This window comes from Corythoichthys intestinalis, chromosome 19 (genome assembly GCF_030265065.1).
Source record: "Corythoichthys intestinalis isolate RoL2023-P3 chromosome 19, ASM3026506v1, whole genome shotgun sequence".
Taxonomy (NCBI): domain Eukaryota; kingdom Metazoa; phylum Chordata; class Actinopteri; order Syngnathiformes; family Syngnathidae; genus Corythoichthys; species Corythoichthys intestinalis.
In genome coordinates, this window is record NC_080413.1 from 38,535,249 (window position 1) to 38,607,337 (window position 72,089).

The window sequence follows — 72,089 nt, forward strand, 5'->3', positions numbered from 1 at the left end:
TCAGGCATGAATCGCTGTCTTTACGTCATGCCACAGCATCTCCATGGGGTTCAAGTCTGGACTTTGACTTGGCCACACCAGAACGTGTATTTTGTTCTTCTGAAACCATTCTAAGTTGATTTACTTCCGTGTTTTGGATCATTGTCTTGTTGCAGCAGCCAGCCTATTTTTAGCTTCAACTGTCTGGCCTCAGGTTCTCCTGCAAAAACCCCTGATAAACTTTTGAATTCATTCTTCATTAATGATTGCAAGTTGTCCAGGCCCTGAGGTAGCAAAACAGCCCCAAATCATGATGTTCCCTCCACCATGCTTCATGGTGGGGATGAGGTGTTCATGTTGGTGAGCTGTTCCATTTTTTTCTCCACACATGACGTTGTGTGTCAATCCCAAACAGTTCAATTTATTGGGATTGAGATATTGGACATGCCAGTGATTTCTGTAAGTCTCTAGCAGACACTCTAGGGTTCTTTTTTACCTCTCTGAGTATTCTGCGCTGAATTCTTGGCGTCATCTTTGGTGGACATAGAAGCCTTGGGAGAGAAGCAACAGATCCACACTCTTGCCATTTGTAGACAACTTCTCTGACTGTTGAACATCCAGACTTTTAGAGATGGTTTTGTATTCTTTCCCAGCTTTATACAAATCAGTCCTTGATCACAGATCTTCAGACAGCTCTTTTGACCGAGCCATGATGCACATCAGACAATGCTTATCATCAGTACAATTCTTACCAGGTGTGTGTTTTATAGTGGGCAGGGCAGCTTTAAACCACTCATCAGTGATTGGGCACACACCTGACTTAAATTGTTTGGTAAAAATTGGTTTCAATTGCTCTTTAAGTCTCTTCCGGCAGAGGGTTCACTTATTTTCCCCCCTTCTGTCATTGTTTGCATGCTATCCTCATTAGAATATGAAAACCTATAAATGTTTGGGTGGTTTTAGTTAAAAGCAGACACTGTTTTTACATCTGTGTGATTTTGACAAAGATCAGATCCCATTCGATGGTGCTTTTATGCAGAAATGTGAGAAATTCCAAAGGGTTCAAATACTTTTTCATTCCACTGTATCATATACTGTACTGTTCTAGAACTCGATGACGCTCGGTTAAAACAATACTGCACAACTATGAAGGTACTTCATTGTTCTGAAAAGGTTTTCTCAACATACACGGTTTGAAAAAGGTATTGTTCAAAACAAGTTCATTCATAATGATAGAATCTAAATACAGCGCTTGAATTGGATCTTATATTGTGAGGAGTCAAATATGTGTGATTTGGTGTCAATTGACCTCAGGAGTGTTGATGGACTTGAATACAAGGATTCACCAGTTGTCATGAAATATAATACTTGCTTTGACTCATTCAGAGTGCCTGCATTGACCTCTCCAGAGGTGGATAGAAATGTTACATTTACTGTGTTACATTGACTTGAGTAACTTCTTGAGAAAAATGTACCTCTGACAGCAGTTTTACCACACCATACTTTTGAGTTGAGTAGATTTGTGAAGAAAAAAAAGACTTGACTCTGCTACTTTGGACTACACTCCGTACATCAGTGTTGGGCAAACTTATCCACAAAGGGCTGTAGTGGGTGCGGATTTTTTTCGAAACCCGTTGTCAGGACAGCTTTTTACCAATCTGGTTTCTTACAAGTGCAATCAGTTGATTCCAGTCAGTTAATTTGCCAGATTGCATTTTGTTTCCGCTGAAACCTCATTGGTTCAACTGTCTGTCCTTAAACAAAGACCAGGACCCACTGCGACCCCCGAAGACCAGTTTGCCCACCCCTGCCTTAAAGGGAACCTCGGACTTAAAGACTTGAAAGCTATAATAAGACACAATTGTTCTCTTTTACTAAAATATCTGGCCTCGTCGTTTTTAGATTGAAACGTTACATGAAATAAAACACGTAAAAAGATCGGGGTTTTTTTGTATTGACGCAGAATTTTTTTTTTTTTTTTGCCAAAAAATGGGCACTTGGCCGAAAATCAACTGATTATTTGAATGTAAAGTTAGACTATTGTCTACTCGTATACAAAATCCAACATGGCGGTCATCACAAAACAAAGGGCTCTTTAAGTTGAAAATTCTTGTAAATAAATGCGTAAATTCCGGAATTTCTATAGATATGATCGTAAAGCAGTCTAGATTCTTAGTTAAAAGCTAAAAAAAAAAAAGGGCAGTTATCATTCATTTTGAGTAAATATTATAAGCTAAAGTTACGCTAATTTTTTCGCATTCAATTTTTTTCACGTTTCAAATAACGTTTAATATAATAATTACCTTGATTCCTTGATCAAATCACTCTTGTGATACTCCTGCCTGCTTGTATGCACTAAAATGTTCATCATGTTTCTACCTAAATCTGGCGTCAGATCACCGTCTGTTTTGAGTTTATCACAGTGAAAGCCGCCACGATGGTCTGCCTGTTCCGGCCCCCTACAGGAAGCCGTGGCACAATGTTTGTAGGAGCTGTCTCATCAACAGATTGTGAAGTTTATGAATACACTTATATTTTTTTGTTTATTTATTTATACCTTTTTTAAATTTTGTGAGTCAATATTCAACCTGTCTCCCAGTTTTTATTTGGCGTCAATAGTCCATAGAAAACCGGAGATATGATCGTTTTCATTTCATGGTAGGAAACGCTTTGTCCACTAGAGGACACTCATGTTCTTTGGACGGGTGATGTTTCATTTCTGTAGATTTTTCTAGTCGGGATTCAATATTTGTGTATTTGTTTGGGCACATGGTCATGTAATAGGTTATTGTACAGTACAATTGCCGTTCATATCAAGAGAAAATACCATTTAAAAAAAAAAAAAAATTAGACATTGTTCAAAGTTTTGTCATTACTTGCTTATTCTTTAAACAATACTTTTGTGACTTGTACTTGAGGACATTTTTTGGGCTCCTTTTACTTGATAAATATCATTTTGAAGTAGCGCTACTCTTACTTGAGTAAAATCTACCCACCTCTGGACTTTACAGTGGACCAGCTACCATAATTTTCGCACTATAAGGCACACCTAACTATAAGCCGTCACCCACCAAATTTGACAGAAAAACATTTGTTCATGGATAAACCGCACTGGACTATAAGCTGCAGCTGTCCTTCTTGTATTATGGGATATTGACACCAAAAGATATGACCCTGTAACACTTTGACAGCGGCATTATATGACTGTCATAAGACCAAATGAACCACCATGATTTATTCATTGCTTCAAAAAGCTTCATTTCTCCATCAATGGTCCCTTGGGGGAGTCGGTGAACCTCTGATGCCACCTGCTATCAAAACTGTTGTTGTCCAACATGCCTCCTAGCAAGCATTGCAGCGCCACTGATGTAAATAACAATCAAAAATCCTGTCCTGTGCTAATTATTTCTTCTGTGACTGTTCCAGTTGTCTCATAAATTGCTAGTTATGGTATTTGGTAACACTATTGGACAGTGGTGCCATTAGACTGTCATTAGACAATCACAATTATGACATGGGACTGTCATGAGCATCTTTAAATGCTTATAACAGTCGTCATCTAGTGTTATCTGGCAAATTATCTCATTTTTGAATGGACGTTAAAAAGATCCGAGCTAGACATACCGTATTGGCCCAAATATAAGACGGTGTTTTTTGCATTGAAATAAGACTGAAAAAGAGGGGGTCGTCTAATATTTGCGGTCTAGACATTATACCCATTCACGATGCTAGATGGCGCCAGATATCATTGAAGCGATGTTCTGTCATGACAGATCTCAGCTACTCTCCCCATCCACGACGCTACATGGCGCCAGATATCATTGAAGCGATGCTCTGTCATTATAGATCTCAGCTCCTGTCATTATTTTATTCCAATGTTTTTCCTTATTCAGATTTGTTTCAAGACTACAGTTACATTAGACTTCACTTTGATGGTTAATGCAGTTATTGCAATTTTGTTGTTTTATCACAATAGATTGGCTTCTGGTTTTTGAAATGTAAATAAACCACTCATTTACTAATGTGATTGCACTTTAGTTTACATATTTAAATGTTCAGATATTAAGATTTGAATGAGGCAAAATAACATGCCTTTTCTCTCAAATATATTGTTATAATCATTTGTTTCGGATGTACTGTAATTATTTTCTGTGTAAAAATTGTTCAAAAAGTCTTTTTTCAAACTTGAGTCTTGAAAAAGAGGGGGTTGTCTTATAATCAGGGCCGTCTTATATTCGGGCCAATACGGTAAATGGAGTTAGTGAACTAATTCATTTACTGCATCTCTGTGTATCAAATTGACTCTTTAAAGCCCTCTGAGACAACCTTGTTGTGATATACGGCTATACGAATAAAGTTGAATTGGTGACATAATTTGCCAGATGAAACTTAAATGACATCTGTCAAAAGAATTCAGTAATGCCCATTATAGTGTCATGTCATAATTATGACAATGTCATAATTATGACAATCTTATGAAGGAAAAAAGTAGCGGCTTATAGTCCGAATATTACGGTAGTAAGCTGTTGAGCTCTTTGTAGTGCTCATTGTCCCAAACATGGGATCCAAATGAAATAATGTCTCTTCAGATTTTTAAGCACTCAGATCCTGTTATTTCCTCTATAACCATCTGTTCCGTCACATGGTTCCATGTTGTTACAAAGCTTTGCATTCAAATTAAAGTCTGGTGAAATGAAAGCATCATTCAGGCCCAAGCTCTTCATTTTTCAACTTCTTGTTTTATTAAATCAGTTGCAATACACTTACAATTTCAAAACTCATTTTGGATAAAATCAGAGGCTATAGTCCAAACAGGGAGCGTGTGCAAAATGTGAGAACGATAGCAAACACCAAAATTTCTGTCAAAATGCTTGTTTCATACATAGTCAAACCACCGAGCCATTCAGAAACAGGAATGCATTGGAATCATTTCGACAGCCCTGGAGATGTGACGACAGGTTTGTAATGAAATACATATCTGGACTTAAGTATTGGGACACATATATTTAAAATTCCGGGTTATCTCTTAATATACTTTGACAGAAGAGGCTATTCAAGGCTATTTTTTTAGTGACATCCCTCAAATCAAATTCTTAAGCAGCTGTCACAACACTTTTACAGAAAAAGCATGCAATTGTTTAAATAAAACACGAGTGAGGTATTTACAATAGGAACCAGTAGATATTGTTGAAGCGCCACAGTGAGAAGCACATGGGACTACGCTGTAATTAGTGATGGAACACCGAAAGGTTAAAAAGGTAACATCGAAGCCAATATTAATGCTGCCACCTACTCTTTACGGGCTGTGCAAAAAAACAAAACACAGGAAGCTGACAACAGCAACATATTAGGGGTGGAACGGTTTAAAAACACGCTTTTTTTAACCAATGTGGCAGAGTAAATTAAAGAACCAGTGAAGTGTAGCTTAAAGTCGGGTTCAATTGCTGCATTTGCAGGCACACATTACAAATGTTTATTGATTGGATGTTAAAAGGAAAAATAAATTGTGTCACTTGTTGCCACTAGCATGACAAGAAACTAACAGCACTTTTTTTTAACCGTTCCACCCCTACTATGTAGTGTGAGCACTTATGATTCAGTCAAAGTCCCTGTTGACCAGGACCAGTGGAGCCACCAGCGTCCAAACATAGAGAGCGATACAAATCCAGCTGGAGGAGACCTTCACCCACACAGAGGGCCACTTGCTAGTCATGGCCTCATAATTGGAGTCGGGGCTGCAGGGGACACACAAAATAAAACCACATCAATGAAATAGGTCTGAATCTTTCCTAATATAACGATCCACAGGCCTAGCCAGTGGCGATGTCCCTATCCAGGTTTTTGCACTTCCGATACCGATAGTGTTTTGCACTTCCGATCCGATACCGACCTATCTGAGCATGTGTTAAAGTTCAAAGTTATTTAGCCTCCTTACTTAGTTGTCAGACTCATGTCGAAAAAGGTTTTAGTACCCTTGATAACAACTAGCCAGCTGAATTAGGTGAGTTTGAATAACACACAACGGTTGGTAACAAGAAACTGACCAGTTTATTCAGTGACAAACACAAAACATTATAAATAACAAACAGAAATGGCATAGTCAGTCAGTAAAACGTGCAAATAATATTGTAAACTGTCTTAAAAAAGCAAAACACACCAACAACCTCAGTGGACAATCCCACAAATCCCCCAAACTATTAGATGCTTTTAATGTTTAGTGCATTAGTTACAAAAATTGTATAAAAAGCCTCTCAGGTTTAAATAAACGACTATTTCAGTATCAAGTTAATATTTTAAAACAGTAAATAAATACTCAAGTCCCCATTCTGTATCAGCAGCTTTAAACTACATTCAATTCATTTAATTTTGCGAATCAACTGTTAAAATTGCTCCCGTTATTCCATAATTTCCCTTCTGTCTACTTTCGACATGTGAAAGTTTTAAAACTGTTTTTAAGATAGATTTAGGTCAAGATTTTGCCGATTTAGGAGTATTTTAGTTAAAAAGTTAATTAAGTTCGCTTGGAAGGTTCACAACAGCCTACTAGGGAAGTCTTCTGCTTTAAGATGGAGGCTGTTTACTAACACATCTGGTTTTCAGTACTTCAATGTTGCAAATGCAGTCGAGTCTGTCGTGTAGCATCTGGTTCTATATACATATGATATCTATTATCTCCAGTAAAACGACGTTTACGTAGTTTGTTGCGGCTGTCAGCAGAAGTCAGGTATTCTTGTGTTTTTTATCCAGCGGCATGAGTTGAGCTAAAGCCGTGAGTTGAGCATTGGCATTACCCGGGTCTAAGACATGTTTACTTTCGGGACGCAATGCGGTCAGTTTCTCATTCCGTCCTGAAGACCGCGCTGCATATTAGTTCCGCTTTACTTGACATATTTCAATAATCGGAATTTGGATGTTTGTGAATCGTTCTCGAATCTTCAGCGGCCGAATCGCGTGTTGGATGGTGCGTCTTTAATCACGTGAGATAATAGCTCCTCATCCAGAATGAATTCTTCGGTTATGACTCGTTATTCCCTGGGCTTTGGGACTGTCGAGTGCCAGTTTGTCACGCATAGTAAAAGTTTCTGCCGGTGTTAGTTGCGTAGGACCTTTCTTTTTGTCTTCGGTTTTCTTAACGTACTCCTCATATTGTTTGTGGTGGTATTTTGCTAAATGCTTGATTAGGTTGGTTGCATTAAAACTTCTTACAGCTTTTTTACCACTACGCTTGACTTTATTGTGGCATATGTTGCTCTCTGCCTCTTCGTCTTTGTCGTCCATTAAGGTGAAATAATCCCACACAGCTGACATTTTTACCGATAAAGTCTCTCGGTAAATTGGGAGACGGTAATGTAAATGTGGTGTGTTGAAGGTGTGCCGTAAAATGCGGACCGGATTTTAGGGAAACCGAAGCAAAAACTCGAATGGATTATGTAAATCGGTGCGCTGGAAAACCCGGACTGGACTAAAAAAAAAAAAACTGGATCGGAAGTCTGGATCGGAATTTTTCCCATGTTCCGATCCCATACCGATGCGCATTTTTTTACCCATATTGGCGTCCGATCCGATCCAAATATTGGACCGGAACATCTCTAGTCGCCAGACATACTAGTCCTTCTCAAAAAATTTGCATATTGTGATGAAGTTCATTATTTTTTGTAATGTACTGATAAACATTAGACTTTCATATATTTTAGATTCATCTAGGGCTGCAGGTATCGAATATTTTAGTAATCTAGTAATCGACTGAAAATTCTATCGATTAATCGAGTAATCGGATAAAACATTTTTAGGTGAAGAGCAATTATAAATATACATGAGAAAACAAGACATTTCATCTAATATTGAACCATTTTCAGTCAATCAATGTCTTTATTTTCGATGTACCATGTTGAAAACAGCCAACAATTGCATCTCATATTTAAGTAGAACAAAAAAAAAAAACTAAGACATTCACTGCTTTCACTCAAAAAACTTTTAGATCTTATATATTTCTTACCTAAAAATGCCATTACGCTTGATAACACACATCACTTAAAAGTTAGGATTTTTTCCCACGTGTTTCAATTGAATTTCTATTTGTGTCAAGCCATTTTTAAGTTCTAGTTAAGATTTAAGTTCGTCTAAACTCTAAGTCCTGATAGGATTTTGAGTTTTTGCAGTGTTCAAAATAAATGTATGATACAGGCTGTATTGGAGCACATTAGGGGCCAGTGCTACTTGGTGTCTTATGCAGCAATCACTACTGAGCTAAAATTGATAGTTAGCATTATTAAGTTTTTATCTTACACCCTCATCACTCCACAGCGCTATGTTATGTTAAAGCCTGTATGCAAGACACGTTAGCCACGCATCGACAGTGGTCATAATTAATAGAAACCTAGCCCTCCGCAGGGCTAACGTTACATGAGCGAGTGACAGTAACGTTAATCTTATTTATTAGCGCTTAGTGCTCTTTATTAGCGCTTAGCGCACTACTGCTTTAAGATGGCGGCTGTTTACTAACGCCTCTGACTCTGTCATTTCGCATCTAGTTCAACAACATACATGTGATATCTATGAGACGCATCAGATGGCAGATGCTACCTGCTACCGCCGTAGCATCATGCGGGCTAGTTTTTAGTGACGTCGGCGTCGTTTGTAGCAGCTGTCGGCTGCGGTAAGTTTTTTTTTTTGTTTTTTTTTTTTTTAATTGCTTCTTCCTCTACGCACGTGACATCAGCGCGTTGTCCCGCATTAAAAGTAGTCCGAGCAAAACGTGGTGCTTAGAGCGGTCAAAATTAAACGATTACTCAAGGTGAATAAAATTACTCGGATCAGTTTTTAAACTCGAGTTACTCGAGTTGCTCGAGTATTCTTTTCAGCTCTAGATTCATTACACACAAGTACTTCAAGCCTTTTATTGTTTTAATATTGATGATTTTGGCAAAAAAGTCAAGAAAAAACAAAAATCCCTATCTCAAAAAATTAGCATATCATGAAAAGGTGCTCTAAAGAAGCTACTAACCTAATCATCTGAATCAACGAATTAACTCAAAACCCCTGCGAAAGATTCCTGAGGCTTTTAAAAACTCCTAGGCTGGTTCATTACACAAAATCGCAATCACGGGCAAGACTGCCGACCTGACTGCTGTCCAGAAGGCCATCATTGATACCCTCACGCAAGAGGCTTGGACACAGAAAGACATTTCTGAGCGAATAGGCTGTTCCCAGTGTGCTGTATCAAGGCACCTCAGTGGGAAGTCTATGGGAAGGAAAAAGTGTGGCAGGAAACGCTGCACAACCAGAAGAAAAAAAGAGAAAGATTGTGGAGAGGGGCCAATTCCAGACCTTGGGGGACCTGCAGAAACCTGGAAATGGGCTACAGGTGCTGCATTCCCCAGTTCAAGCCACTTCTGAACCTGAAACAGCGGCAGAAGCACCTGACCTGGGCTACAGAGAAGCGGCACTGGACTGTTGGCTCAGTGGTCCAAGGTACTTTTTTCAGATGAAAGCAAATTTTGCATGTCATTCGGAAATCAAGGTACAAGAGTTTGGAGGAAGACTGGGGAGAAGGAAATGCCAAAATGCCTGAAGTCCAGTGTCAAGTACCCACAGTCAGTGATGGTCTGGGGTAGGCCTGAACGATATATCGTTTAAACATCGCCATCGCGATGTGCGCATGCGCAATAGTCCCATCGCAAGGACGTGCGATAGTTTTTTCATTTCATTTTTTTAAATCCACAAACGTTTGTTTTGAGGAAGGAGCGCGAAGGAGAGCGCACAGCCTCTCATTCCCTCCAACTCGCAGTCATCGGCTCCTCCCCCTCCCCTGCTACAGTGGAGTGGAGGGAGGAGGGGCCGAACAGCAGAGCGGAGGGAGGAGGGGCCGTTTTCAAAGTGAAAGCAAGCAACACGTTGAATAGGGAAGACTGTCTCCAAAAGGAGTTTTGGAAGTATTTTGGCTATCGACAAGAATATAAGGAACAAAAAACAGCCCTGTTGACAGTGCCTCGCCATGGTTGCCTCAACAAGAAGTAATCCGTCGAACATGTGGGACCATTTAAAACGCAGGTATCTATGCATTCCTGCTACGAGCTTCCCATCAGAGGCTTTTTAGTACAGGTGGGAACATTGTTACGTGCCAACGTTGTTGTCTCAAGCCTGCAATGGTGGATAAACTAGTAGTCTTGGCCAAAAACCTATGAGACCCAGTTGAGAATTGCTGAGCAAGGAAGGTGGACGATATGCAGACAAATACATAACACAGCTGCAGGAATGTCTTTTCTTCTTTTTATTCATGTGACAGCTATCAGGAAGGCAGGAAATTTGGGAGTTAAAATGGTTCTGTTATTCATCAGTTATTTGCTGTTATTCAGTTCAATTATTTACAAGTTCAATTGAGTTTCTGTTTCTTTTATATTTAAATTAATTGTAAATCGTATTTTTCAAATAACTATAGTACAGCTGCACATAAAGTTTTGATACTTAATATTTTTTAAATATTTTTACAACTTTGTTGCAGTTTTGCAGTTTTATATTGTTATATTTTGTGTAAACAACTCAGGGGACTAATGCACTTGCACTTTTATTTGACAGATTTAATATTTAAGTTCAAATATGTTGACAACTTTATTGTTTTACTGAGGTTTTTATTTATTGTTATAGTTTGTGAACAACTCTTATTTGTCATATTTAATATTTTTGTTCAACTATGTTTACAACTTTGTTGTTATTTTACAGAAGTTTTTATTTATTGTTATATTTTGTCAAAAACTTAGGGGACGAATGCACCTGCTCTTTTATTTGTCATTTAATGTATTTGCTGCTGTTGAAGTGTCAAATATTGTGTTCAATAAATTATCTATTTTGTGCAGACATTGCTTCCTGGATCCCTTCATAATAATACAGCAATCTTAATCATTCACAAATGAAACGGTATTATATGAATACACTGTGGTCACGGTGTGTCATGCAAAGTATTTCCAAACAGCTATTCAAGTCATCTAGTGAAAATTTCTTAAAAAAAAAAAAAAAAAATTATATATATATATATATATATACACATATTTTTATTATTTTTTTTTTTTTTGCTATCGCAATATAATATCGCAATATATTGCACACCTCAAAAAAATCGCAACAATAGTTTTTTCCAATATCGTTCAGGCCTAGTCTGGGGTGCTATTTCAGCTGCTGGTGTTGGTGTACTGTGTTTTATCAAGGGCAGGGTCAATGCAGCTAGCTATCAGGAGATTTTGGAGCACTTCATGCTTCCATCTGCTGAAAAGCTTTATGGAGATGAAGATTTTATTTTTCAGCACGACCTGGCACCTGCTCACAGTGCCAAAACCACTGGTAAATGGTTTATTGACCATGGCATTACTGTGCTCAATTGGCCAGCCAACTCTCCTGACCTGAACCCCATAGAGAATCAGTGGGATATTGTGAAGAGGAAGTTGAGAGACACCACACCCAACACTGTTGATGAGCTTAAGGCCGCTATCGAAGCATCCCAGGCCTCCATAACACCTCTGAAGTGCCACAGGCACCGACCAAGTATTGAGTGCATAGCTGATATAATTAATTGAAGGTTGACTTTTTTGTATTGGTCTAATGAAATATGCTAATTTTTAGGGATAGGGATTTTTGGTTTTTCTGGACTTTTTTTGCCAAAATCATCAATATTAAAACAATAAAAGGCTTGAACTACTTCAGTTGTGTGTAATGAATGTAAAATATATGAAAGTCTAATATTTATCAGTACATAACAGAAAATAATGAACTTTATCACAATATGCTAATTTTTTGAGAAGGACTAGTATTTTCCTGAGGCATGTGCCCCAGTATGAATTTCACCAGCTAAAAAAAATATATATATACTTTGGAGTCAAGTCTACATAGCATAATGTACAGAATGCCCCTATTTAATATGGTCATATAGACCATACGCCGCACTCTACATCAAATTGGCGTGCATGGCTGTCACCCGAGGAGGAAGCCTCTTCTGAAGTCTGGTAGAGGTGTGCTTCGGCACTGCCCTCACGATTCGATTCGGTTTGATTGGGCAATGCATCGTGATGCATTAAAGCCTGGGATGCATTAAAATTCTAAAGCAAGGCATATTTTTCGTGAATCATGAGGCAACACAAGCGGTCAGACATTAAACAACTTTTTATTGGCTCTTGTGTCACTCCTAATTGAAGTCAAGTGAAAATAGTATACTTTCAGATATAGGTATATTAAAAAAATAAAAAAAAAACTGATCACAGCATTTAATTAGTGCTTTGAATGAGACCAGGGCTTTCTCTTTTTTTTATTTACACACAGTAGCAGCCTTTCACACATTTCCAGTCTGGCTTCCGAGCTCATCATAGCACTGAAACTGCATTAGTTAAAGTAACTAATGACTTGTTACTTGCCGCTGACGTTGGATTAGTCTCGATCCTGGTTCTGTTGGACCTGAGTGCAGCCTTTGACACAATCGACCATAATATCTTATTGCAGAGATTAGAATGTGACATAGGCATTAGAGGAGCAGCCCTCTGCTGGTTTAAATCATATTTATCTAATAGGTACCAGTTTGTCAATGTAAACCAGCAATCATCATCGTACTCTAGAGTTAGTTATGGTGTGCCGCAAGGGTCGGTCCTCGGGCCCATCTTGTTTACGCTGTATATGCTTCCTCTAGGTAATATCACCAGAAAACAGCATTAACTTTCATTGTTACGCTGACGACACACAACTGTATTTATCAATTAAACCTGAGCAGGTCAGGCAAGTGGAAAAACTAAGCGCCTGCATCTGAGATATAAATACCTGGATGAGCACTAACTATCTTCTACTTAACCCTGAAAAGACCAAAGTCCTTATAATAGGCCCGAAAAGTGTGGGAGACTCTTTAGTTGCCCAGATAGTCACTCTGGACAAAGTAAGTGTAGCCTCCAGCACCACAGTTAAAAACCTAGGAGTTTTATATGACCCTGACTTATCATTTAAAGCACAAATTACTCAAACCTGTAGAACGGCTTTCTTTCACCTGCGCAACATCGCCAAAATTAGAAATATTTTATCTAAAAGCGATGCAGAAAAATTAATTCACGCGTTCGTTACATCGAGATTGGATTACTGTAACTCCCTACTTGCAGCTTGTCCTAAAAGTTCTCTAAAAGGTCTTCAGCTAGTCCAAAACGCAGCAGCAAGACTTTTAACAGGAACCAATAGAAGAGAGCACATCACCCCTGTGCTCCAGGCACTTCACTGGCTTCCAGTCGAGTTTAGAATTAAATTTAAAATACTCCTTCTTACATTTAAGACCATTAATGGGTTGGGGCCATCTTATCTGACCGATGCTCTGGTTCCATACCGCCCCAACAGAACACTCCGATCTCAGAATGTAGGTCTACTGGTAGTTCCCAGGGTTTATAAAAGTACTGTCGGAGCTAGAGCCTTTAGCCACCAAGCCCCTGTTTTATGGAATCAGCTTCCAGCTAGTATTAAAGAAGCCGAGACAGTCTGCACATTTAAGATTAGATTAAAAACGTTCCTATTCGACAAAGCTTATGGTTAGGCTAGTTGAAGTCGGAGTAGACTCACAGTTTAGTCTAAGCTGCACTAGAAGCTATAATGCCGGGGGAAGTACAGCCGCTGAGTTCTATCTCCTTTTCTTACTCTACCTACCACTTGTCTTACTTTATTTCTATTTTCCAATGTTAATATCTAGTTGTCTAGTCTCTTCATCACTAGTCACCCGGTGTCCCCTTTCCCCCCTCCCCTCTGGGGAGCGGCTATTTTTCAGCTGTAGCCTCCTGACTGTCCAGACCCCTGGCTAGATAGACATCCTCGCTGCTACCCCCGTCTCATCTGGCTAGATGGACCTCTTCTTGCTCCTTTACTCCACTGCATTTTTACGGACTGTAACTTCGCTTGCTAATTCCCATTAGCAGTTCTGGGGTTCCTGTCTATCCGTCCTGGGAGTGGATCTCTCCTGACTGTGGTACTCCCAGAGGTTTCTCATTTTTCTCCCAATTGACTCTGGAGTTTTTGGAGTTTTTCCTTGCTGGCATGGAGGGTCTTAAGGATAGGGGATACCCAGGACTTGAACTGTATCTATTCATCTTTGTTGCTTCATTTCTAATTGTGTATCATATTGCCTCTGTAAAGCCCTTTGAGACATCTGTTGTGATTGAGGGCTATACAAATAAAATTGAATTGAATTGAAGTGCAACATCTGAACTCCTGTGCAAAATCAGTAATAACAGTCACTGTATTTTAGTCACGACGACCCATCAATAAAAATATTCAAGTAAATATAAAAGAAAACGACAAAGAAAATATTGTAGTGCAGCAGCATCTTTATCACAAAATGTCAATCATTTACGTGCGGGTCGGGTCGGATTTCTCTCTCGCTATCTTTTTAAAAATAAATATATATTTGTAAACTAAAACGATGTATGGATGTTAAACTAAGGAATAGTTGTTATAAAATAAATAAATTGAAAAAAACAGAGACAAGGCGCTTGGGTAATCCCAAACATGAGCCGCAGTTGAGCCAGTGCATAGGTAGCGCACATGAACACCGTGGCCCCACCCTCCTTTTAATCTTCCCTTCGCGCTCGAGTGCTCTCCGCGAGTCTGCAACTCTGCATCCTGGTATTTCCTTTTCGAATTTCGATATAGAGCACCAAGAGGCCAAAAGCAAACTAAAGACGGGGAGCTTGAAAAGGCAAGAATCCACGAGTGGTGTGTGGAAAGGATTTAAATTGATAGTGGAAGATGCATACAGAAAATTGTGTCGGCCTTGCCGAATGCAACAAATGTGGCGCGCGCTTTGCTCTCGTACGACAGCAGAAAGACTGGCACCTTCACGCTGAGCAGGCATTTTAAAAACTGTAGTGGCCTAAAAGATGATATTAGTCACACATCGTTATTATCATTTGTTTCGAAGGCTGCACCTCTTCGTGCTAAGCAGGATATTGTGGAGTTCGTGCATGGTGCTCCTTAAAATGTTATTATTTATTTTGTTTCAGTGCTCCTTACGGCAGCTTGTTCTTTTGTGTGTTCTGATGCGAGTCATTAAAATAAAGAATGTTATTTAAAAGTTTTTTTGTTTATTTTTGTATATGCAGCTGTTGCTCTCCTTGTCAGAGAAGCGCGTCCATGCATCTGAGCACAATATCCCAAACAGAAATATATTTAACATACATTTCCAGCGTTATTTCGTTGTGTACGTGCATTTATAACGATCATAAAAATATGTACTTTTTAAACATTAAGAAAACTTTTTTCTGCCAACTCGAAGAAATTAAAATAAATGTCTGTTGCTGCATTTTGCCAAGTAAATGAGCCTGAACTATCCACCTGATAGAACAGACACACAAATATAAACGATATAAATGTTTATTGAATATACATCTTACAGTCGTGTTTATCTGGGAGAATTTGTTACGAAAGACAGGTTTTAATTTATCATTATGCACACAAGCATCGTCACAATTGTGATCACACAACGCAAACATGCATTGCATCCCCGCATTTGCTCCTCCTGCTGAGTCCTCACAAATAAAAGGGGCTCGGGCCTACAAATGAAACGTACATTTTCGGGGGGGTTTCGGGCTCCAGCCTACAAATAAAACGTAAAATTTCAGGCTCTCGGCCTTTAATACACGCGGGGCGGGTCGGGCTGGATTTTTTAGGCCCGAACTAAGCTTTAATTGAGAGAGCAGAGAGATAGAACATAACATAACAATGGCTGAAGCGGAGAAAGTGGGAGCGAGAAAGATTATTGATGCACCTAACACATTGAAAGCAGACATCTGGAGACATTTTGGCTTCTACGAGGTTGGTGGGAAACTTGACCAGAGTTATACGGTGTGTAAAAAATGAAACATGAGAATAATAATACAAATGGGGAAACCAAATCCGTTGCATCACCGGAATTGCGCAGGGAAGATTTTTGAACGTACTTATATATTTTAAAATGCGCTGAATCGATTCGGCTTGTTGCCCGCATTGAATCGAATCGTCCATGCCCCGCATCGGGATGCATTGCCACATCGATTATTGTTGACACCCTTAAAGACTGGTGACAGCCATACTTTTCATTGTGTCGAAGTGTCATTTTGTCAGTGTTGTCCCATGAAAAGATATACTTAAATATCTGCAGAAATGCGAGGGGTGTACTCACTTTTGTGATACACTGTATACAGTTCAAGTATTAGGTCTAGTGACGCCCCTGCAGTGATCTCTCTCTAATTCGCAGTTCAGGTTTTGCTGATTCAGTTTAAAAAAGTATTCCTCAAAAAATAAAAATGAAAAAAATACCCATCGTTTCATTTTGAGGTACGAGACAGAATCCTTCGCAGCAAAACAAACATGACTTGGGATTTGTAAATGTCCACGTGCACGCATACAAGGCACGTGACTTGTTTTTGGGGAGTTTTGGAGGGAAATTCTTACATTCTTAGCAGTTTTTCAATTTTCGCGGGGGTTCTGGTTCTCATGAACCGTGAAAAACAAGGGATCACTGCATTGTGAGTGTGCCATTCCGCACTGCTTACCTGTACCAATTGGTAAGCGTCATCATGATGTAGAGTGAAGCCAGGAACAGCATGAAGTGGAAGAAGGAATAGGAATATGTGACTCCTTCCTTCTCATTGTCCACAGCACGGTTCGCTCCACTGCCCTCCTCCAAGCTCTCAGGCTGAGGCCCGTCTTCGATCAGAGCGGACTCATCCGTCCGCAGAGTCAGTTTGTTCACCTGAGCGTTGGATGAGTTACGAATACTGCAGGAGAAGTGAAAGACAGTCTAGAGAGGCAGTCTATGCAGAGAGACAAGGCCAACGGTACTGAAAAGCTCAACTCTTGCCATACCTTGAGTACAAAACACACATAAGGAAGAGGATCAATCCCACAATGCCCTGGGCGTCCCACCACTCAACAACATGGTCCTGACCTGCAGGGGTGGTGGTGTTCAGCCCAATGATACCCAGGAGGCTGGGGTTGCACTTCCTATCTGTGAGACCAGACAAAAATAAGTTTAAAGAGTACTGTGAAGGTTACAGAGGTCTGCACATAATGGCAACTTTAGTAGGATAAAAATTAACAAGTGTAATAATTAAAAAGCAGTGCTGTACTTTTTAAAAGGACCAATATGCAAGATTGGTGGCCAAAAATAGTACTGCAACCAGGATGGAAATATTGATAAAATATAGATAAGTGCTTTGCATTTAAGAATCATGTGTGATCATACCAATGTTGCATTTTAATCAGAAACTACAAAATGCAATTTCTGGAGAAATTGTGTGGGTAGCTTTGCTGTGCTGTATACTTGTAGTACAAATGCATACCACTGCATGTACTTTTAGACTCTTAGTGCAAATGCACACCAGTGCACAAACTTGTCGACTCTTAGTGCAAATGCACGCCAGTGCACAAACTTGTCGACTTGTAGTGCAAATGCACGCCAGTGCACATACTTGTAGACTTGTAGTGCAAATGCACACCGATGCTCGTGCTTGTAGACTTGTACTACAAATGCACGCCAGGACACATACTTGTAGACTTGTAGTACAAATACATTTCACTGCACGTACTTGTAGACTTTTAGTACAAGTCCACGCCAAAGCACTTACTTGTAGACTTGTAGTACAAATACACGCCACTGCACGTACTTGTAGACTTGTAATACAAATACATGCCAGAACATGCACTTATAGACTTGAAATACATGCACTTGTAGACTTGAAGTACAAGTACATGCACTTGTACACTTGCAGTACAAGTACATGTACTTGTAGACTTGAAGTACAAGTACACACCAGTACACATACTTGTAGACTTGCAGTACATGTACACGCCAGTACACATACTTGGTATGCTGACATAATTCTACATGATGAATAGTTGGGGGTGCTGCTGGCTCCGGTGGCCCAAGCCCTTGCTCGTTGGGGCAAGGGCAGCTGGTTGGGGGCCCCCTACTGGTTGGGGGCCTAAGGCGATCGGCTACTTCGCCTGAATGTTAGATCCGCCTATGCTAATCTTACATATTGCTCGTTTAAGCCTAAAATTTCAACATTAAAGCTATTTACTCGTATGTATGAATCGTGTGCTCTTACCAGGCTCGTTGGTCATTGCGGACCATGTCAAATACATAGTGTACAGGGTCACCAGGGAGGACTGCAGCAGGCCAGACCTGGGCTGGGACTCCTTTGCGCATGAAAAAAAAAAAAAAAAAAGTTAAAAAACGGCTTCAGTAAAAACAAAACAAAACAACAATCACTATCATCTCATCCAGTCAAAGTGATTGTTCAATTTGCCATTGAATGTAACCTTGCACAAGAAAACTGATTATTACCTGGATCTGAGGCAGGACGGAAATGACCGAGGCACCGAGACAGAGCAGCATGTTGATGCTGATGAAGACCTTGTTCTCGGTGCATCCATCAGAGTGGGTGTAATAGACGTAGAACAGGACCACAGCCACCAGAGAAAACATGTAGTTGAGTGCGGTGACTGACAGCAGGGCTGCAATCATAGCAAATACTTAATATGTACATCTCTACACAAGTAACAATCCAACAAAATGTCTTAATTGTTCAACGACGGCCACAAAATATTTAAAAACATTTCTATTTGTTTTGGGTGCTTACCTGCATACCAGCAGCGTGAATTACCCTCCTCCATCTTCTCCACCCAGGACTCATTCCAGGAATGGGCAAAGTCAATGAGCAAAACCAGCTGGATGAGGATGAAGCAGAACGCGCCTGCCATACCGATGTAGAACCACACTACAAAATACAGGATTAGAAAGCGTTATTGCGTTATTTCTGGTCATACGGAAAACTACGTCGATCTGAATTCAAACGTTTGGCGGCTTCTTGGCTGTAATTAAAGTGGATAATCACAACAGGAGGCTCAAAACATTGAAGCCGTTATCAAGTGTGCCTGCTGAAACTCAAACTGACACGTAGTTTATGAAAAGCAATTTTTAAAAAATTGCTTCAAACGCTTACAATGATGACCTGAAACTTAAGATTAATTCAGTCTAGTACTACCAAACCAACAAACGCAGTACTTCTTTTTATGATGAAACACACTCAGCAAAAATAGTACATTAATTTCAAATAATTAAATTAGGGCTGTCAAAATGATTGCGTTAACGGGCGGTAATTAAGTTTTTAAATTAATCACGTTAAAATATTAAACGCATTTAACGCATGTGCAGAACGACCCACACACGCATTGCCACGAACAGACTACAATGGCGTTGTTTTATGTATATTGAGAGGTAAGAGGCAGAGAGACAAGCAAGTGGAGTGGACACAGGCATTCATTGGAGCCGCACTATTCATTGGTATTAGCTTTGGCATCTCTTCCGCAACAATTATAACTATTGTGGAGAGCTACGTGGGGAAGAATGACAGGAGATGATCTTTTTCTTAACACCCTGTATTAAACACAACGCAGAGAAGATATACTATTTGCAGCCATCACTGACAGTTATGGTTGCCCAAATTCCCATCATGCATTTGGGCAGAACAGGTAATATGCTACAGTATCATTTAGTGAAAGCACACCAAAAATAATATTCCTATCTCTCAAAAAAATGCAAAGAGAACTGGCATTCCCAATCAAAATAGCTATGCAAAATAATACTCAGACTTTGGTCAAACTCTATTCAAACATTTCGTTTAGCTCAACAAATACACTAGATGGCAATATTTAGTCACAATAAACAAACTATCAAAATTACTATAATTTGTACTCACATTTATCTTTTAAGGATTACAAGTCTTTCCATCTGTGGTTCCCTTTCACAGAAAGAATGTTTATAATGTTAATGCCATCTTGTGGATTTATTGTTATAATAAACAAATACAGTACTTATGCACAGTATGTTGAATGTATACATCCGTCTTATCTTTTCCATTCCAACAATAATTTACAGAAAAATATGGCATATTTTAGAGATGGTTTGAATTGCGATTAATTACGATTAATTAATTTTTAAGCTGTGATTAACTCGATTAAAAATTTTAATCGTTTGTCAGCCCTAAATTAAACCCATCAGGGCGTTACGACGAGATGTAAACGAGTGTGTTTAAGAGGACGCTTGCCATGGTAAAGCTAATGCTAACGCGAATGCTAAGCTAACGCTAGGAGTTACATTTAGAGTGTAAAGATCACTTAGCAAACACCTTAAAAGGCTAAAGCAACATTGCATATTCTCTCATGCAAGATAAGATAAAATCTTACAGTATTCAAAAAACAGGCAAACTTCCTGCAGCAGCCTGCCTTCAAGCTGCCGCACGGTCCTACCGTCAGTCAGCTGCGGCCACAGTTGCCCATACAAATGCCTGATCATAATCCTTTTTTATCAGCTTATTTTTTCTGTTAATCAGCCTATGGCCAATGTTGGAAAAAGTCCATATATCTACTTACTCTACTCCAAATCAATGTTTAATTTCTTTTTACTTTACAGTTTACTTTAGCTTGCGCTAAATTTAGTTTTATGTTTATCCCGCACATTTTAAAGTCACTCGTTCAGTCCAACCGGCTATCGCTCGCTACCTCGCCTCCCCCTCCTTAGGTGGTGCCTCATTATGCAAGTTATTAAAAATATACATTACGTCCATCCTTCGTGACCTCACAATGGCTCCTGGGATAAGTAGTTTTTCGTGGTGCTTTCGGTTTTGAAAAAGCACTAGAAATAATGGAAATACGGGCGTAAACACATGGGCCATGCAGCGTTTTAATGTTTATTTATGAAGGCATTAAAACTATAAAACTCAAATGACATTATCTCCCATTACACTTGGTCGATTGACTGCAAGTAAAAATGACGAGGCTTCAAAAACGATATGCATAAACATGTCGCCGGCGACACGTCTGGTTTTAAAAGGGTTTAAGATATATTGTCACCACATTAATGGTTAAATTAGTTCAATTTTTATTTGGGGGGGGCAATAATATTACATATAATGCAATAATTGCAATAATTTATGAGACAATATTCCACCCATTAAAATGATGGATACCGGAAGCGGTTGTTCGCAGTTATTTTGTCTAAAGGTTGTGCTATAACGTATTAGGCTGAGGGTGCCAATACTTTTGTCCAGCCCATTTTTGGAGTTTTGTGTCAAATGATAATGATAATATTTTTTTCCCATTCTCTTTTGTGTTTTTTCATTGCAGGCAAAATAAATGAAGATATTACTACCAAAGCAGTTGTAATTGAAATAATTTTCTGGGAGAAATTGAGCTGACAGAATTGCAGGGGTGCCAATACTTTTGGCCAGCAGTGTATGTATAGTGTATTTATATGACAAAATAGGCCTAAGTGTTAAAGGTTAAACATTATTTGACGAATGTGAACGTGCACTTGGCGTGACGTCGTATTTGTTCCCGCGCCGTACTGACACTGCATTGTGTTATGAGGAATTTTGCTCGTCAATTTCCGGGAAAGTAACCAGCAGTTGTCGACGTTCATCACATTTTGGTCAATTACCAAAAAAATCTAAGATTGTTCAACTCCAAGTGTAATCCTCAGTTCGGTGTACAACTAGATACTCAAAAATACATGCATGGGCAAAAATATAGAAAAGTGTTTAAGATAATATTATTGTACAATTACGTTGCAGTTGTTCACATATGGATATTTTACCAAATTGCATGAGCTGGTACATTAAAAAATCTTACAAAAGGTACAAAGAGAACATGTTAGTTACCGGTCGTAAATGGACCCTCTGTGATGAAAAAAGATCCAATGGTGATGCCAGCAGCAGCTAAAAACTTGAAGAACCAAAACCTGCAAAAGAAAAGGAATTTGAAAATTTCCTGAACTCCTCCCAATGTGTCAAATTCTTTACTTTAAATTTAGAAATTCCATTCTGATCAACTTGAAAGGGAGCACAGTCAAGACACATCATACAATGGTTAAGGAAAGTATTTAGACACTCTTAAATTATTCACTCTTGTTATATTGCAGCCATTTTTTTTAAATCATTGAAGTTCAGTTTTCCCACTAATGAATGGACACACAGCATCCAATACTGACAGAAAAACACATGTGTTTAAATTGTTGCATTGTTGATTGATTTAAAAAAAAAACTGAAATATCAGACAACAATAAGTATTCAGGTCCTATGTGAATATTTAGTCCTATGCACCTGTGGATATTTTCGTCAATGATGCAACAAGTATTTCACTTTTTTTTCTCAGAGCTGATATATTCGTTTAAATAATAAATGTAGATTTAGTCCACATTTACATGACAAAAGGCTGAAGCAAAAACACAAAAGTGGTGTCTTGTTAAAAGAATTCCACATTCACACGACCGATTTGCGTGGTGAAATCTGCGTGCGCACGGAGATGTAAAAGCAGCGCCACTAAAACGTGATTTCTGCATGTAACTAGGGCTGTCCCAAACGACTAATTTTCTCCCGATTAGTCAGCCGACTATTTTTACGACTAGTCGACTAATCTAATAATTAAAAATTATTTTTTTTTACTAATTTAGCGATGAAATTTTTGTTGACGCTTATCAATTCACAAAAACATATTGGAACACGTAAATTCTTTATTTAAGTACAAATAAACACGTAAATAACAAAAATAAATAAAAAAATAAACGAGTTCAAATGCTGATAGAATTAACTAGTGCAAAAGAATGGAATGTAAACATTCAGAACACTGACTTTGCCTTTCCAACATGATTCAAAACAATTCTTAAAAAAACACCTAGCATTAATATTATAGTATAGTACTATATATAATAGTATTATAATAATTATATCATTCTTTGCCAATCAGATTTTTCAAAAAGGGTGTCATTTGAAATGTATTCTTAGCGTAGAATCTGAATTTTGAAGTATGTGGGATTAACTCCAGAAATCGCTATTTATATGAAGAACATGACATGCTTTTATTTTGAAATGCTCACCGGAAGTACGTTCGCTAAACCGCTAACTTCAGCTTTACACTCCGCAAAAAAAGCACTTTTTGTAATTGGATGTAGTGTCAGTAATAGATTTTTTTTGGTCATTTTTTTCGTTTGCAAATGCTGTTAACCAGCGATTTTTAATGTTTGAAGTTTCACCTTTTAACCACAAGTTTGCTTTCACGAGACGACTGCCAATGTTTTATAGCAGGCTAAAAAGTAAGTTGCCTTTTTCCCCCCATTCCCCTCAGTGTAGCAGTGCTAACGTTACAGTGTTTAATATAGATGTGTTTTCTTATTTTGTCGTCTGAACTTTAATTCTATAGCGTGTTGATAAGAGAAAGGAACTGGAGTCTCATATGCCATCAGCATGCACGCACCAATGTATGCACGCACGCATGCACGTGCGCAGCAATAAAAGGCAGCCGTGAAAATTACCGGCCTCATTTTTATTTGCCGTACGATAAATTGACTCATTGCATATCGTGACAGGCTTAGCAACTTCAATGAAACATGTCGTTAGTTAGTTAGATGGACTTAGAAACTGGGTGACGGCGCTTTAGGTGTTTATTCACGGCCGACGTGCAGCCAAGCTTGACATTGATGAGACAGAACAAAAGAGTGTACCCTCCTTTGTTTCTTTGAAATAAGTCAATGCTTTGGACACTCTGGTGCGCTTTTTTTTGGCTTTGTGCCGCTTTCCCCACTTGCATACAGAGCTTCCGACATTCTGAACTTTCCACGTATATATTTTTTTAACCCTTCATTAACCGTCGACGGGATGTTTTGCTCGTCGACGGATTTACGTCATCGATGACGTCGATTATGTCGACTAGTCGGGACAGCTCTACATGTAAATGGCCCTTCTGCTCCGCTATTTCCTTTTTCCTTTCCTATCTGAAATGTTCTTCTCTGGTCTAAAATGATGTGATGAGCGAAGTCAATTGACCCGTCGCAAACTCCAGCCCCAAACGGCAACTGACCAATCATATGTCCTAGTTATGTCGTTGAGTGAGCATGATCCGTGAAACTGTCGGATGCCACATTGTCTGATTCATTTGGTGGTTCGAGATCGCCAGCTGCCATAGAACGTTCTGGAATACAAACATTTTTAACCAGCTGTGGACGTCCGAAAGGGTGAGGTACCTTTGGAAAATCTAAATAACGGAGTAACCCAGGAGTATATCAGTAAACAGTGGTATGAAAAAGTATCTGAACCTTTTGGAATTTCTCACATTTCTGCAAAAAATCACCATCAAATGTGATCGAAACTTTGTTAAAATCAAGCAGATGAAACAAAACGTGTCTGCTTTAACTACCACCACCAAAACATTTATAGGAATTCATATTTTATTGATGATAGCATGCAAACAATGACAGAAAGAGGAAAAATAAGTAAGTGAACCCTTTCCCTAAGGAGACTTAAAGAGCAATGGAAACTAGAGCTGAAACGAATACTCGAGCAACTCGAGTAACTCGAGTTTAAAAACTGATCCGAGTAACTTTATTCACCTCGAGTAATCGTTTATTTTGACAGCTCTAAGCATCACGTTTTGCTCGGAATACTTTTAATGCGGGACAACGCGCTGATGTCACGTGCGTAGAGGAAGAAGCAAAAAAAAACTTACTGCAGCCGACAACCGCTACAAACGACGCCGACGTTGCTAAATACTAGCCCGCTCATGCTACGTTAGTTGCAGGTGGCGTCCAGTGAGTCTCATAGAGATCACATGTATGTTGAACTAGATGCGCAATGACAGACTAGGCCGCGTCTGGGCAGCGTTAGCAAACAGCCGCCATCTTAAAGCAGTAGAGCGCTAAGCGCTAATAAAGAGCGCTAAACGCTAATATACTGTATAAGATTAACGTTACTGTCACTACTAGCTCACCTTACGTTAGCACTGCGGAGGGCTAGGTTTCAATTAATCAAGACCGCTTTCGATGCGTGGCTAACGTGTCTTACATACAGGCTATAACATAACATAGCGTTGTGGAGTGATGAGCGTGTCAAATAAAAACTCAATAATGCTAACTATCAATTTTAGCTCAGTAATCATTGCTGGATAAAACACCAAGTAGCACTAGTCCCTGATGTGCTCCAATACAGCCTGTATCATACATTTATTTTGAACAGTGCAAAAACTCAAAATCCTATCAGGACTTACAGTTTAGACTAACTTAAAACTTAACTAGAACTTAAAAATGGCTTGACACAAATAGAAATTTAATTGAAAAACGTAGGAAAAAATCCTAACTTTTAAGTGATGTGTGTTATCAAGCGTAAAGGCATTTTTAGGTGTGTTTATATATATATATATATATACTTTTTAAAAATAAGATCTAAAGGTTTTTTGAGTGAAAGCAGTGAATTAGTCATTTTTTAAAATTCTAGTTACATCTGAGATGCAATTGTTGGCTGTTTTCAACAATATACATCAAAAATAAAGACATTGATTGACTGAAAATGATAAAATGTCTTGTTTTCTCATGTATATCTATAATTGCTCTTCACCTAAAAATATATTTGTTTTATCCGATTACTCGATTAATCGATAGAATTTTCAGTCGATTACTCGATTACTAAAATATTCGATAGCTGCAGCCCTAATCGAAACCAATTTTTACCAAACAATTTCAGCAAGGTGTGTGCCCAATCACTGATGAGTGGTTCAAAGCTGCCCTACCCACTATAAAACACACACCTGGTAAGAATTGTCTTGATAAGAAGCATTGTCTGATGTGCATCATGGCTCGATCAAAAGAGCCGTCTGAAAACTTGCGATCAACGATTGTTGATTTATATAAAGCTAGGATAGGATACAAAACCATCTCTAAAAGTCTGGATGTTCATCAATCTACTGTCACAGACGTTGTATACAATTGGAGAGACTTTGGAATTGTTGATTTTCTCCCAAGGAGTGGCCATCCACCAAAGATGACGCCAAGAGTTCAGCGCAGAATACTCAGAGAGGTCAAAAAGAACCCTAGAGTGTCTGCTAAAGACTAACAGAAATCACTGGCACAGTCCAATGTCTCTGTGCACACATCAACTATATGTAAAACTATGGCCAAGAATGGTGTTCATGGCAAGACTCCACGGAGGAAGCCACTGCTGTCTAAAAAAAACATTGTCGCTCGTTTAATGTTCGCAAAAAGGCACTTAGACACTCCAAAGACATTTTGGCTAAATATTTTGTGGACTGATGAAACCAAAGTCGAATGGTTTGAGAGTAACACACAACGTCATGTGTGGAGGAAAAATGAACAGCTCACCAACATCAACACCCCATCCCCACCGTGAAGCATAGTGGAGGAGGGAGCATCATGATTTGGGGCTGTTTTCCAGCGTTAGTGCCTGGACAACTTGCAATCATAAATGAAAGAATGAATTCAGAAGTTTATCAGGGTGTATTGCAGGATAATCTGAGGCCGTCTGTCAGACAGTTGAAGCTAGAAAGAGGATGGATGCAGCAACAAGAAATGATCCAACTTTGAACCCCATTAAGATGCTGTGGCATGACCTAAAGACAGCGATTAATGCCAGACATCCCAGGAATCTGACTGAGCTACAGCAGTTTTGTAGAGAAGAATGGGTCAAGATTAGTTCTGATCGATGTGGCAGACTGATCTGCTGCTACAGGAAGCGTCTGGTTGTAGATTGAAGTTATTGCTGCCAAAGATGGGGGGGGGGGGGGGGGGGCACAAAAAATTTAAATGTCATGGTTTACTTACTTATTTTTCCCCCTTTATGTCATTGTTTGCATACTATCCTCATTAAAATATGAAAACCTATAAATGTTTGGGTGGTTTTAGTTAAAGCAGACACCATTTTTTTCACCTGTGTGATTTTGACAAAGATCAGATCACATTTGATGGTGATTTTATGCAGAAATATGAGAAATTCCAAAAGGTTCAGATAGTTTTTCATACCACTCTATAAGCACTTGACATCCAGCGGACATCTAGCACTGTCACTGACAGCTAGTGAGTTAGCTTATTTGGCCAAAAATAAACCACCCTAATTGCCATGAATGTGGCCCGCAAACCAAACAGACTTTTGTGTTTTTTTCCTTTGTTTTACACCTGTTAAGTTGTCGAGTAAACAGACCCTTATTGTTGCCTGTTGGTTCCAAATTAGCATTTAGCGTGTACGCTTTCCGACTGTGATAATCATGCCTAATATTTTAGCAAAGGACTACAAGCAGAAAATATAAGGGGTCTGAATATTTTCCATATCCCCCGTAAACCCATAAACCCAAAATAAAAACTACATAGCTTTTGTTTAGTAGAGTGTATAGACTCACCCATTATGTAGTGCAGCTCGGGGGTCTTTGCTACTCTTGACTTTGATCATGAGCAGAGAAAAGAGAAGGAAAAACATGGCCATTCCGAAGCAAACGCGGTACACAGCCTTGTAGCCAACCAGCACGTCGCAGTTCACGTGACCCTTGACGCCAGGAATGGATGAACCCATTCCTCCCTCACAGAATCCTGGAATCTAAAAGGAATATAGGAACAAAGATCAATGACAGGAAATCATTTTACGATATTCTACAATGCAACTAATAAACAGAGAAGTAAGCTCATGCCAGCCTTCTAAAATGAATCCATTTGAACTTTCCTGTTTACTTTGGGTCACTTCCCTTTTGGGGGGGGGGGCATAGGGGTCAATTATTGTTGATTTTTGGGCATTTACAGGTCACTTCATGTTGATTTTGGGTTATAGAAAAGGAAATGACTCAAGAAAATCCCTAAATGAATAGGGAGTGACTCAAAATCAACAGGTAGTAACCTGTAAATACCCTAAACTGAACAGGAAGTGACCTGTAAAAGCCCCCAAGACTGGCTGTGAATGCTCTGGTTTCAGTGCCATTGACGGCAGTGGACGTCCAACCCAGTCAAAATGAATTGGATGTCTAGCGCCGTTAATGGCAGCCAGTGAGCTAGCGCATAGAGTTGTTTGATATTATCGGGTAGCCGTTTATATCGGCCGATAAAAGCATTTCAAAACGACATCGGATAATATCGACATCGGTTTTGGGCCAATATGCATATGGTAGTTCTGTCATGTTCACTTATTACCTGCCTGTGTTTCGGGTGTAATTAGTTTTGAAACATTCCAGCGAGCTCATTGCGAATAGGGAGAACTAAATGGACGAGCCAACATCTGCAGCCACTGTAACATAGCAGTTCTTGCCATCTCACCACGTGGTTTGTGCCTAATACAAGCATTGCTTGAAAGTTATATTTTTCCTTTGTTTTATATTCATGAGTGTTGTGTAGTATATTGGAGAGGTCTCTGTTTTGTTTGCATTTTTAGAATAGAATAGAATAGAATAGAATAGAATAGAATAGAATAGAATAGAATAGAATAGAATAGAATAGAATAGAATAGAATAGAATAGAATAGAATAGAATAGAATAGAATAGAATAGAATAGCCCTTTATTGTCATGATACGGTTGTGGTAAAATGTGGTTATGTTATTTCATTGCTAGCAAGTTGTACTACCAGTTGTGACACATAATGTATACTTTGCTTTATTTTGTGACTTTATTTCATATTATTTACACAATGTTTTGTAGTTTTCATTTTTACAAAAACGTATCAGTGCTCTTGTCAACAGAAAGATGACCACTGTAAAGCCAATTCGACTTTACTCCAGGAAGAGTGTAGAGGAAATATGTTCCGGTACAACTAGGGCTGTCGCAAATGACTAATTTTCTCCCGAATAGTCAGCCGACTATTTTTACGATTAGTCGACTAATCTAATAAATCTTCTCTTTTTTGAATAATTTAGCTAGGAATTTTTTTATGACACTTATTAATTCACAAAAACATTTTGGAACACTTAAATTCTTTATCAAATTACAGATAAACACGTAAATAACAACAAAAAATCACAAATAAACAATGAGGTCAAACGCTGATAGCATTAACTGGTGCAAAAGAATGGAATGTAAACAGATTGAGAACAATGACTTTGCCTTTCCAACATAATTCAAAACAATCCTTAAAAAGATATCTGGGATTAACATTATAGTATACTACTATACTGTACATAATAGTACTCTAATTATTGCCAATCGGATTTTTCATCAAGAGTGTCATTTTAAAGCTATCCTTAGTGTAGAATCTGAATTCTGAAGTATGTGGGATTAACTCCAGAAATCGTTATTTATATGACGAACATGACGTGCTTATATTTTTAAATCTTCACCGGAAGTACGTTCACTAAACCGTTAACCGTAAACTTTCCACTCTGAGGAGGAGTGCAGAGGAAAAAAGAAGTCCTGTGCTAAAGAGAAAAGCAATCACAATGACGAAGATTTTAACATGTATTTTACAAATGAAATGCCGCAATGAATCATTTTTTCCCCTTATGAACTTATGAACGGTTTTCAAAAGCTTTATTGGTGGATTTTCTCAAGTTAAAGCGCCACAGAGAAATTAATAAATTTAATTGTGTAAGCAGGATCTGTATTCTTATTATTTAATTACAGGTGTTTTAGCTCATTTCAATGTATTTTATCTAAATGGACTATTATTTATTTTATTATGTGTTTATATTTTTACAAATGTGATGTAGTATTCACTTATATTGTGTATTTTATGTTGTATAACTTTAATTCCGATGTGAATATTACCGTAGTTCCTACTTGTTTTGTTGTGGTATGAGGGTCTTGTATTGAACACAGGGCTTTATTGGTTATTATTATAGCAGAGAAGACAGCAGTGCCCCGATCTACCACTCAAGAGATCTGATGGACTCAAAAAGTGGGTTACGATTGCATATTAGTTTGAAAATAGACCGGATCCACCGTATTTTTACACGAGTGACTTCCTGTCTGCCCTATCCTAGCTACCGGTAGTAGTATTGACGCAGGAGGGCAGGGTCCCCCCAGGATTGATAAATCTAAATTCAAGACTTTCAAGACCTTTTTTAATGCCATTTCAACTGAAAATTAATACTTTTCTCCCACCCATTACTTAGATTATACTGAATCATATTAAAAAAATACAGCACTGAACATCAAATTTAACCTAAATTGCTAAGTGTGTTTGACAAAAGAATGCACATTTATTGAAGATACAATTAAAACACATTTAAATATAAGGTCTTTCAGAATTTTTTTCCCCAGGATAAAATGGATTTTACACTATTATTGTACAGCAACTTCAGAAATTACATTTGCAATACAACAGGTTTCCCTTTTAAGAGGACCTAGTCAAGGTGGTAGGTACAGTTGTGGTCAAAAGTTTACATACACTTGTGAACAACATAATGTCATGGCTCTCTTGAGTTTCCAGTTATTTCTACAACTCAGATTTTTCTCTGATAGAGTGATTGGAACAGATACATCTTTGTCACAAAAAACATTCATGAAGTTTGGTTCTTTTATGACTTTATTATGGGTGAACAGAGAAAAGTGATAAAATCTGCTGGGTCAAAAATATACATACAGCAGCGCTAATATTTGGTAACATGTCCCTTTGCCATTTTCACTTCAATTAGGCGCTTTTGGTAGCAATCCACAAGCTTCTGGCAAGCTTCTGGTTGAATCTTTGACCACTCCTCTTGACAGAATTGGTGCAGTTCAGTTAAATTTGATGGCTTTCTGACATTGACTTGTTTCTTCAGCATTGTCCACAAGTTCTCAACGGGGTTTAAGTCAGGACTTTGGGAAGGCCATTCGAAAACCTTAATTCTAGCCTGATTTAGCCATTCCATTACCACTTTTGATGTGTGTTTGGGGTCATTGTCCTTTTGGAACACCCAACTGCGCCCAAGACCAAATCTTCGGGCTGATGACGTTAGGTTATCTTGAAGAATTTGAAGGTAATCCTCCTTCTTCATTATCCCATTTACTCTCTGTAAAGCACCAGTTCCATTGGTAGCAAAACAGCCCCACAGCATAATACTACCACCACCGTGCTTGACGGTAGGCATGGTGTACTTGGGGTTAAAGGCCTCACCTTTTCTCCTCCAAACATATTATTGGGCATTGTGGCCAAACAGCTCGATTTTTGTTTCGTCTGACCACAGAACTTTCCTCCAGAAGGTCTTATCTTTGTCCATGTAATCAGCAGCAAACTTCAGTCGAGCCTTAAGGTGCCGCTTTTGGAGCAAGGGCTTCCTTCTTGCACGGCAGCCTCTCAGTCCATGGAGATGCAAAACACGCTTGACTGTGGACACTGACACCTGTGTTCCAGCAGCTTCTAATTCTTGGCAGATCTCCTTTTTGGTGATTCTCGGTTGAATCTTCACCCTCCTGACCAATTTTCTCTCAGCAGCAGGTGATAGCTTGCGTTTTCTTCCTGATCGTGGCAGTGACAAAACAGTGCCATGCACTTTATACTTACAAACAATTGTTTGCACTGTTGCTCATGGGACCTGCAGCTGCTTTGAAATGGCTCCAAGTGACTTTCCTGACTTGTTCAAGTCAATGATTCGCTTTTTCAGATCCATGTTTGTATATTTTTGACCCAGCAGATTTGATCACTTTTTCGGTTAACCCATAATAAAGTCATAAAAGAACCAAACTTCATTAATGTTTTTTGTGACAAAGAAGTATCTGTTCCAATCACTCTATCGGAGAAAAATCAGAGTTGTAGAAATAACTGGAAACTCATGAGGGCCATGACATTATGTTCTTCACAAGTGTATGTAAACTTTTGACCACAACTGTAGGTGATTGTCAAGTTGGCCACCTTAACTGTAAAACGCTTGCAATTGGCAGTGAAAGTTTAAAAAACAGCCACTAAATGGCAGTAGTTTACCATTAATTACCACAAAATAAAAAAGCTACATATGACCATTTAATTGGTATTGTTTTTTTCTAATCACATTACAAGTATACAAAACACATGTTAATCCTTTGTTAGCTATTGAAGAAATTTCTTTTAATCAGATAGAGAAAATCCATACTCTTATTTAATCAAGAAAAACATTTAAATATACCAGGAGGTGTTTTACTATCACCTACATTATAATTTGCCTATCACCATGCCATGTTATTCAGATCAACGTTACCCCACACTCGTTCCAATAATAGTGTCCCCCGTGTTGTGTATCTGAGGGTGATGGCGGATCTACGACTCCGGTTTATCCATGCTAAGGCTAGTGCACCTGCCAATACCCCATTGAACATGGCTAACTCTTGAGTTAAAACTACGAAATTCACATTCATTCGAAAGGCAAACCGTGCAGAAATACATTATTGCATCTAACATATTTTAATTGGAGAAATTGGCAACTTACTTCGAAATGTTAAGCAGGTCCACTGCCTTCGCATGACCCATAAACTGCGACCCAAAGTATCTGGATGCGACTTGGTCGCCGATCCAATACTTCACATGCTGGTCCAACTGTTTGGACGTGGTTGTCTTGTTGAGGCTTTCGTCGAACATAACAACTAAGGCATCTGAGCAGTTCCTTGCGTTAGCACACAGTACTGTGCGATTGCCTGCTGTTGTGATGTTGATGCTAATTATGCTAACGGCGCGCACGCACGAGGTGCAGTGCATCGTAAATATTCTACATGTCATCTTCGTCATGGATTAAAAAAAAAAAAAAAAAAAACTTTGTCGCGGATATCATTTAGGTAGCACTGAGATGTTCTTGAAAATTAAAACCGCGGTGAAAAAATTCCAGACTTACGACAGCTAATTTAATACTTTTAATACCTTAAATAATGGAAAACTAAATTCAATGCTTTTTAAAATACTTTTAATAACCTGCGGGTACCCTGGGAGGGTGTGCATTAGCTGATTGACTTTAACGCCCGCGTTTCACTGCGTTCTTGCTGCGGCCACGTTGTCGCGCCGTTGAAGTTTCTGGTTTATACTGTCCTACCGTGTTGGTCTTCATTATAGTAGAGAAGACGGAGTAAATATAATCTACACAAAGAAACTGTAACTCGATCGACTCACAGCCTCGAAAAGTAAGGGTTACATTATATCAGAAGCTCGTTCGGTACGCCACCGTTCCGAACCAAGCACCACATACCCAACGGCTCAATACAAATACATGTACCGTTACACCCTTACTTATTGGCATTTTGCACTTGCACTCATAAAATGAAATGCTATGTTTGTTAGTTTGGTAGCACTTGACCGAATTGATACTTTAAGTCTCAGGTCATCATTGTAAATTCCAAGCTATTGAAGCAAATTTAAAAAATGTCGTTCATAATCTACGCACTTTTTAAAAAAGTGTATCCGCCTCAAATATCAGCTTACAAAATCGGTTTTGGATATCGGCAACTGGTTGAATTTTTTTTGACATATCGGCAATAGCATTTGAAAATCCTATATTGGTCGACCACTAATTGTGACCGCTTTTAAAACAATAATATCGCATATCAACAATAATATTGCATATCGGCAATAATTTATGAGACAATATGATCGCCTGCTAAATTCTACTATCGCGACAGGCCTAGTTGCTACCTACATCACCCCACAGCTCATACCACACGTTACCTTCTTCAAATGTTCCTCCATGCCTGGCATCAGCATGATGCAAGCGATGCCCACTCCGAGAAGAAGGAAAAACGCATAAATGAGGCGAGTCACCGTCGAGTTGTTTCCACTGGGGCAGCAGCGGCACAGCAGACAGGGGGCGCTGCCACAAAGACACGGGATCTGCAGCCCAAAAATAGGTTACTAGACAAATATAAACCCGTAAAGCAATCAATCAAATGTCAGGAGGCCCCTTGTAACTGTTTATCGCCTCTGAGATCAAATGTTGCAACGCTACCGTCACAATGCTGGACATGTTTACAAGACTGCGGTTTCGCAATGGCTAACCTCATTCCAGCCTGCTTTGTTGACATCATCGCCATTACGTACGTGTTTACCATATCACACGCAGGACGACTACCGAAGTGAAAACATTAACGCAGCCCGAAATTTTATACTAACACTCAATAAGAATGGATAAGGATGTAGTCTGCCATTATAGTTTGCACTGACACAATAAAATACATCATCGGCTTACTTGTTTGGCACTGTCGCCCATCACCGCAGTTTAAAACACGAATAAACAGCCATCCGTTTTTATATCGTGATTAATATCGACAGCGAAGATCACCGCACTGTAAATGGCCTCTCTAATCTGCGTTACCATTAAATCACAAGGCCTTTCGTTTTGTTATTGCGCAGTCATGCCACTAAGTGAAGACAAACACGCTTCGAAAAGGATACTTATTCGTTAAACTCAAGAATAATCATAAACATGTGTTTCTTACCCAGCTCGCCATGGAGCACAACCCCAAAACGGCTCCCATGATGGTTGATGTTTACTCCTTTCTCTCCGGTTCGTAGATGTCCGCGACTGCGAGTTCCTAAACAGAAGATGGCCGATGGTGTACTAGTGTTGGCTTGTATATAGATCACATAAATGTAGCGCTAGATGCGTTACACGCACTGCGAGCCAAACGGGACGGCCATTATCACTTGTCGGCCGTCTTGTGTCAGTACTACTATACAGTGAAATATGTATGGCGACGCATGGTTGTAGCTAAGTAGCTGTTCTTCTTTTTCTGTAGGGTTCCCTCATTTTTGTCAATTAAGAGGTAAATCCAAAATCGACACTGAGGGGTATTTCTTCAGATGCATATTTTTTTCAGCCCACTGCTTTGAAATGGCTGCCGGTTACAAATGACTTCAACTTTTGCATCTAGCTGGCTATTATACAATATCGATTGTAGGCTGATTTCCTCTGTTTTTGCTCAGTGTTGTTTCGCAATTTTTGCAATGAAATGTCTGCAATGGTTTGTAAAGCAGCACATGCCGAAAATTACATTTTCTCACATTTAGCGCCACACAGTGTTTAAAACGTGGTGTGAAATTTTTAGAGTTACTTTTTTTGTACATTTACAACATTATTTAGCAACTTAAATATTGCTTTTTAAATATGAAGTTTTGTACCTGAATGTTTAAATCCAGAACTAAATATCTAATTTAATTCTTAAATTTATATCCTATATCCTAAATGCTAAATCTGGAAACAGTTGGAACTAAATATTTAGCTTAATATGCAAATTCACATGACTGGAGACCGGACGTAACAAAATAAAAGCTGGAGCACACAAAATGCTCTTTAAATAGTTTCTCCTAAATGTGTATTTTACCTATATATATGTCCAAGAGCAGACTGCCACCGTTGAGTAGGTTTTATTCATTTTCAAGCAACGTAAACAGACAGGCTGAGCTGCTCCACCAGCTTTTATTTTGTTACTTCCGGTCTCCAGTCGTGTGAATTTGCATATTAAGCTAAATATTTAGTTCCGACCGTTTCCTGATTTAACATTTAGGATAAATGATATAAATTTAAATTAAATATTTAGTTCTGGATTTAAAGAATCAGGTCCAAAACTTCTTATTTAAAAATGAATATTTAAGTTGCTAAATAATGTTATAAATGTGCAAAAAAAAAAAAAAAAAAAAAAAGTGACTAAAAATTTCACACCATTTTAAACACTGTGTGGCGCTAAATGTGAGAAAATGTCTTAATTTTCATCATGTGCTTCTTTACAAACGGCGCCCCGTAATGGTCAGTCCATTTTCAGTGACAATGCAAGGCTATTTGATGCACATTATGATTTTGGTCTGGATTGTGCATTTTATCTTGTCAACTTGAAATGACTCTTGACCGACACAAAAACACAACAACTGATATTTCTCATAAGTCATATAATAAATCTCGATGATACAACTTTTCAACCGTGGTTGGAATTTCATCCAGATTTAGAATGATATACAGTGGGGCAAATAAGTTTTTAGTCAACCACTAATTGTGCAAGTTCTCCCACTTGAAAATATTAGAGAGGCCTGTAATTGTCAACATGGGTAAACCTCAACCATGAGAGACAGAATGTGTGTGTGTGTGGGGGGGGGGGGGGGGGGGGGGCAGAAAATCACATTGTTTGATTTGTAAAGAGTTTATTTGCAAATCATGGTGGAAAATAAGTATTTGGTCTATACCAAAAGTTCATCTCAATACTTTGTTATGTACCCATTGGCAATAATGGAGGCCAAACATTTTCTGTAACTCTTCACAAGCTTTTCACACACTGTTGCTGGTGTTTTGGCCCATTCCTCCATGCAGATCTCCTCTAGAGCAGTGATGTTTTGGGGCTGTCGTTGGGCAACACAGACTTTCAACTCCCTCCACAGATTTTCTATGGGGTTGAGATCTGGAGACTGGCTAGGCAACTCTAGGACCTTGAAATGCTTCTTACGAAGCCACTCCTTTGTTGCTTTGGCTGTGTGTTTGGGATCATTGTCATGCTGAAAGACCGAGCCACGTCCCATCTTCAAAGCCCTTGCTGATGGAAGGAGATTTTCACTCAAAATCTCTCCATACATGGCCCCATTTATTCTTTCCTTTACACAGATCAGTCGGCCTGGTCCCTTTGCAGAAAAACAGCCCCAACTCATGATGTTTCCACCCCATGCTTCACAGTGGGTATGGTGTTCTTCGGATGCAATTCAGTATTCTTTCTCCTCCAAACACGAGAACCTGTGTTTCTACCAAAAAGTTCTATTTTGATTTCATCTGACCATAACACATTCTCCCAGTCCTCTTCTGGATCATCCAAATGCTCTCTAGCGAACCACAGACGGGCCTGGACGTGTACTGGCTTCAGCAGGGGGACAAGTCTGGCAGTGCAGGATTTGAGTCCCTGGCGGCGCATTGTGTTACTGATAGGAGCCTTTGTTACTGTGGTCCCAGCTCTCTGTAGGTCATTCACTAGGTTGCCCTGTGTGGTTCTGTGATTTTTGCTCACCGTTCTTGTTATCATTCTGACGCCACGGGGTGAGATCTTGCATGGAGCCCCAGATCGAGGGAGATTATCAGTGGTCTTGTATGCCTTCCATTTTCTAATAATTTCTCCCACAGTCGATTTCTTTACACCAAGTGTTTTACCTATTGCAGATTCAGTCTTCCCAGCCTGGTGCAGGTCTACAATTTTGTCTCTGGTGTCCTTCGACAGCTCTTTGGTCTTGGCCATAGTGGAGTTTGGAGTGTGACTGACTCAGGTTGTGGACAGGTGTCATTTATACCGATAATGAGTTAAAACAGGTGCCATTAATACAGGTAACGAGCGGAGCCTTGTTAGACCTCGTTAGAAGAAGTTAGACCTCTTTGACAGCCAGAAATTTTGCTTGTTTGTAGGTGACCAAATACTTATTTTCCACTCTAATTTGGAAATAAATTCTTTAAAAATCAAACAATGTGATTTTCTGTTTTTTTTTCCACATTCTGTCTCTCATGGTTGAGGTTTACCTATGTTGACAATTACAGGCCTCTCTAATCTTTTCAAGTAGGAGAACTTGCACAATTGGTGGTTGACTAAATACTTATTTGCCCCACTGTATATCAAGTGTGTAAGTTTGGTCTCAACATTGGTTTTGGCCTCAACATTGGTTGGGACGCTATAATAGCATAACCGTTCAGTACACTTTTTCATCAGACCAAACAGATTAGGTGAACTGGGGTCAGGGCTACATTTACCACGAATATGCTGATATGTTTCCTTCGTAAAATGAAAAAAAGTTAAAATTGCTATTTTTTTGGGAGAAAGTCATTTGTGCGGGGGGAAGATACTACTTCACCTATACATGGAACTATGTTAGCCTACATTGTCCTTCACCACAAGAGTAATATGTTGCTTCAATTGGTTGTCGCGTTCATCTTATTTTGCCTTATTTTCGTCTCTAAATAGTATCGGTGGGTTGAGCAATTATGGAGAAAAAAAATTCTCAATCGGGATTAAACTTTTTATCTCGATTATGATTTATGTGTGATTATCTGGAAATAATGTCTGCACATAGGCTTCATAATGATATCGACGGGTCAGATTCAACCTTCATTGCACCACGCCTTCAAGTAGGGGGCCATTCCACATTCCTCTTCAGTTATTCGCAGTCGGTCGCAGCGACACATGGATTTATTTATGTTGAAAAAGTACAAAATCTGTACCGCATACAAACAGGAAGGATTGTCTCAGGAGTGATTTGTTCGAGAATTCAAGGTAATTATTATATTTGTTGTTTTTTTTTAACAAGAATTTTCAACATAAAAAGCTCTTTGCTGTAAGGCTGCTGCAACATTGACTAACAGACGAGCATCGTATTTCAACATAATTACGTAAAATAAATGCTAACTGCACACATTTTTTTCTTTTAACCAAGAATCAAGACTGTTTTACATCAATATCTATAAAAAATTTGGGGATTTAAGCATTTATTCACAAGAATTTTCACAGGAAAAGCTCTGTTTACTTATGGCGGCAACCACATTGACTAACAGACTACCCTCATAGTTCGCAGTATTTACGTGAAATAAATGCTAACTGCACGTTTTTTTTTTCTTTTAACCACGAATTGAGACTGTTCTTCGTCCATATCTATAAAGCATTCGGGGATTTAAGTATTTATTCACAAGAATTTTCACCGGAAAAAGATCTGTTTACATATGGTGGCCAATATGTATGCCAATAGACTAGCATTGTACTTTGACATATTTACGTAAAATAAATGCAAACTGTACTTTTTTTTTTTTTTTTTTTTTTTTTTTTTTTTTTGCTTTTAACCAAGAATCAAGACCGTTTTGTGTCAATATCTATAAAGAATTCTGGGATTTAAGCATTCATTCACAAGAATTTCAACGAAAAAAAGCTCTTTGTCCGTGATTCCACTCGGGCAACTTTGACGGCCACGCCAACAATGCAGGCCCCCTATTAATCGGCCCTGCGCCCAGTGTCCCGTCAACATCATTATTACGTCTATGGTCTGCATAAGCTGCAAATAAAAATAATTGTAAATAATGTAGAATGGATACATTTTAATGAATGAATGAAAAAAGTCACAATATGCTCTAGCCTTCTTTCCTTCTAAGAAGAAAAGAAGCTGCATGTGTTTTTTTGACTGCCAACACTTTCCTGTGAAACACAGACTGTATCCTGGGACCTTTCTCACTAAGCAGCTTCTTGCTCACGTTTTGCTGGTTCTAGTTTCCAGCAAAGTTCACTACATTTCTCACAGTCCAATTAACTATAACAGTGGAAAACACTGCAAATTTATCATTAGAACATATACAAGTCCGTCAATCATTCTTTCAGCTAGCTATTTTTCTTATTTCAAGAAATCTGAGTAAAATTTACTTGAAGCACTGGCAGATCATTTCACTAATTTCTAGAGGATTTACATTGAAAACAAGGGAATTTAACTTATTTTAAGAGGTGTATTTTTGCGCGTTCGCATAGTTTAATGCTATGCTAACTCTGATGCAGGTCGGACTGTCAGTAGCAAAATTAGTGGCGTGTTCGCCACCGTCCACAACATTGATGTCTTTTTACATTCCTTACAGTGGCTGCTGCTGGTGGTGGTGGCGGAAAAGGACTTCTAATATCCCTCCTCTTCCAAGGCGGCGGCATGTACAGTATTTCTGTCGAGGTTTTGTGCGTGTGTTGGGAGGGAGAGTAAGGGGGGGTCTAGTCATCAGCCAATCAAATGTGCGTTTGAGGGGGGGGAAATGGACCGGCACATTCAGCAAGAAAAAGTTAAATGTAAGTCTGAACATAATGAGAATAATTCACTTATTAATGGTAGGGTCAATTCTATCCATACAACATATGGAAAGACAATCCAAATGACCTGTATAACTGAAATAATTTTGTAATGCAATAAGATTTCTCAAAAGTTGGTGGGGAGAATTTGAGCATCCTGAAAAGTTGGTAGTGTTTTGTCCCTACCAGGGGTCGCGTTAACCGAATATTTTCCGTCGTTGACCCGTTTTTTAAAACGGTGACGGAAAAAACTGAAGTCCATCCGTCATTTTGACAGGTTGCAATTCACACCCCAGACCACAGGATGGCGAGTGAGCATATTGTAGCGTCGCCGGGGCTGTCATCAATGGGTTAATTTATGCACCAACGCGGGGCTGTCATTGGTGTGCTGGTGCACCAGCGTGACGCTCCGATTGGTGGACTAGATTGCGTCAGTGTATATAGTTGTTGTTGTTTTTGCATTGGTGAGGTGGCGGGAAGTTAATAAAGGAAAAGAGGAAAAAGGCTCGTGTGTTTTTTTCGCGGCCAAACTTCCGCTTCGCAAATGCTACAATATTAATAAGCTATTGTCTCTCTTGATGCATGACGTCGCTGGCCTTACTCGGAAAAATGTCCGAACTAGCATTCAGGTGTAGCAAACACAGAAACGTTAGGAAGCTTTGGAGAGCATTGTCTAAGGCTATGTTCATTCTACAGGTCTTAATGCACGAATCCAATTTTTTCGTGTTTTTCCGACTCGAGTCAGTCATTAACTTGACGGTCTGAACGGGACAAGTCGCATTGAAGTGGACCATTTCAAATCCAATCTGGGTCACTTTCGTATGTGGTTCAAATCCGATCTGGGCCACATTTTTCCAGACTGTCGCGGCGGTCTGTACCGTCCAGTGTCCCAAATCCGATTTCAGTTGTGCGTTATTAGCGCCTAGCTTGCAGTGAACACGGCTTTTGGGGAAGGGCCGGGCTTGACAACAGTCATAAAAAAATTTAAATGGGTTGAGGATAAGCATGAGAATGATCGGTTTTCTCTCTGCTCTATGTGAGCTATATTTCAACATTTCCTACACGGCCGAGAGTTGGGAGAGGGGTCTGGCGGCAGCCCGTCTTGGAGAGTCAGGTATGTGTGTGTGACATGCACGGACAGTGCATGCATGCTATCGATCCATATAAACTGTGAATATAAGCCTAAACGGGGATTATTTATGTCTGTTATTTGTGTCCTCCTTTTGAAAAGCAAAATATGATAGCCCTGGAATGACGGATGACTTGTCATTTGTTTTGATGCTTCTGCGCACCGGCGCGTGTCGGACTGCGAATTAGAGCGCATGCGTAATACTTGAATGGTCTCAATGGACAAAGGCAGTCTGAACGGGCACGCCCAAAAAAACGGATATGACCAAAAAATCGGATTTGTGCATTAAGACCTGTAGTATGAACGTAGCCTAATTGAATGAGCAGGGACAAACAGCTTGGAGTCAGAAATACGTGCGCTATTCTCAAACCTGAACGCACCCCGAGTCTTGGATGACAAATCAACAGAGCAGAGAGTAGAAACAACATGGCTGGTAGTTTCTTCAATTTATTCAGAGTTGAGTAAGTAACGCACCAATTTTGACCAACACTGCTATTGAATATGTCATTATTATCATTTTAAAAATTTAAGTGACGGGTAAAAATAGATTATGACCGGATTTTTATGACCCTGTCAGTCAAAATGACAGACAACGAAAAAGTCTAGCGCAACCTCTGGTCCCTACCGTCCAGGGGTGAAAGTGGCTAGAATTCCTTGTCGGAACTCCCTAACATAAAGTTCGCCACAGAGCCCTTTTTTGTGTGTGTGTGTGTGTGTGTGTGTGTGTGTGTGTGTGTGTGTGTGTGTGTGTGTGCGCGTGTGTGTGTGTGTGTGTGAGGGGGGTGGCTTAAACCTCCTAAAACCACCAAAATGCAAGAACTTTTGGCACAGTTATAAACATAACACACAATAAAACACAACAGGTTTCACAGTGGTTAGCATGTTCCCCTCACAGTTCTGATACCAAGGGTTCAATCTCAGGCTCCGGCCTTCCAGTGTGGAGTTTGCATGTTCTCACCATGCCTGCGTTGGTTTTCTCCTGGTGTGTGTGAAAGCAGGGCTATAAACTGAAAACATAACGAAATTAAAATGTCAATCATTACGTTCGGGTCGGGGTTCTCGCTAAATTTTTAAAATAAATATATATTTATATACGTATACCAAAACGATGTATAGATGTTAAACAAAGGAATACTTATCAAATAAATAATTTGGATGAAAAAAGACAAGGCGCTGTATGGTCATCGCAGAGCCAGAGCATGCCATGCGCCCTCTTTTTACTCTTTCTCCTCTGCGATGCAAAACCGCATCTGTTTATTTACATTTTACAAACTTTTCCAGCGTTATTTCGTTGTGCAAATGCATTTAAAATTATCATAAAAATATGTAAACTATTTAAACAGTAAGAAAAGTTGCAGTTTTTTTCTGCCAACTGAGAATTCGTTACAAAAGACAGGCTTTAATGCACAGGCATTGTCACCAAATGTGATCACGCAAAACGCAACCAGTCCGTTTTTCCAAGCAGGAAGCAGTGATCTGTCCATGTCTGACTGGAGCATCCCTTCCCTCCCCCCCTCACAAATAATACATACAATTTTGAGGGTTTTTTCCCGGGCTCGGGCCTACAAATAAAACATAACATTTTGGGGTTTTTTCAGGCCTGCAAATCAAGTTAATTGATCGGGCTCGGGCGGGTCGGGCATTAATACCAGCGGACCCGGGTCGGGTCGGGCTGGATTATTTTAGGCCCGATCTTACCTCTTGATGACCTTAAATTGGTTGCAGTTACACGTCGGGGAACGCTCCCTCCGGAACAAAACACGACAATGATTTGACCAACATTATGACAATGCTGACCAAAAATGACGTAATGTCCAGGTTATAAAATCGCCCAGCAGCCTTCCACGCACAGAGAGTGCCAGTGGGCAACACAGGTCAAGTCTGTGAAAGCGTCCGGCTTCATTCTCGGAATCTTTTCATGCACGAAAGCAATGACGAGAGTAAATCCTGCGTTATCTTATATGGGAAATTCCCTGGTAATATGTGTGAAAAGGGCTACAGGCAATGCGACTTGTCAGACAGAGAGAGACGCTGCATGGGGAGAACTACGTAGAATAAATGAATAATAAAAATCAGTGAAAACGGATGACGCTAAGCAAGCTCTTTATTAGGCTTGTATTGTTAACACTTGTGTATGTAAATCTGACATTAGTAGATTGTTCTTATTGGAGATGTGTGTGTGGCAGCGTGGCAGGTTTTTTTGTTGTTGTTTTTTTTTAAACATTGGGTTTTGACAGTTGCCGTCATATTTTCGGGATCAAAGCACCGTATGCCGGAACGGCGTTCCGCCGGTGCGTTCCGGCCCACTTTCAACCCTGCTACCGTCCCTATGCAAATTTACGCCATTGATTTCCTTCCTCAGCGCACGTCGTCTTTGAAGCGCCCTCACGTTTTAATTACGTCACCCTTATGCCTTTGGTTGGTCTCGTTTTAAAGTGCGGAAGTTGCGGTTTACTCTCGTTATTATTTGAAGTCAATCGACCAACTAGAACGTGAGATATTGTCATTTAAGTTTTATAGTTTTATTGTCCTCTCAAAAAAACATTAAAACGCTGCATGGATCATTTGTTTATGTCTATATTTCCATCATTTCTTGTCCTTTTTCAAAACGGAAGCTCCATGAAAAAAACACAAATCAAACGAACCCTTTCGAAGTCACAGTGGAAGCACAAAATGCGTTTTTTTTATTTTTTATTTTTTTTATAAATATAACTGCCGCGCGAGGTTCTACCGAATGAAAGGGGAGGAGTGTTCTGAAGCAGCGAGGTGGCGAGCGACGGCCGTTTGGTTCGAGCAGCGACTTTGTGTGACTTTGACAATGAACGGAAAACTAAATTTAGCGCAAGAAATTGTGCTTTTTGATCAACTTGAGGAAGAGGATGGTCCAAATTCGTCATCATCGTCTTCTTCGGAAGAGTCCTTGAGTGAATTTGAACACGTGGGTGACGCCATCGACGAGCAGAGGTAAGCCAACTCACTCTTTTTTTTTTTTATGATGAAAAAGTTTCTTTTGAAAGTTTCTTTTTATATTGCAAGACAAAGTTAATTTTGATGCAATATAAGTGTGTGTTTGTGAATATAATAATAAAATGTGCATATCAGATCAAAGTCGTACGTGCACTGTGGGTATCCCAGGCAGGAATTTATAATTTGTGGTGTTCTACTTTCTATATGAAGATTAGGGATGTAGCACATATTCAGCTATGGTATTCTTTCTATTGTCATACATATAGATTTCCATTATTATTTATTGCTGTATATATTTTTATTTTATACTTTATTATTTTCATAAATACTGACTTTTTTCATGTACATTTATAGTGACAATGAAAGTAAAGTGAAATGAAAATGGAAGGGTGGAAAGAGGACCAACACCCCATGGAAGTGTGAGCTGTGTGATGTAGCCCTGTGTCTAATTCCAGGACGAAACTGCTTTTCAGAGTGGCAAGCCTGACAAAAATTTAACTTGTTTATTGTAAATATTTTTGAAAATACTTTTTTTTCCAATGTTATATATATTTTTTTCCCCCACAATCAGCATTCTCAATTTGTGTATATAAATGTGTGTTCAAGAAGCTTGATTGTGTGTACATAGTTTTCATCAGGTGATGGGCCGCAATACCTAAACTCATAAAGAGATGGCCTCTAAACACTTTTTGTGTTAGATGGTATATATTTTTTTACTGTTCTTCACTGTTTGGTCTGCTGTATATAACCTGTTTTGACTAGAGCATGTATAAAGGCAAAAAACGCCTATGGCTATACCTGTTGTTTATGTTGAATTGTCAAATATAAGACTATTTATTCTAAATTTTTTTGGTTGAATGTTCATCCTAACATGTTGAATAAATATTACAAAGTTTCAAAACGGTTCGTTACGCATGTTTGGTTGTCAATTGGACATCAATATTAAAAATTTTGACAAAACGATTTTGGAATTTTTGGTCTTTTTGGGCCCAAAATGATGATTTATAATTGGTTAGTGAAGGAAACAACAGTTTGGACATGAAGTTCAAGGTGTCACAAAAAAAGGGACCAAACCAGGTCATCGTAAACAATTCTTTCTTTGAAATATAAAGGCAACTTCAAAGGCATGCAAAATCAGACAAAATAGGCCCAGACCTTAAAGGGTTAATATACAGTCACATCGAGAACACGTGTTTCACACAACTACTTTGTTTGAAATTTTTATTTTACAAGTAATGTTTAATGTAATATACAAAATATATACACACGAGGCAGACCACAGGTTTTCTGTAATCATCATACACCGGCATTTGAAAGTCCAAAACCTCAATTTTAAATTAAGAAAATTAACTGACGGTACAGTAGCAAGTTTTTTTTCCATTTGTGGCAGTAAGTAGTTAAGTTGTTGATAACCACCACGTACGGTAGTTGTTTTGAGCAGATGGCTTTTTATTTTAAAATGTTAAAAAAATATACATAAGCATTAACATCAAGCACCCATACACAAACTGGAACACGCTTATTAAGCACAAACGATAGTTTCCAAAGAGCAAAAAAATGAAAGAGAATATAACAATAATATACCAACTATGTACATCATTCGTAATTTACATTCCTCATGGTAGAGGCTAATCTTGAGTTAATAACTCTTATTCAGGTACACATTCAGGCAGGTACAAGGATTTGTCATAGCTTAATTGGGTGCTAAAGCTTATCCCTTAGTTCAGACAAAAAAAATAATAATACAAGGTTCATACTGTAAGAGTTTTATGTACCTGCAAACTAGAATGCACACAAATGAGGTTTGCATCCTGCATTTCCATCTCTAGTCTCCAACAGTCACCAATGACATCGACCAGGGGTCGGCAACCCACAGCTCTTTGATCCCTGATGTGGCTCAGTTTTTTAAACTATAAAAATGAGTATTTGATTAAACTATATTGGGGTGCTTACAAGATTTTACATGGGTATTGATTCCCTTAAGTAAGCAGACTGCGTTCAGACTGCAGGCATATTCAATTCCAATTGGATTCCTCCTTAAATCTGTTTTTTTAGGGCTGACTGTTCACACTATTTTTAGCAAGTGTCCAAATCAGATCTGCACCTGTTCAGACTGGTCCACATTATTGATACACCTGACAGATTGCTGTGGCAGCGAAGGCGGAGTCCAGTTTAAAGTGACATCACAGATAGTCAAAAGCCATCAGAGCTGTTCAGACTGAGAAGCATCTTGTTCATATCTGATATGAAACTACCTCCCGAATGTGGTTTCAATCCATCTAAAAAAAATAAGATAGATTTTTGTGCTTTGTGACTGTTCAGACTACAAAAGAGCCATCCAATTCCACTGTACACTGTCACCAGAGGTGGGTAGAGTACCCAAAAAGTTTACTCAAGTAAGAGTAGCGTTACTTCAAAATAATATCATTCAAGTAAAAATAAACCATCCAAAAAATGTACAAGTACATAAGTATTTGGTGAAAGATGACTCAAGTAATGAGTAACATTGTGAGTAACTGCTTACGATGTTTGATGTATTTGTACACAATGGTATGGTTTTTTTCTCAGCACAAATTTATATGAACTTATTTTTATACTGTACTATAGCATACTATACCATATTAGCATTATGACGCAAATGTGGTTTCCACTATAAATCCATCCATCTTCAACCGCTTAGAATATTTTTATTCGGAACAAACGTATGAAGTAATATTCTACTTCAATATTTAACTTTATACGTATGTCCCGAAAAAAATATTCATTTATATGAATGAATACTATATTGTAGCGTCACAAGACGTACTGCCGGCGCCACGATGGTGTGTCAACGCGACTTTAACCTTGCTATAAATAGCCAGGATTAACAACAGTATGCTTCCCTGAATTAAACCCAAGAATCAAGCTTAGCAATTATTCAATCAGCAACTATTTACAACCAATGTGAGCGCTGCATTGGCACATCAAACGCACCAATAGGAAAGTCGTAGGAAAATTGATATCGGAAAATCGGGTTTGAGAGAAAATAATTTTGCATTTTCTTGTTATGCAAAATCAAAGAGCCCTAAACCACATTAAACAAAAAAAAAAAAATTAAATAATAATTTTTTTAAAAAATCATTGAATTCCGGCGAGACTAAAGAGCTAAGAGATCTAAAGAGCGTGAGTGCCCTCTAGTGGAGAAAATACAGTGCTTTAGGGACGAAGTAATTAAATAGGATCAGCCATGATCACACAGTGGCATGAAAAACTACCTGAACCTTTTGGAATTTCTCACATTTCTGCATAAGATCACCATCCAATGTGATCCGATCATTGTCAAAATCACACAGATGAAAAAACAGTGTCTGCTTTAACTAAAACCACCCAAACATTTATAGGTTTTTATATTTTAATGAGGATAGCATGCAAACAATGACAGAAGGGGGGGGGGGGTAAGGAAGTGAACCCTCTGCCCAAGGCAATGGTTTTCAACTATTCCACACAGGGCCGCAGTGGGTGCAGGATTTTGTTCCAACAAAACAAGACGACACCTTTGCACCACCTTTGTTTTACAATTGTAATCAGTTGATTGCATTCAGGTGCTACTTGTTTTAGCAAAAACCTCATTGGTTAAACTGTCTATGGTCGATCTGTATGAAAAAAAATAGGACCCACAGCGGCCCTTGAGGAACAGTTTGGAGACCCCTGGCCTAAGGAGACTTAAAGAGCAATTAAAACCAATTTTTACCAAACAATTTAAGTCAGGTGTGTGTGCCCAATCACTGATGAGTGGTATAAAAGCTGCCCTGCCCACTATAAAACACACACCTGGTAAGTATTGTCTTGATTAGAAGCATTGTCTGATGTGCATCATGACTCGGTTAAAAGAGCTGTCTAAAGACCTGCAATCAAGGATTGTTGATTTGTATAAAGCTGGAAGAAGATACAAAACCATATTTAAACGTCTGGATGTTCATCAATCGAGAGTCAGAGAAGTTGTCTACAAATGGGAAGAGTTTGGCACTGTTGCTTCACTCCCAAGGAGGGGCTGTCCACCAAAGATGACACCAAGAGTTCAGTGCAGAATACTAAGAGGTAAAAAAGAACCGTAGAGTGTATGGTAAAGACTTACAGACTGGCACAGTCTAATATCTCTATGCACACATCAACCATATGTAAAACTATGGCCAAGAATGGTCTTCATGGGAGGACTGCAGCTACAGGAAGCATCTGATTATTGCTACCAAAGGGCGGGCCACGACATATTAAATGTGATGGTTCACTTATTTTTTTCCACTTCTGTCCATTTTTGCATATTATCCTCATTAAAATATGAAAACCTATAAATGTTGGGGTGGTTTTAGTTGAAGCAGACACTGTTTTTTCATCCGTGCGATTTTGACAAAGACCAGATCACATTTGATGGTGATTTTATGCAGAAATGTGGGAAATGCCAAAAGGTTCAAATACTTTTTTGCTTGAGTCTGATTGGTATAATAGTCATGTGATTATTGTTGTGACGTCTCATTGGTGAAACTGGTAGAGCTACTGTTGGCATCGCCGGGGAAAAAAAAAGCATGTAGGATAAAGAGGAAAAATGTAACGACGAGTGTAGCGGAGTAAGAGTAGCGCTTCTTCTTCCCAAATCTACTTAAGTAAAAGTAAAAAGTATGGCATGGTACTACTCACAGAAGTAAATTTTTCTCAAAAAGTAACGGAGTAAATGTAACATGTTGCTACCCACCTCTGACTGTCACTTTACATAGTTGGTGAATTCATGACGTGTGTGAGTGCTCTATTAATAAAGGTGTATTTAAAAGTCAACCTGACTGGTTCTGCTTAATAAAGGGAAGCTTAATTCATTCATTCAGCTTCCATGCTGCTGATCCTCATGAGGGTCGTGGTGTTGCAAGAGCCAATCCCAGACTACCAGCAGTCCTTTAACAGATATCGTAAGCGCCACTGTATGTACAGTGGTATGATAAAATCTGAACCTTTTGGAATTTCTCACATTTGTGCATAAAATCACCAGTCTGGACTTTGACTTGGCCACTCCAGAACGTCTATTTTGTTCTTCTGAAACCATTCTGAAGTCGATTTACTTCTGTGCTTTGGATTGTCTTGTTGAAGCATCCATCTTCTTTTTTTAGCTTCAACTGTTTGACAGACGGCCTCAGGTTTTCCTGCAAAAAATCCTGATAAACTTTTGAATTCAATCTTCCATTAAAGATTGCAAGTTGTTCAGGCCCTGAGGCAGCAAAACAGCCCCAAATCATGATGCTCCCTCCACCATGCTTCACGGTGGGGATGAGGTGTTGATGTTAGTGAGCTGTTCCAATTTTCCTCCACACATGATGTTGTGTGTTACTCCCAAACAATTCAGCTTTGGTTTCATCAGTCCACAAAATATTTTGCCAAAACCTTTGTGGAGTGTCCTTTTTACGAACATTAAACGAGCAACAATGGTTTTTTTTAGACAGCAGTGGCTTCCTCTGTGGAGTCCTCTCATGAACACCATTCTTGGCCATAGTTTTACATATCGTTAACAGTGATATTGGACTGTGCCAGTGATTTCTGTAAGTCTTTAGCAGACACTCTAGGGTTCTTTTTTACCTCTCTGAGTATTCTGCGCTGAACTCGTTGCGTCATCTTTGGTGGACGGCCTCTCATTGGGAGAAAAGCGCCAGTGCCAAACTCTCTCCATTTGTAGACAACTTCTCTGACTGTCGATTTATGAACATCCACTTTTAGCGATGGTTTTGTATATTTTCCCAGCTGTTTACAAATCAACAATCCTTGATCGCAGGTGTTTGGACAGCTCTTTTGACCGAGCCATGATGCACGTCAGATGATGCTTCTCATCAAGACAATTCTTGCCAGGTGTGTGCTCTATAGTGGGCAAGGCAGCTTTAAACCACTCATCAGTGATTGGGTACACACCTGACTTGTTTTGTAAAAATTGCTTTCAATTGCTCTTTAAGTCTCCTTTGGCAGATGGTTCACTAACTTATTTTCCCCCCTTCTGTCATTGTTTGCATGCTATCCTCAATAAAATATGAAAACCTATAAATGTTTGGGTGGTTTTATTTAAAGCAGACACTGTTTTTACATCTGTGTGATTTTGACAAAGATCAGATTACATTTGATGGTGATTTTATGCAGAAATGTGAGAAATTCCAAAAGGTTAAGATACTTCTTCATACCACTGTATATGTACTGTAGATACAGTACAGCAATTTAGTTGTAGAATCACACTTTAAAATGTGGATTCTTTTGTCTCAATCGGACAAAAAGGTTCCTGACTCATGATATAGGCGCCCCTAACACCTTTATTTCAGATGTCAAAAAGAGTGTGCTGCTCCCAGTGTTGTCTTTTCCGTGAAAACTGGGTCAAAATGGCCCTTTGAGTGTTGAAGGTTGCCGACCCCTGACATAGATAATCTTATATTACACTTAAAGTAGGTTCCTCCCCTGATTCAGGGCGAAAACTGGTATATGCTACAGAAGGCTCTAAGATTCCATTACTGGGCAGGAGCAGGTCACTGGCACGATGGTTGGCAGTGTTCCTGAACTGCTTGTAGACTCGGGGGTCCTGAACCACGTAGGTGGAGGTAGAGGAATAAACCACCAGGCCCAAGATGATGATGAAGAATGACAACAAATAGAGGCAGGAAAACTGCAACACACAAACAAAAGACATTTGAGATAAATTATTTGTTTTACTTTGTAATAAACGACTGAAATGTTTATTCATGCTGAATATGACTTTATACAGGCAAATCTAAGGTTAACTACACTGCTGGCAAGTGTTTGCATCCCTGCAACTTCATCAGATAATGCTCAATTTCTCCCAGAAATTGATTACAATTACAAATGTTTTGGTAGTAATATCTTCAATTATTTTGCTTGCAATAAAAAACACAAAATAGAATGGAAAAAAATAAATCATTATCATTTTACACAAAATTCCAAAAAATGGGCCACACAAAAGAATTGGCGCCCTTTGAAAAATCATGTGATGCTTCTCTAATTTGTGTAAGTAACAGCTCCTGTTACTTACCTGTGGCACATAACAGGTGGTGGCAATAACTAAATCACACGTGCAGCCAGTTAAAATGGATTAAAGTTGACTCAACCTCTGTCCTGTGTCATTGTGTGGACCACATTGAGCGTGGAGAAAGGAAAGAAGACCAAAGAACTGTCTGAGGACTCATGAAGCAAAAATGTGAGGAAGCATGGGCAGTCTCAAGGCTACAAGTCCATCTCCAAAGACCTGAATGTTCTTATGTCTACCGTGGGCAGTGTCATCATCAATAAGTGTAAAGCCCACGGCACTGTGGCTAACCTCCCTAGATGTGGACGGAAAAGAAAAATTGCCGAGAGATTTCAACGAAAGATTGTGCGGATGGTGGATAAAGAACCTCGACTAACATCCAAACAAGTTCAAGCTGTCCTGCATTCCGAGGGTACAACAGTGTCAAACCGTACTATCCATCGGCGTCTGACTGAAAAGGGACTCTATGGTAAGTTACCCACTTCTTACCCAGAGAAATAAAAAAGCCAGGCTGGAGTTTGCCTAAACTTACCTGTGAAAGCCAAAAACGTTTTGGAAGAATGTTCTCTGGTCAGATGAAACAAAAGTAGAGCTTTTTAAGAAAATGCATGAACATAGATTTTAGATGGAAAAAAAACGAGGCCTTCAAAGAAAAGAACACGGTCTCCACCGTCAAACATGGCGGAGGTTAACTGATGTTTTGGGGTTGCTTTGCTGCCTCTGGCACTGGAATGCTTGACCGTGTGCATGGCATTATGAAGTCTGAAGAGTACTAACAGATTTTGCAGCATAATGTACGGCCCAGTGTGAGAAAGCTGGGTCTCCCTCAGAGATCATGGGTCTTCAGCAGGACAATGACCCAAAACACATTTCAAAAAGCACTAGAAAATGGTTTGAGAGAAAGCACTGGAGACTTCTAAAGTGGCCAGCATTGAGCCCAGACCTGAATCCCATAGAACACCTGTGGAGAGATCTGAAAATGGCACCCTTGAAATCTCAGAGACCTGGAGCAGTTGGCCAAAGAAAAATGGTCTAAAATTCCAGCAGTTCATTTTAAGAATCTCAATGATGGATACCGGAAGCGGTTGTTAGCAGTTATTTTGTCTAAAGGTTGTGCTACCAAGTATTAAGCGTAGGGTGCCAATACTTTTGTCCGACCTATTTTTGAAGTATTGTGTAGAATGATAATGATTTTTTTTTTTTTTTAATTCCCTTCTGTGTTTTTTCATTGCAAGCAAAATAAATGAAGATATTACTACCAAAAGCATTTGTAATTGTAGTAATTTTCGGAGAGAAATTGAGCATTATCTGACAGAATTTCCGGGGTGCCAATACTTTTGGCCAGCAGTGTAATTTCCTTATTAAAAGAGGAGCAAAATACTTCACCCCAATTTTTTTTTTTTTTGACGGGAAACAATGTTTTCACGAGTGTGACGAGGAGAGCCATCGTCCAATCAGCAGCTTTATATTCTTTTTTTATCTCATGAAACAGATCTGACTTGTGTCTTGCCCAGATTGATATTTGGAATATACAGTAATCATGGCGGATATATGAAACAGTCAATCTGGCGTGCCAGATTAGTGTAAACTGGTTGAAGTTGGTCATGTACAGTATGTGGTTTGTGATTTGATTGTAATCACTTGTGAAAATCAAACTGCTCGGTGACGGTATGATGTTATACCATGCCTTATGATACAAGTATCTACCCACTTTGTGCTCCCTACATGCCCAGTGCCCACTCATCTCACAAGCACCAAACAGACAAGGCATTTTAGTGCTGCATTTTGGGATTAGGATTTTATCGTATTCAGACCCATTTCATGAAGATCAACCAAAACGGCATACAATGTGTACATTTCCTGGTTCTCTGACAGTCGCCCCCCGAGCTAGGAAATAGCCGTACGAATAAAGTATCTACTGCATCCATTTGTTGTAGTTTACATAAATCCACCAGATTATTTTGTAGTTTTATAATACTTTTGTCCCATGACCTGGTCCTATCCTTATCTGTCACTATTTGTTTTTTTTACCCCTACCTCACTTACATTTTAGGCTATCACAGTTTAAGAGGCACGCTGTCAGCTTGGTTGGCGTAAGGTTTTGGTCTACCTCCGTGAAGTTGACCCCTCCAACAGACACAAGTTATTTATATAAGAATGATGTCAATTCTTTGTGCTACGTTTGTGCTGTTAAAAGTTCCGTTTGAGCTGCTATATTTTTAAGATATTTACAATTCTTTTAGCGGGCAATCTGAGGTCAACCGTTTTTTATTAAAAATGGTGTCAATCCTTTATGCTTCGTTTGTGTGATTAAAAGTATGGTGTTAAGAGTGTGGAGACTTGACAATATACACTCACCGGCCACTTTATTAGGTACACCATGCTCGTAATGGGTTGGACCTCCTTTTGCCTTCAGAACTGCCTCAATTCTTCGTGGCATAGATTCAACAAGGTGCTGGAAGCATTCCTCAGAGAGTTTGGTCCATATTGACAGTTTGGCATCACACAGTTGGTGCAGATTTGTCGGCTGCACATCCATGATGCGAATCTCCCGTTCCACCACATCCCAAAGATGCTCTATTGGATTGAGTTCTGGTGACTATGGAGGCCATTGGAGTACAGTGAACTCATTGTCATGTTCAAGAAACCAATCTGAGTTGATTCCAGCTTTATGACATGGCGCATTATCCTGCTGAAAGTAGCCATCAGAAGTTGGGTACATTGTGGTCATAAAGGAATGGACATGGTCAGCAACAATACTCAGGTAGGCTGTGGCGTTCCAACGATGCTCAATTGGTACCAAGGGGCCCAAAGAGTGCCAAGAAAATATTGCCCACACCATTACACCACCACCACCAGCCTGAACCGTTGATACAAGGCAGGATGGATCCATGCTTTCATGTTGTTGACGCCAAATTCTGACCCTACCACCCGAATGTCGCAACAGAAATCAAGACTCATCAGACCAGGCAACGTTTTTCCAATCTAATATTGTCCAATTTCAATGAGCTTGTGCAAATTGTAGCCTCAGTTTCCTGGTCTAAGCTGAAAGGAGTGGCACCCGGCGTGGTCTTCTGCTGCTGTAGGCCATCTGCCTCAAAGTTCGACGCACTGTGCGTTCAGAGATGCTCTTCTGCCTACCTTGGTTGTAACGGGTGGTTGAGTCACTGTTGCCTTTCTATCAGCTCGAACCAGTCTGGCCATTCTCCTCTGACCTCTGACATGAACAAGGCATTTCTGCCCACAGAACTGCCGCTCACTGGATATTTTTTCTTTTTCGGACCATTTTCTGTAAACCCTAGAGATGGTTGTGTGTGAAAATCCCAGTAGCTCAGCAGTTTCTGAAATACTCAGACCAGCCCTTCTGGCACCAACAACCATGCCACGTTCAAAGTCACTCAAATCACTTTTCTTCCCCATACTGATGCTCGGTTTGAACTGCAGGAGATTGTCTTAAACCATATCTACATGCCTAAATGCACTGAGTTGCCGCCATGTGATTGGCTGATTAGAAATTGTAAATGAGCAGTCGGACAGGTGTACCTAATAAAGTGGGCGGTGAGTGTATATCACAATGATAATTTTTTCCAATATCGTTCAGGCCGATCCCAAACAGAGCTGTTAGAGTTATCTGGTGAAAATCGTCTTGTTTTAATATATTGCAAACCCCCAAAACTCACAATAATAGTTTTTTTTTTTATCGTTCAGGCCTAAGTGGTACTTCTACTTACAAAATTAATTGGTTCTGGAAGTAGAGTAGTAGTAGAGACGCGTTTTTTATGTAAATGCCCAAATACTTATCAAGCCCCCCAAAATTCTGACATCTGAGAGTTGTGCATAATGTAAAAGACAAAAAATGGAGTAAAGAGTTAAAGGTAATACACTGAATGAATGAAATATTTATTGTCATCATCATCGGCGTCATTGACAATCATTGACAATTACAAATGTGATATGATTTGCCCGAAGGAAGGAACCGAAGAAGAAGACAAAGGCAGACGGGAGGAAGCATATGCTTATCAGTTTCCCGTCCCCCCATACACCTAAAGACGCACAATCAGACTAGTGTTGTATCGGTCGCGAACGATTCGTTCTTTTTGAACGAATTGTTTTGGTGAACGAGACCGAACTAATCATCATCTGCACTGATTCGTTCTATGAAGGTGGTGCTTGTTCGCTGCGTGGGAGGGCGTTGAGCAAGCGGCAGCGTCTTCTGACATCGCACACGACCAATCAGACGCCAGCCTCATCGCGGGCAGGGGAGGGAGCGGAAACAGAATCAGGGCGTTTGTCACTCACGTCCACGTGTGGCCAATAAGCAGCCAGCGTGCAGGCAGGGGGGCAAGACTGAGTTTTGTCACTTCCCGTTCAGTGACTCGGTCCTCCGGTTCCTGACCTAGCTTGCTGCTAACTTGATTTTCCAGTAATGACTATGCGGTGAACGAATCAGAAAATGAAAGGAAATGACTATGTCACATATTTGTTAACGTGGAGCCTATCAAATGCTGCTCAAACAGACAAAAACACCACACAAATCTAGCAAGCATTGTTTAGAGTAGTACTTTTCTCAACAAACTCGTGACTGCCTATGACGACATACTATCAAATTTACAGTAATTTAAAACACGGGTAGCTACGAGGCAAGCAAAAGCTGAGCTGTGGTCGCGTGACGGCAGTGAAGCGGGCAGAGAACTGTCACTATATGGAGGCTTCATGGCAGCGATATTTACCTCATATGTGCACAGAAAAAAATATTTAGTATGATCACCATAATACTGATTTGCAATGAAACTGTATATACATGTCAATTTTTTCCCGAGTGTTTTATTTTTTTTTTCGTGTCAGCGTGTCGGGTGTTGGTTGGTTTGACAAATTATGTCAATCCGTCCATCATGTGCTACTCAAGCGCCCAAAACAACGCACGCAGACACGGGAGATGTCGCAATATGTCTACATTTTTCTTAACAGACTAATGAGAGTAGAAAGGCGACATCGTAAAGAGCTAACAATTATTTCTCGTCAGCATTTGACGATCTGAGATGCGGGGACGACAGGGGAGCTGACTGGATTATTTTATTTATTAATACCAGTGCAAAAAAACAATATGATCACCATAATACTGATTTGCAATGAAACTGTATATACATGTAATTTTTTTCCGAGTGTTTTTTTTTTTTTTTTTTTGTGTCAGGTGTTGGTTGGTTTGACAAATTATGTCAATCCGTCCATCATGTGCTACTCAAGCGCCCAAAAACAAAGCACGCGGACACGGGAGATGTCGCAATATGTCTACATTTTTCTTAACAGACTAATGAGAGTAGAAAGGCGACATCGTAAAGAGCAAACAATTATTTCTCGTCAGCATTTGACGATCTGAGATGCGGGGACGACAGGGGAGCTGACCGGATTATTTTATTTATTAATACCAGTGCAAAAATTCAACACGATCATCTTAATACTAAAAAACAAAAATACAACAGAGCGAGATGTAAATATGATGTGTTGGTCGTTCCATATTCAGAAATTAAACTTTCGATGTATTTTTATTTTCGTGACAGCAAACATGCTGTATATGTATGTGTGATCAAGAACCTGCTAAAGAAAGTCCGTGCGCCCCCGCCCCCTACTCCCCTCACAAAAGGAAAATGTTTAACCGTGTCCTAAATCGAAATGCAAGCACGAGCCATGACTTTGAGCCCATAGAACTAGGACAGACGACGCGGAAGTTCTCCCTCGCTTTTGCAGCAGCAGGAGGGAGACGAGGCTGTCTGTGAAAGCAGAATGATACCGCCTGTCACTCATTTCTGAAACTACGACGAGTGGTCAATGTGGAAGAGAGGGAGGGACCAAGCAATGTCACTTCCCGTTCAGTTATACTGCGAAGCGGTCTTTGGTGATTCGTTCGGCAACGTCACTTCCCGTTCACTAACCGAACGATTCATTTGGGCGGGTAGGGATATGAGGGGGGGCGAACGATTCGTTGAACGATTTGTTTGAACGAATCTTTTTACTGAACGAACCGGAATGGATTCGTTTACTCAAGTGAACGACAAATCTCGTCACTAAATCAGACATGGTACAGTTACATACATCATATGACAATTGGGGATAAGGAGCTCAATTGTAATACATTCCAGGAGATTGTCAATCATAATTGCAACACCCCCTCCCCCCTTAGATGCCCGATTCATTTGTGCCATGTTATATCCATGTAAATTAAAGTCAGAGCCTTTGTTATCTTTGGTAGATAATCCTTAATGTGTTAAAAATTCTTGTAGAGACTCCTGCTGTTGATAAGTTTCAGCTTACCGTCCACATCCAAGCTACTCATTTGGGTCATCATGGCACTCTTCAATCTGTTCATCCAGATTTAATCAAGTGTGGTTACAGATGTCATCATTAATTTTCAAGTGGGGTCAGCTCGTTCATTCATGTAAAGCTGTCAGAACACAAGGGGCGATTGAAGAGGACGCTGGGATACACACATACACATACAGTAGAGGTAGTGTACCTCTTAGCCAATTGGAATGCTAGGCAATAGCCAATGGCAGAGCACCTATAAGTACTGTATGTTACGTTCAGAAAACTCTGGGTGCTGCGAATAGCAGCCCAGACTGTATTTTTGTCTTTCGTATCCTGAAATTTCTTTCGTGACAAGAGGCAATATTTTGCCGTTGAAGCGTGTCGTAACCTGAAAATTCTCAATGTAGAGACGTTTGTAAGCAGAGGTACCACTGCAGTAGAAGAGGAAGACGTAAGTGTAGCCACCGTTACCTTGTAATGAAAGAGGAATAGGCCACAGAAAAGAGTGTACAGGTCAGCTGTGAGCAGAGAGAGGCTGATAAAGGTGGCACTTGTTCTCATCATGACCAGCGGCATGAAGCTGTAGAGGGTGAACATGAAGGCACTGAAGCTCACATAGAGAAGACCTGCCATAACAATAGGGGAGATGATTTCTTACACAATAAAATGTACTCACATTTCAAAACTCCAATAGAGGCCAACAGAAAAAAATACTTACCAATCTGCCAGTCCCAGGGAAGCTTCAGCAGCTCCTTGTGTTCCATTATGGCCCTGCAACACAGCATACTCACTCTAGATGCCATATACTGAATACAAAAACAACTACTTCCTGTTCTCAAAAGACCAAGGTTCTTGGCAGATGGAACCTGCGCAGAACACAAATTAATGTTTCTGGCAGGGATAGGAGATGGTCTGAACTATACAGTATTTAGGGTTTTAAAGGAAGCATATGAGCATCGTCTGTTTTTGCAAAAGGTTATTGCTCTTCAGAAGGACGAGCGTAACAGGATTATTGCCAATATTACAAAAGAGTTCATCGTACCTAGTTGCGCCACAGAATTCGAGGGACACAGTATCTATCCATATCACGTAATTTGCAACAAATATATGACAGCCTTGCTCCCTTCATCTTAGAGAAAGGAAAGATAGATGTACAGTGGGGCAAATAAGTATTTAGTCAACCACCAATTGTGCAAGTTCTCCTACTTGGAAAGATTAGAGAGGTGGACGAATTGTCAACATGGGTAAACCTCAAACATGACAGACAGAATGTGGAAAAAAAAAAACAGAAAATCACATTGTTTGATTTTTAAAGAATTTATTTCCAAATTAGAGTGGAAAATAAGTATTTGGTCACCTACAAACAAGCAAGATTTCTGGCTGTCAAAGAGGTCTAACGAGGCTCCACTCATTACCTGTATTAATTGCACCTGTTTTAACTCATTATCGGTATAAAAGACACCTGTCCACAATCTCAGTCAGTCACACCCCAAACTCCACTATGGCCAAGACCAAAGAGCTGTCGAAGGACACCAGCGACAAAATTGTAGACCTGCACCAGGCTGGGAAGACTGAATCTTCAATGGGTAAAACGCTTGGTGTACAGAAATCAACTGTGGGAACAATTGTTAGAAAATGGAAGACATACAAGACCACTGATAATTTCCCTCGATCTGGGGCTCCGTGGAAGATCTCACCCCGCGGCGTCAAAATGATAACAAGAACGGTGAGCAAAAATCCCATAACCACACGGGGGGACCTAATGAATGACCTACAGAGAGCTGGGACCACAGTAACAAAGGCTACTATCAGTAACACAATGCACCGCCAGGGACTCAAATCCTGCACTGCCAGACATGTCCCCCTACTGAAGCCAGTACACATCCAGGCCCGTCTGCGGTTCGCTATAGAGCATTTGGATGATCCAGAAGAGGATTGGGAGAATGTGTTATGGTCAGGTGAAACCAAAATAGAACGTTTTGGTAGAAACACAGGTTCTCGTGTTTGGAGGAGAAAGAATACTGAATTGGATCCGAAGAACTCCATACCCACTATGAAGCATGGGGGTGCAAGCATCATGCTTTGGGGCTGTTTTTCTGCAAAGGGACCAGGACGACTGATCTGTGTAAAGGAAAGAATGAATGGGGCCATGTAACGAGAGATTTGAGTGAAAATCTCCTTCCATTAGCAAGGGCATTGAAGATGAGACGTGGCTGGGTCTTTCAGCATGACAATGATCCCAAACACACAGCCAGGGCAACAAAGGAGTGGCTTTGTAAGAAGCATTTCAAGGTCCTGGAGTGGCCTAGCCAGTCTCCAGATCTCAACCCCATAGAAAATCTGTGGAGGGAGTTGAAAGTCCGTGTTGCCCAACGACAGTGTGGTGGTCCTAGCCCACACTCCCCTCTACTGGCTTTTATTGTTGTTACACTTCCTGTTTTATGTGGCATGAGCTCAACCTTGGCAGACCTGGGAGTGCACCTGCAGCTCATCACAATCAACTCTGCTTTTAAGGAGCGGCCTGGGCAGCAAGCAGGTGCCAGATGATTCTGCCAGTCACCATTGGTACATCGGCCAACTAAGCTTGTAGTTTGTGACTCTGGTCTTTGAACTTTTTACTAATTCTGTTTTTTGTCATCAGGACACCCACCCATCAAAGCCCTCGCAGCCACAGCCATTGACCATTCAACCCACCAGCTGCTCAACACTCTGTCCTTGTACAATAAATACCACTTCACACTTCATCTGTTTCCGGCTCGCATTTTGGTCCAAATCAACTTTGCCTACCTTGCCTTAACATAATCATCTGGCCACTAAAAATGGACCAAGCGACCGCTGACACCTTCCAGGAGGCCCTCGGACACCAGGGAATCATGCTGGGCAAGCATGAGCAAGTGCTATGTAGCCTTGGGGAAATACTCAGGACAATTGCCATGGACTTGCAGCAGGTCAAGACACAGCTCTCCCCGCCATCCAGGGCCGGTTCTACTGAATCCGTGAGTAGTCCGACAGGTGGCCTACCGAGCCCCCCTCAGCCGAACGTATTCATTCCAACCCCTGAATGTTATTCGGGGGAGTTGGGCTCTTGCAGTCGTTTTTTGCTCAATTGCAATCTAGTGTTTAATATGCAGCCTTCTAGTTATGCTTCTGATGCTGCCAGGGTTGCTTTTTGCATTAATCTGTTAAGGGGAAAGGCTGGTCAGTGGGCGACGGCACTTTGGGAGAGAAACTCGCCTATGTTAAATACTTTTGAGGCCTTTTCCAGGGAACTCCGCAGGGTATTTGATCACCCTGTTCGTGGGAGAGAGGCCAGAAACCGCCTCTTCTCCCTCCAGCAGGGTTCTAAATCAGTGGCAGACTTTTCAGTCGCGTTTCGTATTTTGGCCGCAGAAAGTGGCTGGGACGAGCTTGCCTTGGTCTCAATTTTCTCACGCAATTTGGCAGACGATATCAAGGACATACTAGCAACACAGGATGTACCTTCCACCCTAGAAGAGCTAATTACCCTAGCTATAAGAATAGATAATCGCCTCAGGGAACGTAGGAGGGAGAAAGCAAACAAATCATGTCCATTCCCGCCACTCGCGTCACCATCGGCTGGTGCAGTCAACCCACCCCGTGAGGCCGCTCCGACACTGACACTCCCTTCTCCTTTGAAGGAGCCCACGCACCTTGGGCGAACCCAGTTAGCTCCGGACGAGCGCCGCCAAGATAACCCTTGCTCTTACTGCAGACAAACTGGACACTATGCGATCTCCTGCTCAGCACAGTCACAAGACAGGGCTCACCAGGGAAAGAGCCCGCTAGTAAGCCTAAAGTCCTCAGATCCTCGCCTTCTGTCATGACTCGTACTCGCTGCTAGCATCTCCCATGATTTGGACGCTAAGCCACTTCAGGTTCTCATTGATTCAGGTGCTGACGACAGTTTCATGGACGAAAGCTTTGCAAACAAAGCCAAAATCCCTCTCGAACCCCTCAGTGCCCCGAAAGTAGTGGAAGCCGTGGACGGTAGAAAGCTGTTTTCGGTAACCCATCGCACCATCCCTCTCATGCTCAAGGTCTCGGGAAATCATCATGAACTAATTCAATTGTTTATTATCTCCTCACCAGTAGCACATGTCATCCTTGGTCTCCCCTGGCTAAAACACCACAACCCAAACATCAACTGGACGGAGGGAAAGATCGTGGGATGGAGCAATCGCTGCCACTTGGAATGTCTTGGCTTGGCGCACCCACTTGGTAGACCGGTAAGAAAGCCAACCTGTCTGCCAGTGCCTCCTGACCTCACCAATGTGCCCCCTGAATACCATGACCTGGCTACAGTGTTCAGCAAGGACCTCGCCCACACTCTGCCTCCCCATCGCCCCTATGACTGTGCAATTGATCTCCTGCCAGGGGCTCCCCTTCCATCGAGCAGACTCTACAACATATCCGGTCCTGAAAGAGCAGCCATGGAAGAATACATCAGAGACTCTTTGGCTTCTGGTATCATACGCCCCTCTTCCTCTCCAGTCGGTGCCGGTTTTTTCTTTGTGGAGAAAAAGGATTCCACTCTCCGCCCCTGCATTGATTACCACAGCCTAAACCAAATAACAATAAAGGATAAGTACCCTTTGCCTCTAATTGACCCTTCTTTTGAGCCCTTCAGTCATGCCAGGTTCTTTACCAAGCTGGATCTCCGAACTGCATATCACCTCGTCCGAATCCGTGAGGGGGACGAATGGAAGACTGCGTTCAACACTCCCCTAGGTCATTTTGAATACCTAGTAATGCCCTTTGGTCTAACAAATGCCCCCGCTGTATTTCAAAGACTCATGTTCGACCTGTTCAGAGACATTCTGAATCGCTTTGTGTTTATTTACCTTGACGATATACTTGTGTTTTCCCGTTCCCTAGAGGACCATCGCCATCACGTCAGGATGGTCCTGCAGCGACTTTTGGAGAACCGGCTTTACGTCAAACCAGTGAAGTGCGAGTTCCACGTGTCATCAGTGAGCTTTTTGGGCTACATCATCGCCCAGGGCCAACTCCAACCAGACCCGATAAAGATAAAGGCAGTCGTTGACTGGCCTACTCCCATTACCCGTAAAGAGCTACAGAGATTCTTGGGTTTTGCCAATTTCTATCGTCGCTTCATTAGGGACTACAGCAAGGTGGCACTCCCTCTGACCCAACTCACTTCCACCAAACACCCCTTTGCCTGGTCTGAAGCCGCAGGTAACGCCTTTTCACATTTGAAGTCCCTCTTCACCTCTGCCCCTATCCTCAAACACCCAGACACCTCACGCCAATTTGTGGTGGAAGTGGATGCATCCGACGCTGGGGTAGGGGCTATTTTGTCCCAGCGGGATCCCACTACCTAGAAATTGCATCCATGTGCCTTTTTTTCCCGGCGGCTGAGCCCTGCCGAGAGAAATTATGATGTGGGCAACCGCGAATTGCTGGCGGTTGTTTTGGCCCTACAAGAATGGCGTCACTGGCTGGAAGGTGCTAAGATCCCTTTCTTAATCTGGACAGATCACAAGAACCTCTCGTACATCCAATCCGCACAGCGTCTTAACCCCCGACAAGCCCGATGGTCACTGTTTCTTGCCCGGTTCAATTTTACACTTTCATACCGCCCAGGTTCACGCAATGGTAAAGCTGATGCACTATCACGGTTACATTCTCCAAATCTGGACACAGAAGACCCTGGGCCCATTCTCCCCTCGGCCTGCGTGGTCGGTGCAGCTAGATGGGAGATCACATCACTGGTCAGGGAAGCTCAAAAGGCGGATCCAGATCCAGGAAACGGTCCCCCAAACCGCCTATATGTCCCATCTGGCGTGCGGTCTCAAGTCCTGGAATGGGGCCATTCGTCCAAGCTAACCTGCCACCCTGGTATCCATAGGACCCTCTGCTTCCTCCAACAATCGTTCTGGTGGCCTGGTATGGCCAAAGATACCCGCAACTTTGTCAATGCCTGCACTGTCTGTGCTCGAGGGAAGGCCTCCCATCAGCCACCCACTGGTCTGTTACGCCCTCTCCCTGTTCCCAGTCGACCTTGGTCCCACATCGCAGTTGATTTTGTAACCGGTCTTCCTCCCTCTGAAGGTAACACAGTTATACTTACCGTTATCGATCGTTTTTCCAAGTCCGTTCACTATGTTCCCCTTCCCAAACTACCCTCTGCTCTTGAAACTGCAAATCTCTTGGTCAAGCATGTTTTCAGGCTTCATGGCATCCCCTTAGACATCGTTTCAGACCGTGGTCCCCAGTTCACCTCGGTGGTGTGGAGAGAGTTCTGCAAGGCGGTGGGGGCGACAGCCAGTCTCTCTTCGGGATACCATCCCCAGACCAACGGCCAGACAGAAAGGGCAAATCAGGACCTAGAAGCTGCTCTGCGTTGTATTACCGCCCACCATCCGGTCTCCTGGAGCACTTTCCTTCCTTGGGTTGAGTATGCCCATAATTCACTCATCTGCTCGGCCACTGGTATGTCCCCTTTCATGGCTTGTAATGGATTTGAGCCTCCATTGTTCCCAGAGCAGGAAAAGGAGATAGCCGTTCCTGCTGTGAAGGACCATGTCAGCAGGATTAGGGAAATCTGGAAGACTGTAAGGGCTGCCCTCGCTCGCACCGCTGAGAAAAACAAGAGACTGGCCGATCTCCATCGTTCACCAGCCCCAGAATACAAGGTGGGACAGGAGGTCTGGCTGTCCGCCCGGGACCTCCCCCTGCAGGTAGAGTCACGCAAACTGGCCCCCCGCTTCGTGGGCCCGTACAAAATAGCAAAGATCATCAACCCATCTGCCGTTCGGTTGGACCTCCCGGCATCCATGAATGTCCACCCCACCTTTCACGTTTCCCTTCTCAAGCCAGTTTCCTCCAGTGACCTGTGTCCTCCTGCCGTTGCACCTCCCCCGCCCCTTCTCATTGATGGCCACCCCGCTTTTGCAGTCTCTAGGATTCTTGATGTCCGGCCTCGCGGCCGTGGATTCCAGTTCCTGGTGGACTGGGTGGGCTATGGCCCTGAGGAGAGGTCATGGATTTCTCGTAGCCTCATTCTGGACCCGTCCCTCTTGCGGGACTTCTATGCCGCCAACCCTGGAAAGCCGGGCAGGCCGCCCGGTGGCGTCCGTTGAGGGGGGGGTACTGTGGTGGTCCTAGCCCACACTCCCCTCTACTGGCTTTTATTGTTGTTACACTTCCTGTTTTATGTGGCATGAGCTCAACCTTGGCAGACCTGGGAGTGCACCTGCAGCTCATCACAATCAACTCTGCTTTTAAGGAGCGGCCTGGGCAGCAAGCAGGTGCCAGATGATTCTGCCAGTCACCATTGGTACATCGGCCAACTAAGCTTGTAGTTTGTGACTCTGGTCTTTGAACTTTTTACTAATTCTGTTTTTTGTCATCAGGACACCCACCCATCAAAGCCCTCGCAGCCACAGCCATTGACCATTCAACCCACCAGCTGCTCAACACTCTGTCCTTGTACAATAAATACCACTTCACACTTCATCTGTTTCCGGCTCGCATTTTGGTCCAAATCAACTTTGCCTACCTTGCCTTAACAGACAGCCCCAAAACATTACTGCTCTACAGGAGACCTGCATGGAGGAATGGGCCAAAATACCAGCAACAATGTGTGAAAAGCCTGTGAAGAGTTACAGAAAACGTTTGGCCTCCGTTATTGCCAACAAAGGGTACATAACAAAATATTGAGATGAACTTTTTGTATTGACCAAATACTTATTTTCCACCATGATTTGCAAATAAATTCTTTAAAAATCAAACAATGTGATTTTCGCCCCCCCCCCCCCAGCCCCCCGCCCCCCCCCATTCTGTCTCTCATGGTTGAGGTTTACCCATGTTGACAATTACAGGCCTCTCTATATTTTTTCAAGTGGGAGAGCTTGCACAATTAGTGGTTGACTAAATACTTATTTGCACCACTGTATTAAATGAGTAGAATTGTCACGCCAGGGGGAGGGTTCTGTCCTAGCACGGTTTAATGCCGTGTCTCGTCCTGTTTTATTTTGAAGCCTCACCCTCCTGTTTCCACCACTCACCCTTCCTGCTGCCTCATCTGTCTCTAATTGTGATTACCTGTTGTTCCCACCTGTGCCCCGTTCCTCATGTGCTTAAATTGTGTGTCACTCCCTATCCTTGTGCAAAAGTGTTTTCGTCCTTTATTGCCGCTACAGCTTGAATGTGACAATAATAAGAGCAGGGCTCCCGACTAACATTTTTACTAGGAGCACCGTGGTCTCTAAGTTAAAATTTTAAGGGCGCAAGCTGTAGATTCAGTGGCACACACTGTAACAAGACGTGCAAAGTTTTCCTCTAATTTTCATTGTAACGTGATGCTTGGTGGGAAGCTCGCGGCATTAAAAAAAAAAAATATATATATATATATATATATATATATATATATACTGTATAAATATATAATATGGCGGAAAACACAGAGAAGACTAAAAAAGCAGTTTCTGCTCTTGCACTTTTTTAAAAAAGAAACTGCTGTATTTTAAGGCAAAACAACTGTTGTGTTTGATAGAACAATATGTCTATATGCTGCCATAGCTGATTCATGGTGCATTAAGCCCCCAAACTATTTTTAATATGTCTGTTTTACCCTGAAAATCCCCGTTTACAGACGTCGCGCAATCGCTTTTGTTTCAACCCAGCCATAAAATGGAGGTAATTACTTATATTATTCAAAACATGTCATTTTTAGCTTAGAATCATTAATTGATGCCTAATATTTAATTTGGGGGGGAAAAAAAACGACTTTAAAAAATTATTCACTCACATATTTTAAACTTTTAAACAAATGTCGTCACAATGAAAAAAATGGTGTCTGTAAAAAAGTCACAGATATCTACCTCCTATCGCTTAATTGTATTGTTTTGTTACTGTCGCATTTTCTCTGATATGTTAGATGATAAATAATCGATCCAGACAAAGAAAAATTGAAAAAAAACATTTAAAAGGGTTAATATATGAAAAAGAACATCTCGACCACTCCTTGATGTCTGTGATTTCTGCATCGCGACCCTTGTTATATTACCTTGTTTCACCCATAAAATACCCCCAAAATCCGGCTCTGGCCATTCACAGCTGTCTTGACACTCAGTGATGCACGCTAAATGGAGTTTTTGGGTCAAAACAAGGTAAGTACCCGATAATATCTCGTTAAAGTCATGGCGTCTGTAATTCTGCTCTCATGTGCTCTCACCTCCAGATAGGGTTTTGCTGTTTATTTTTATTTTTTTTAAATGCCCTCCTGTTCAAAATGTTTCTTCCCCAGAAAATTGAGACTTTAAGCTTTCCAATAATGTATCGCACATGCAAATATGCTAGTTTTGAAATTTGGCCAAATTGGGGGTCTCAGAGCGGAACTTCACGTCACCTGAGTGTTTTCTGCCATATAGATATGTTCTGTATACAATAAATGTACATAGTTAATTATGTTGTGTGGGGAAATATGAGGTTATGCTGCACCTTCCCTCCCGCTGTTTAGGTAGATCGCAGGAGGTGGTCTCCACTTCACAGGGGGTAGAGAAGTTTTTTTTGTGTGGCCAGCACAAGCCACTGTAAGCAATGTAAAAAGACATCAATGTTGTGGAGGTGGGGGAAACACCACTAATTTTGATACTAAAAGTCCAACCTGCATCCCAGTTAGCATAGCATTAATCTGTGTGAATCATTTTTTGCATTATGTCCATTACCATAATGCAGCGCGGTTGCTTCAGAGCAGAGGTGGGTAGTAACGTGTTACATGTACTCCGTTACATTTACTTGAGTAACTTTCTGAGAAAAATGTACTTCTAAAAGTCGTTTTACAGAGCTGTACTTTTTACTAGAGTAGATTTGTGAATATAAAACTACTTTTACTCCGCTACTTTGGGCTGCCCAAGAGTTTTTCACATTTTTCCTCTTTATTTTATATATTAGATTTCTTTTTTTTTTTTAGCCAGCGATACTAAGGGTAGCTCTACTGATTTCACCAATGAGACGTCGCATAAATAATCAAATGACTCCATTATACCAATCAGACGCAAGCTTGCCATTCTAGCTTCACGCCAGCTTGTTCAATCACGTGGTGTCTTTAAGGCACTGTAGAAAATTTGATATACAGTGCAAACTTTTAAATGCTGTGATGTCTTTTTTTCCCCCCTGTTGTACTGAACCCGTATCGAACTGTGACCCACATACCGAGATACGTACCGAACTGTGACTTGTGTGTACAGTTACACCCCTAGTGTCAACAAAACATCGCTCTGTCAAGTTCTACGCTAAACGTTAGCGTTATGTCGTATTTTCCGTTTTTTTTCCTGTTTTTCTACTATCAAAGCTTTCAACAATTTTAAGATCTTTATCGCCATCAATGTTTTTGTCTTGGATACAGACCAGTTCAGTAATGCACTTACCCTGTCTTACGCTCGCTCTGTGAATAAACAGTTTTAATGTGTGCCAATCAGATTATTATCTTGTGTCAATTATTAAAAAAGACAGTATATATGAGCTGTAGAATACTGTACAGTGACGTTTCAGAAGATTCAAATATTCACTCACAGTTGGATTCCACTGAAAAACGACCCAAAGAGTCCCATCATGCCTAGGAACTCCACGCGGCTCAGGTTCTTCACTATGTACTCCTCACAGACGAAGGACATTCCATACAAGGTTGCTCCTCCCAAGACTAATAGATCACCAAACAGCTTTTGTTCTTCTAAACAGGGAAGATGAGTTTGAGTGAAAAAAAAACGCTAAACACTTGCGAGCACTTAAGAACATTGGTTTTCCTTTAGCATTACAGGTAGTCCCCGGGTAACGACGAGCGACTTCGACTTTACGACGCAGGAGTCTCGTCCGCCATTTTATCTCCAGTCGTTTTTTTTTTGGGGGGGGGGGGGGGGGGTCTGCGTGTAAACATTACCTAATTGTACCTCACAGTATCTTATTTTTTACTTTACTTTATTATAGGGCTGTCAAAATTATCGCGTTAAAGGGCGGTAATTAATTTTTTTAATTAATCACGTTAAAATATTTGACGCAATTAGCGCACATGCCCCGCTCAAACTGATTAAAATGACAGTAGTATAATGTCCGCTTGTGACTTGTTTTTTGTTGTTTGGCGCCCTCTGCTGGCGCTTGGGTCCAAATGATTTTATGGGTTTCGGGAGTGAGCATGGTGTAATTATTGCCATCAACAATGGCGAGCTACTAGTTTATTTTTGATTGAAAATTTTACAAATTTGAATAAAACGAAAACATTAAGAGGGGTTTTAATATAAAATTTCTATAACTTGTACTAACATTTATCTTTTAAGAACTACAAGTTTTTCTATCCTTGGATCGCTTTAAGAGAATGCTAATAATGTTAATGCCATCTTGTTGATTTATTGTTATAATAAACAAATACAGTACTTATGTACCGTATGTTGAATGTATATGTCCGTCTTGTGTCTTATCTTTCCATTTCAACAATAATTTACAGAAAAATATGGCATATTTTATAGATGGTGTGAATTGCGATTAATTATGATTAATTAATTGTTAAGCTGTAATTAACTCGATTAAAAATTTTAATCGTTTGACAGCCCTACTTTATTAATATGACGTGTTTCGTCCTCACTAAACGTGAAGTTGTTCAGATTTACAGACAACAAACAAGGCAATTGTGCTTTTTGAAGCTTTTGACATCCTTCACCTTTGACAATTTGTAAAGCTTTAACACACATATGTACACTTATGTTCAAAACGACACATATTTTAATAATAAAACACTTGACACAAAACAGCTGGTGTTCAAATGTCCATCCAGTCTGATCAATATGTAAATTTAGTAGATTAAATTAGCCTAAATTGCCTAACAAAAATCCGCTTGCTTAAATGTTACGAATGCTAAGGTATTTACAATTCTCATAGCAAATTCCTCAACCGTAACTCTACAAACTGTAGCTGTAATCTTTTAATTACAAATGCATACAAACATAATATATTAGCTGAAACTATTTACAGCCTTATGTGGGCCAAATCAAAGCACAACTCTCCTTTATCCAGTCCAGCCAGACACAACGCTGCCACCAGACGGCAGTGTGTCCACCATTAAACAAAATACTGTACAACACTTATTGGACTTTTTGGATTGCTATTTTGTAGGGTGACTTAACGTTTACGTCGCCAACATAGGAACGGAACTCGTTTGTAACCCGGGGACTACCTGTATTTCTTCTACGCTAGATGTACATCTTGGGTTATTGAATATTAGATTGACAACAGAGGCTTAGGTCATGTATAGTGGTACCTCTACATATGAATTTAATTTGTTCCAGGACCTGGTCTGTAAATTGAAATGGTCATATGTCGAGTGGGATTTTCCCATAAGAATACATGATCATTTGATGAATTCGATACCACAGCCCAAAAACCTACGCTAAACTCTTCATACTGTAGATACTACAGGCACAATAGCAAAAGAAGTAAATTATCAATACAAACCAGAATAATAATTTAACGAATCGGGTTCTAATGTGGCGATTCTGTTTTGTATGCTGTTCCTGAACGCACTGTGTGACTGACAACAGAGTGAGAGAGGTGCAGAAGAGTGGGAAGTTTTTACTTTCTCTTTCCATGTTCTGTTGTTGTTGGCGTCGGCTACGGCGGACAGTAGGCATGTTGTGTTGCACAAGTTCTGAAATAAACAATTAAAAACCTGACAAAGCTGGCCACTTCCATGTCGACGTTACAATAATAATAATTGTCACCTTAACTCATAAAGACTGGCGAGCAGAAGTCGGAGAAGGCCGGTCGAGTTCGTAGACATCTTCCATATTGTTCCATATATTCCATATAATGACGGGCATACCACGCTCATATTTTTCGGTCATTTCCATCTTAATTTCATGGACGTAGGTTTGCATAGGGACGGTATGGGACATAACACTAGCAGCTTTTCAGGATGCTCAAATTGTCCCCACCAACTTTTAAGCCACCTTATTTGCATTTGTAGTAACTAGAAAAATATGTTATCATTTTAATATAAATTGTGGTTTCACAAGGAACAAAATTTACCCTTAGGTTCATTTTGTTATTAATTGTACCATTTTTGGGACTCGTAACACATTATATAATGAGTTCAGTTACATAGGTAATTCAAATTGTCTTGATTATTTTGTTACCCACCCCCCAAACGCATGTTTGATTAGCGCATGACTTGATAACACATACACGCATTCACAGCCCCGACAGAAATACATGCTGCCTCCTACGCCCCCTTTCAGAGAGGAGGGATATTATAAAGTTGTTTTTTTTCCTTTTTTTTTCTTTTTTATTGGCCAGCAGCAGCCACTGTCGGTAATGTAAAAAGGCTTCAGTGTTGTTTAGGTGAGGAACACGCCACTTATTTTGCTACTGAAAGTCTGACCTACATCAGAGATAGCATAATATTAAACTGTATTAAACTGTGTGAATTTGCTAACCTGCAAAACTCGAGTAGGAAGCTGCTTAGAGAGAAGTGCCCTCCTGTGTGTGGGAGAAATGAAGTGAATCGAGGTTTACCCACTTCTTCCCAGTTTTCATTTTAATTTCATGTATGTGGTCTTAAAGCAGTCCAAAGGAGCTTTCATTTTTTGTTGAGTTTGGCTGTGCTTGTTCACAAAAGCAGGAGTGTTTTACCTGAAGGAAGGCTCCATTTTTAATTATTTTTGTTATTCCCTGACTAAGAAGGTTTTTCAGTTATATTTAATTTCTTTATTTAGACAGACAATCTTGAGAGATATTAAGACAAAGGCTGGCCCAGCCTATACGCAGACTATGCAGCTGCGTAGGGCCCCTGACCACTAGGGGGCCCCCAATCTGGTAACCTCATTTTATACTTTGTTAATAGAGCATCATGAATAATGTGGCGCGCATTGTTGTTTATCTACTATGCAAACATCCATTTTCTTTTCATTACAATATGGCAACCTGGGGAGTGACGTTGAACCTGCTTTTTGATGATTGGTGCTCAAACTTGCTTGGAAAATAGATGCACGAATATGTTGAAGAGAATTTATCCTTCTGGAGCAGAGAAACAAAATCAGATTAATATAAAAAATATGGACGTATGGGTTGGATTGCATGTATCGGTTTCACAGTACACTGTGGCGAAATGTTGGGCCAAAAATATGGGGCCCCTTGGCATTATTTTGTTTAGGGCCCCCAAATGGCCAAGGCCGGCACTGACATTGTGTATGTTTATACAATTTAAGTTATGTTCAGATATTGCCATTTAAATTTGCTAATAAAATCCAGACATTTTATTCTGGAAGAATGTTTTTCTCGTAGTTTTTGAAAACAAAGGTTTGAATATTTTTTTTAAAAAAATTCATTCACTTTTGTGTTTTTTCATTGCAAGCAAAATAAATGACGATATTACTACCAAAGCATTTGTAATTGCAATCATTTTCTGGGAGAAATTGAGCATTATCTGACAGAATTGCTGGGGTGCCAATAGTTTTGGCCAGCACTGTATGCCTAAGGAAGGTGTCTGTTTTGGTTTTAGGTTGCTACCGGCTTTGGTTTTGAAAATATTTGAATTTGAAGTTTTTTTAAATAGGCCCCCTATCGGCCCCGCGCCCCGTGTCCTATCAACTGATAGTGATGTCTATGTCAAGATATTGAGATATTAATTTCGAGTGATGACGTCCCGCGGCCCCCGATTTATTGCAAAATGGACCCGAAATGGTGCCTTTCGTTTATGCTTGTTTGTGCTGTAAAAAAATCGTTTTTGACGCTATCGCTTTATAGATATTAAGATATTTTAATTTCGATCTCCTGAAGCACAAACATAGACAAGAACTATGCACTAGAGAAGCAGAAACAATGGCGCTGCGGACTAAATGGCGGACGAGGCACGGGTGTCATAAAGTCGAAACGTCGTAGGTCGAGGACATCATAACCTGAGGACTATCTATGGGTATACTGTAGATGTGTGTGTGTGTAGGTGTGAGCGAATGTATGTACACAGATATACAGTATATATAAACTTGAAAATGTGTCTTTTTTTGGCTCTCGCAATCAAAAAGTTCCCAACCCCTGGTATACGAATATGTTTACTCACCGATGCCTTGCTGTCGGCCAAGTAGTACATCAGCGCCCACCATGCAGCCAATACCCAGGAGACACAGTATTGTGCCCACAACATGGGCAG

The 72,089-nt window shown here is 40.3% G+C and overlaps 2 protein-coding genes across 5 annotated transcripts in view; both read right to left on the reverse strand.

Annotated features, from left to right (window-relative positions):
• Positions 1-4,698: 4,698 nt before the first annotated feature.
• On the reverse strand, positions 4,699-34,315 carry serinc1 (serine incorporator 1). Its single transcript, XM_057822827.1, has 10 exons — positions 34,146-34,315; positions 33,379-33,540; positions 27,199-27,392; positions 21,684-21,763; positions 18,606-18,743; positions 18,311-18,480; positions 18,072-18,162; positions 16,828-16,969; positions 16,515-16,739; positions 4,699-5,714 (listed from the first exon to the last, which is right to left on the reverse strand). Exons 1-10 carry the CDS (start codon positions 34,182-34,184, stop codon positions 5,576-5,578), a joined length of 1,380 nt encoding a protein of 459 aa, XP_057678810.1. The 5' UTR covers positions 34,185-34,315; the 3' UTR covers positions 4,699-5,575.
• Positions 34,316-46,990: 12,675 nt separating this feature from the next.
• The window catches only part of slc35f1 (solute carrier family 35 member F1), a 59,680-nt gene continuing 34,581 nt past the window's right edge, over positions 46,991-72,089 (reverse strand). For all 4 annotated transcript variants that reach the window (XM_057823241.1, XM_057823240.1, XM_057823239.1 and 1 more), the window contains 5 exons: positions 72,000-72,089; positions 67,469-67,625; positions 57,627-57,679; positions 57,380-57,534; positions 46,991-50,227 (listed from right to left, as the gene is read on the reverse strand). The exon at positions 72,000-72,089 is cut by the window's right edge and continues 70 nt beyond it. In XM_057823241.1, the coding sequence (XP_057679224.1) occupies positions 49,994-50,227; positions 57,380-57,534; positions 57,627-57,679; positions 67,469-67,625; positions 72,000-72,089 (689 nt within the window). In that variant the 3' untranslated portion in view covers positions 46,991-49,993. The remainder of the gene's footprint in view (positions 50,228-57,379; positions 57,535-57,626; positions 57,680-67,468; positions 67,626-71,999) is intronic.

Excerpts from the sequence above, each read along its gene's own strand:
- serinc1 (XM_057822827.1), bottom strand. The coding sequence starts at position 34,184 with ATGGGAGCCGTTTTGGGGTTGTGCTCCATGGCGAGCTGG. Across the intron at positions 27,393-33,378 it reads TGGAGGAACATTTGAAGAAG|ATTCCAGGATTCTGTGAGGG; the intron begins GTAACGTGTGGT and ends TATTCCTTTTAG. Across the intron at positions 16,970-18,071 it reads CGCAATGACCAACGAGCCTG|ATAGGAAGTGCAACCCCAGC; the intron begins GTAAGAGCACAC and ends CTGGTCTCACAG.